The sequence below is a fragment of the Silurus meridionalis genome, chromosome 17, assembly GCF_014805685.1.
Source record: "Silurus meridionalis isolate SWU-2019-XX chromosome 17, ASM1480568v1, whole genome shotgun sequence".
NCBI lineage: Eukaryota > Metazoa > Chordata > Actinopteri > Siluriformes > Siluridae > Silurus > Silurus meridionalis.
In genome coordinates this window covers 9,972,583-10,038,665 of record NC_060900.1, presented here as the reverse complement: position 1 = coordinate 10,038,665, position 66,083 = coordinate 9,972,583, and the positions used below count along the sequence as shown (strand labels likewise).

General features: G+C 37.3%; 3 protein-coding genes across 6 annotated transcripts in view; 1 reads left to right on the top strand and 2 right to left on the bottom strand.

Moving 5' to 3' along the window:
• Nucleotides 1-15,264, bottom strand: part of LOC124399942 (cyclin-dependent kinase 17) — a 32,653-nt gene extending 17,389 nt beyond the window's left edge. The window contains exons 1-3 of one of the 4 annotated variants that reach the window (XM_046871308.1): nucleotides 14,363-15,264; nucleotides 3,963-4,115; nucleotides 2,237-2,383 (exon numbers count right to left, since the gene is read on the bottom strand). In XM_046871308.1, the coding sequence (XP_046727264.1) occupies nucleotides 2,237-2,383; nucleotides 3,963-4,092 (277 nt within the window). In that variant the 5' untranslated portion in view covers nucleotides 4,093-4,115; nucleotides 14,363-15,264. The remainder of the gene's footprint in view (nucleotides 1-2,236; nucleotides 2,384-3,962; nucleotides 4,116-14,362) is intronic. The other 3 variants (XM_046871309.1, XM_046871310.1, XM_046871311.1) reach the window with 3 other exon arrangements.
• A 545-nt stretch (nucleotides 15,265-15,809) lies between these two features.
• On the bottom strand, nucleotides 15,810-32,361 carry aaas (achalasia, adrenocortical insufficiency, alacrimia). Its single transcript, XM_046872217.1, is given in 18 exon segments — nucleotides 15,810-16,071; nucleotides 17,291-17,375; nucleotides 19,474-19,555; nucleotides 20,212-20,279; nucleotides 20,375-20,428; nucleotides 20,430-20,445; nucleotides 22,637-22,727; nucleotides 24,346-24,406; nucleotides 24,983-25,107; nucleotides 25,286-25,406; nucleotides 25,651-25,794; nucleotides 27,928-28,026; nucleotides 28,176-28,222; nucleotides 29,997-30,088; nucleotides 30,193-30,248; nucleotides 30,394-30,521; nucleotides 31,706-31,831; nucleotides 32,241-32,361. Coding segments are annotated over 17 exon segments (1,530 nt in total). The 5' UTR covers nucleotides 31,817-31,831; nucleotides 32,241-32,361; the 3' UTR covers nucleotides 15,810-15,921.
• Nucleotides 32,362-39,218: 6,857 nt separating this feature from the next.
• On the top strand, nucleotides 39,219-65,843 carry map3k12 (mitogen-activated protein kinase kinase kinase 12). Its single transcript, XM_046872073.1, has 14 exons — nucleotides 39,219-40,163; nucleotides 44,733-45,239; nucleotides 45,660-45,843; nucleotides 46,818-47,009; nucleotides 48,587-48,745; nucleotides 49,233-49,391; nucleotides 50,573-50,681; nucleotides 50,828-50,937; nucleotides 53,926-54,042; nucleotides 54,999-55,118; nucleotides 56,803-57,481; nucleotides 61,355-61,422; nucleotides 62,898-63,183; nucleotides 65,377-65,843. Exons 2-14 carry the CDS (start codon nucleotides 44,825-44,827, stop codon nucleotides 65,491-65,493), a joined length of 2,715 nt encoding a protein of 904 aa, XP_046728029.1. The 5' UTR covers nucleotides 39,219-40,163; nucleotides 44,733-44,824; the 3' UTR covers nucleotides 65,494-65,843.
• Nucleotides 65,844-66,083: the final 240 nt, after the last annotated feature.

Sequence of the window (66,083 nt, the reverse complement as noted above, 5' to 3'; positions counted from 1 at the left end):
GAAATACAAGCCACATAAAAGCATGTTTGGAGTTTCCAAGCATCAAAATTAAAAGTGGGATAACAGGTTGTGGTCACCTAAGTGGAAGAAAAGGCCAAAATTCAAAACACTATGTATGGTAAAAACCTAAAAACTGCTCATTCCTCAGCAAACACCATCCCAAAGTGAAATGGGTGTGGCAACATTATGCTGTGAGAATGCTTTTCCTCAGCAGGGACTGGGCATTATGTTTAAAGTCAAAGATGAACTGATGGTACAAAAAACAGGGAGATATTGCAAGAATGCTTCAGCCAGATAAAAAGGCCAGAGCAACACAGGAATGGCTATAAAGGTGACTGTTCTAATAATGTATCTAATCGGAAATCTGTGGCACTGTCTGCAGTCAATAAATATAAATGTGAAAACCCAGAGCGAATCTGACAGGAAGAATGGGTGGCAATCGCTCACTTATCGCTCACTTACAACACAGTTGACACTGTGGTCCCAGCTCTCTTCAGTTCATTGACCAGGTCCATCCCTGTAGTTCTAGGCTGATCCCTCACCTTTCTCAGGATCATTGATACTCCACGAGGCAAGATCTTGCATGGAGCCCCAGTCCGTGGGAGATTGACAGTCATCTTGAATTTCTTCCATTTTCTAATAATTGCGCCAACAGTTGTTGCCTTCCCACCAAGCTGTTGTCCTGTAGCCCATCCCAGCCTTGTGTAGGTCTACAATTTTGTCCCTAGTGTCCTTAGACAGGACTTTGGTCTTGCCCATAGTTGAGAGGTTGGAGCTTGATTAATTGAGTGTGTGGACGGTCTTTTATACACATAACGAGTTCAATCAGGTGGAATTAACACAGGTAATGAGTGGAGGATTGGAGGGCTTCTTTAAAGACAAACTAACAGGCCTGTGAGAGACAAAATTCTTGCTGGTTGGTAGGTGATTAAATACTTATTTCATGCAATAAAATGGAAAATAATTATTTAAAAACATACAATGTAATTTTCTGGATTTTATTTTAGATTCTGTCTCTCACAATGAAAAGTACAGTTCTTTGTAAGTGGGAAAACTTGAAAAATGTATCAAATACTTATTTGCCATGTACACCATGATAACATCATTGAAAATATCGTAAGTTCAGACATAGCCTAGCCTACCCATGAGTCCTAATGGATGGCGATCAGTAAGGGTCTAGAATACTGTGTTGTGTTAATAATTTAACACATTACAGTACATAATTTAGCAAAACAGAGCAATTTAGAGTACCATATTGTATGAACAGTATACATGTATGTGGCAGCGGGCGTGTGGAAGAGCACCGGTTCGGCACGCTCTGTTTTGGTGTCCGGCGACGTCGATAAAAATGATACACAAGAACTAAAACTGGGAGTTGACATACCAAAAACACAGAACAAATATGAGCTCAACCACTGAGCTATCAGAACTCTGTCGACCGCTGGCAGCTTCCCAACGTATCGTACGAAACTTGAAATGCAGCACAATTTCTTTTGCCATCGTATGATGGAAAATGATGCCGAACCACCGTAACTTGAGGACTACTTGTCTGTAAGTACGTGTATGTAAAAAAAAATAAAAAACTAACTACTTACTATTAAGATTTGTCTACAAAATAAAATGTATGCAAACTGGACAGATCATATTCTTTTTAAAAGGAGAAATGCATTTACTAAAGAAAACTGTTTTTTTTCCTTTTTTTTTCTAAAGTAACTGTTTATATCTTTATTTAAATGCAAATTCAAACTGATTAAAAAAGCCTGAACAACATAACTGCCATTTGCTGGTTGTCAATCACCTACAGACTGACATTTGCAAGTAGAGAATCTTAAGAGGAAAAACAAGAACCCCCAAAGATCTACAGAAAAGTCAGAAATGCATGCAAAGGAGAAACATCCAAAAACTGGACATGTGCTGATATGCGAGAATGTGATCACACTGAAATATTCAACATGAAAGAGATTCTTCATTGTAAAAAATGCTTCAGAATATCACAGAGCTCATTTTGCATCTTAATACTGAACCTCTTTAATCAATCCAGCAGGTCATTGCAAAAAGCCAGTAACACACACATACTGTATAAAAATAGTATTAGGATATAGTATGTTAGGTTACTTACAGTATATAATAATGGGATATTGAATATTATTATTTTTTATCATTATCCAAATGATATCTCAGCACATGGCCAAAAAAAGAAAGAAAATGATAGATAGAGAGGGAAAGAGAGAATCACCAAGAGAGCCAGTCCGGTGAAGAGAAAGGTAGGGTCGGTCCAGGCCGTCTCTACGCATCGCGCCGCGCCCCAAACCCCCTGCGTAGTGGCGCAAGAACGAAGGGGCACTTTGGGATGCGGGAGGGGGCACGGGGCAAACCATGGACTCTAAGAGAGGATATGAAAGAGAGAGAGAGAGAAAAAGAAAGAAATGAAATAGAAAGACGAACAGCTGTAGGAGATTTGGGTACAGAGTTACCTAAAGGTCGAAGGAAGAGCCATGCAAAAGGAAAGAGTCCGACACAGAGTAGAGCTCAAATAAAAAAGTTACATATTCGTAAGCAGTTGTAGCACAGGTTCACGTCAAATTCCTGTTCAAAAGTTTATTTGTGGCAGAATTCAATCCAAGCATCAACCCAGCAAAAAGGACTTCTTGTGGATTGTTTCATGCTACCTTGTTTCCCTAGAGCTGAGCAGTTGAGGAGTAAGCGATTAACTAGAGGCTAAAAAAATTACCTTCTGCTAAAGACAGGCCTAGATCTGTAAGAAAACAAATACAATTATTCTACTGAATAAAAAGTACGTCCCCGTTTTCCATCTACATTAATATTATACATTACATAATACTATAAGAATACTTTAATATCCAATATTATTGGTCATATGGTCAGGTAACTAAATCCATGTGTATTTGGGGCTTTTGCTGTGAATTTTACCTGACATTTGTTTGAGTTGCCTTTAACTACTTGTACTGGTTCTGGGCCATTCCAAGAACTACGCTTAACTAAGCTGAATACGTATGTAAATGTGGCTGTACCCTTGTAACCCCTCGTGATGTTTCCCAGTTTTATACGAGTCATCTATAAACAAGCAATGAATCGACATTGCATTGTTTTCTGACAGGAAATAAAGTGCTAAATCCTACAGATCCCTTTGAGCCAGTAATCTGGTGTGTTCCACCTGTGCACAATAAACTGACCTTTGTGCTAAGAACTTTCACCACGATTCGAGCTCATTTTGATGTACTTTCACTTTCGTTCGGCCTTGACATTCAGATATTTCTAAGAGCTTAAAGATAATCTAGGTGTTTCTGCTCTACAAAAATAAAAATAAAAATACACTCCTGGGCAGAAAGGGCTGAAAACGGAAAATATGAAGCTTTTAATGACAGATAACAGTTTTAAAAACAGATAATTAACCAGAATATGAGTACGCAAGCAACAATGCACTCCTAACACTCACCTGTGACAGTATTTGCTTGTGTTCTTTTCCTGCAATTAACTTTTTGGTAGGAAAAAATGCTTGAAATTCACTTCAAATGTAAAATCATCAAAATTCTAACGTTTGTTGTGAAATTAACACAGACTAGCGCATGTCTTGGTGTACAAACTTGCATTTTTCTTGAAAGATTATTCATTGTATGGCATGTTGTAATTCAACCGTTTTTTAAAGAAAATTATTAACTTTAGAAATTTTGCCTATTTTGGGTTTCACGCACATAGACAAAGGCCACATCGGAATATTGCAATGCTGCTTCTGCAATGCCTGGAATTTCAGTGGCAAATATCTCTAAGGCAATGCTGCAATTTGGAGCTTTTACAATAAAAGTGTAATTAATTTATAAAATAGTTTCAATAAAAAATTTTACTTAAAAACTTGTTTTTCCAAGTGTAGTGCTTTGTGAAAATGACAAACTAAAAAACAAAGCCTACGTTCACTACAGCTAGCTAAAAATTTGTTTGCTCACCATTTTCCTGTGACGTTGGTGGCTCGTCTGTTGCTGCCTGTTCTGCAAGTTCAGACAGGTTCTCGTCCACTGGCCGGGCGCTGCGCAGACTCATAGACAAGCGCCTCTTAATGATCTTCATGCGGTCCATCTGAGCTCACTTCATTCAGAGGCCTGCGAGAACAAACATGCTTCAGTCATATGCTACAATTTCTTCACACTAACTAAATGATGAATTAAATAATAGCATTTTTCGATTTGATATCAATTGTGACTAAAGTCCAACATTAATTAAATCCCTTGATTAACTAGTCTTCTGCTTATAGGGTTTCCTCTAGGAATAATGTAGGTCAAAGAGGAGTCTGGTTAGTCAGGTTAGAGTTAATAGAGGCAGTGGTGGTCCAGTGGTTAAGGCTCTGGGTTACTGATTACAAGGTCGGCAGTTCAAGCCCTGGTATCGCCTAGCTGCTACTCTTGGGCCCTTGAGCAAGGCCCTTAACTCTGTGCTCTGTATAATGCATTCAGCATGTTTTACAATGTTTTTTTTGCATTATACTGTTGCAACATGATTGGCTGATTCAATAACTGCATGAATGTGTAGGTGCACAGCAGTTCCTAGTAATATGGTCGGTGAATATCTATTTTTCCTATTGTTCTCAAAATGAAATTTGTACTGTGAGCATGAGGGGATTGTGGTTGTGACTCTGGACTCAGGCCCCTTTGGATGCTTTTTGAGATCCCTTAGCGTACAAGGTACCGTTATCTGTTTCCATTTTAAATTGACAACCTGCAGAAGACTATATAGCTTTAGGTTATTAGCCTCAGGTTAAATATATATTTGTTAACATTGATCATTAATTACTTGAACAACCAAGCTGAAAAAATAAAAAATAAATAAATAAATAAATAAATAAATTTTATATATATATATATATATATATATATATATATATATATATATAAAATACACAAATATAGAAACACTCTGAGTTCCCTTACGAACGTATTAAGTGTCGGACCACAGGTTTGTTTAGTCTCCACCTTGCACTTTACAAGCGGTGTTAATGTTGTTTATTGTTTATTTTATTTATTTTATTATTATTATTATTATTATTATTATTAAACTTGAAAATATACTAAAAAAAATTAAACTAAAACTAAAGAAATAAAAAAAGAAACTTGAGTGAGTGCAGTGTCACTGCGGCTACTCACTTCACAGTTGATGTTCACAAATTTTAATAATAATAACCTGCATTAAATACAAACAACAAGCAATTTTATATTTTGCATTTCTTCCCCCCAACCGTACGGAAATTTAACCGAATCGTGACTTAAAAACAGAGGTATAATAAACGCGTTGGGATGGAACTGTGCATGTCTGCTGCTAAAGCATTTCTAGCACGCCATTTTTAAAGCACTGTGCTGTCAAAACAAGATGGCTTAACGCATACTTTTTAAGTTTTCAGCTCAAACATAACAGGTTAGATATTTATAAAATCTTAAAATAGATGATAACGTGAAATTACCGGAGCCCTTAAATACGCCAACTTTTCACAACAGAACATTTTACCTTTAAGTACGGTATCCAGTATCCTACAGTGTAGACGATGTTTATCTTATGTTTGGTGAGGGTTGAAGTTGTATTTTCCTTTTCTTTGTTTTAAGGGAAGGTAGCTTCCCCAAAATAGTCCTTTTTGTTTATTATTTTGGCCTTGGCCCACCCTGAAGACAAGCCTGTAAAGTCTGTGTACATATATATGTGTTAATATATTAACACCTGTGTAGCAAACCCTTTTGTGTGTGTTTGTGGTCAATTTATAAGATCCATTCTTTTGAATCCCGAGCTAAATACTCTGTCCGGCCTAACCCTAGACTGGGTCGTAACAACACTTTTTCCTTTTTTGGATCGTTGCTATGGTACCCGGGAGGTTATTACTGCACTTGCATGGCCGGGTACATCTGTATGTCTAGGCTAATAACACTATTAAATTGTAGGGAGTGAAATTTAAGGTTAAAACCTAACAGTGCAAGTGATTTGCGAGTGATTTGGAATCGCGGGAAAGATCAGTTTGTGCAGGGGTTGTGAGTGTAGAGAAAAAAAGATGAGGTGCACTGTTTGAGGGATTGTATTTGTTTAACCTTCCGATGTTTAATAAACCAGGTGTTATGATCTCCCGAGATCCTTGTTGGATTTCCTAACTACAGTAGTGAGTAACCGATTGGCAGAATAAACCCAATAAGCCACGAACGCACGTGCATTACAATATTAGTGGTACTGTTCCATCATAACTAATTGCATACATAATTAGTTCATGTGATTCTTGTTGCTGTGGAACAGTGCGTGCGTGCGTGTGTGAGGGTTTAAATGTTCCATCTAAGCCCCGTGTGTGATCAGGTATAAACAAGAAAATGCAATTCAATGCTGGCAAACTTGTCATTAACTAATTCATATTAATCATGTGGTGTTGATCCCCGAGTTGATAGTCAGTATCCAGCCTGCTGTAATCCAAACGTCACGTTGTGTTTGCCTTAGCTTACCAGAAACGTCCAATGACACTTCCTTACATGAATTAATGGCTGTTGAAATGGTTTATACACGTAAACCACACACAAAAAAACCCACATTATTCCATAAATAATATTGATGGGACTGGAAGAACCTCCATGGGCATGTATAATTATGAACAGGGCCTAAAATTATCTTTGATTTCATAATTACACACACTGTTCCCATATTAACTTGTTTTAGGCTATTTATTATCCAGCAATCAGATACTTTAGATTGGACTGTTGGTGTTTTATTTACCTGATAGATGTCGGATCTGTGTTGATATTTTCCAATCCCCTGATGTATGCATGTGGTGTAAATGCATGTGATCTTGATGGAAAACACACCTCACACTTGATAAGGCAGTGTTTTAAAGCAGCATTCTCAAATTCTTGACCACGGAAACCGAACGCTTAACACAATGTAAAGCTCTTTCACCTCTTGGTAGATCATTAGCTGTGTTGTGTTACGCATGGCAGTAAATTACAACTAACAAAGAGCAAATTAATCTAAGTAAGTCTTTGTTATCCTGCCCTAATAACAAAACAGCACATATCCGTGGTCACAAAATAAACCCACAGTATCGATGTAAATTCGATCCTTACGGATTCTTAAATTATTCCCAATAGTTGAGACTCTTCTGAGTCTCTATCACTTGCTCTGCTTTAAGAAGTGTCTGTTTGCATTAGAGTTTTTACCCATATTTTTTATCCACACCATATTTAAGCCATCACATCACGTGTTGCCAGGGTCAAAATCTACTGTGAGGCCTTCAGAACCAGTGGTGCGGGTGCCTGCAACGTCAAGTACTTGTTGCATGTAGCTGTTGCTTTGACCAAACAATAGCCTGGGCATTTTCACGTCCTTCGATTGGATGGTCAATAAAATACATTTGTGTGGGTCCCTCATACCAGTTAATATGTAGGGGGTCCACATCTGCCCCATGCAGACTCTTCACTGGTGTCCCACAAGGTTCGGTACCTGGTCCCCTCTTTTTCTCCCTCTATACCAACTCTATTGGTATAGTCATATACTCGTATTAGTTTTCTTACCACTGCTATGCTGATGCCACTCAAGTCTTTCCTTTTCCTTTCTCTGATACCGTAGCCTCCGCTCGGATTTTAGAACATATATATATATATAAAAAACATCTTTTAATAGTCCTTTACAATTGTTGTCAGACGAACACGATCCCCATGTCAGACTGTAGGATCTCGGTTGTCAGATGTCAGAATTTACGAATAAAAAACTTGTGCACACTAGCAAAAGACTCGTCCGAAGTTTTACTTCATCGATCTGTTCAGACCTCCATTCTCTCGCAAATGGTAGGTAGCAGCAAACAAAAACAATCTGCAGCATTAATTTTGCTCATGACATGCCTCAATGATAAAGATATATATATATAAAAAAAAAAATTTTCATCTCATACAAACAATTATTTTCCCTTAAGATGTCTTTTTCTGTTCTTGCTGTAGTCCACCTGACCAACATTTTTCCCTGAGGTTGTTTGAAGCACTGATGGCGCCATTAGGTTGGCGCCAAGAGTCTAAAATCTTCTGACGCTGCCAGAATTTCATGGGAGGAAAGAAATGATCGCAACGACAATTAATCTGCTTATTTTTAGAGAAAAAAAAGCAAACATGGGATTGACTTCTGGCAGTTTATATATCCGAATGGAAATTTCAAAGACCTGAGGGTTGTGATATAACATGCTCTGTTTAAAGGTGAAAACACTTGGTATATATTATATATTGGTGCAAATGCTTAAATTTTTTACAGTGAGAGAAAACAATGAGCAACATGGGCGGTACAGTGGACCAGGACATAGTATTGCTGCCTCACAGCTCCAGAGCTCAAGTTACAGTCTGGATATTGTGTTCTCTGTATTTCTGTGGGCTTTCTCAGGCTCACTGGTTTGCTCCAACCTCTAAAAACACACATGCTTGGCAGACATATCTTCATGGATGAGTGCTCATCAACTAAAACTCAACCTCAGCAAAACATAACTGCTGGTCATCGCAGGTGATTCATCTCCAGGTCAAGATCTCCAAATAACTCTTCATGACTCTCTGTTCTCCCCTCTCAGCCACTGCTTGCAACCTTGGGGTGTCCATGGACAATTAACTGTCTATCTCCTCACATGTTGCTAATGTGGCCCGTTCTTGTCAATTTTTTCTCTACAACATCCTTCAACCATTTCTGTGCACACAGGCTGCTCAGGTGCTTGTTTAGTCTCTGGTGATTTCCAGACTGGACTACTGCAACTTTCTGCTGGCAGGTCTTTCTCTGAACGATATTCGTTCACTGCAAATGATCCAAAACGCAGCTGCACGACTTGTATTCAATCTGCCCAAGTTCTCCCACACCACAGCACTGCTGCGCTCCCTTCACTGGCTTCCAGTAGCTGCACGTATCAGATTCAAAACACTGATGCTTGCCTACAAAGCCAACAATGGACCCATCTTTGCTCAGTGACCTCATCACACCTCGCACTGCACCACGCTGTATGAGATCCTTCAGCACTGCTCGACTGGTACCACCTTCTTGTAGAATGAGAGGTAAGTATACTTCAAGGCTCTTCTCTGTTCTGGCACCGAGGTGGTGGAATGAACTTGCCCCAGATGTCTGAACAGCAGAGTCCCTGGCTATCTCCAAGCGACGGTTGAAGACCTACCTCTACCTGAAACACTTGCTTTGTTTAAAAAAAATTATAATAAAATAAAAACCCTCAACAGAGTTGTAGACTGATTTATCTGAAGTTGTAATTTAGCTTACCAGTGTAGATTTATTCATTGTTAGAGACTTTTATACGTCGCTCTCGACAAGCGCGTCTGCTAAATGTCGCAAATGTAAATGTTGGAGATGATATGCAGGCAGTGCAGCTGTGGCTACAGTGAAGGGAGACTTGTTGAATTGTGTTCAGTGGGTTTCTTGCTTTAGTAATGGCATTCATTTTCACAGTGTATGAGATTCGTGTCTGTGATGCAGCGCTCTTGTATACTGCGTTTCCCTATAATGTTGATGATTTCTGAACTTGAAAATAGAACTGCATCAGTTAAGCAGATGTGACAGTAATGTTTTCTATTTATTCATATATTTTTAAATATTAGGAAATCATAGATGAATAATGTCACCTTTCATTTTAATATAATTGTATAAAAGATATAATGCAATATTTATATCACAATATGCTGTTTAATTGCTGCCATGAGGGCTTAGCAGAAGATTGACTGCACTCAGATGCCTTTCATTTTCTTTGCTCTGGGTTGTAATGATCATAAAGAGACCCCCAAAAGAACACTCGCATTAGTCCGATGATATTCTACGATACCATGCTTGCTAGCCAAAAGCAAAAAGATAATGCAAAAAAAAAAACCCTAAAGAAAAAACACACTTTGTACCATGTTTGTTGCCTTTTCCCGTGAATTTACTACAAAAACTCTGACTTAGTAAGATAAGGAGGATGTAGTCGGCCATTAAGGCAGCAGCTTTCAGCAGATTAAATCAATAAAACAGGAAAGCTGGACACGTCATTGTGAGAGGTGAGGACTGGGGCAAAACCGTTTCTCATCTCGAAAATTGTCTCCCACCTCGTCCATGACCTTCTAGTCATACAACACACTACTCAGCTCCCGGAATAAAATATATATTCATGCAGTGATTTGATCACTGCAAGTCATCATTTACTGTACTGCAAAGTCACCATTAGGCGTTCCTACTTCCTCATTGGGTGATGCAACTAGCAGGAGTTGGATCACCTGTACAATATATACCGTGTTCACTCCCAAAGTAAAACTTACAACAAAGTGACCAGAGACCATTTATTCTTCGCGAGAGCAACAAATTTGAGGTAAGTGTGAGAAGGAAGCATGGTCCAGCAAGAAGCACTATTATATCTATCTAAGAAAAAAATGTGTGCAAATCTTAGCACCATTTTAAAACCCATTAAAACCTGCCATTTTTGTTCACTTTAGATGTCTTGACCTACTAAAAATTGGCTTCATATGGGGACAAAGCCATTTTATACAACATATAATCTATATAACTTTTTAATAGTCCTTAAAAATTGTTGCTTGTCAGACTGTATGAACACGATCCCCATGTCAGACTGTAGGATCTCGGTTGTCAGATGTCAGTTACGAAAGTCAAAAACTTGCGCACACTAGAAAAAGACTCGTCCGAATTTTACGTCATCAATCTGTTCAGAACTGAGTTCTCTCACTAATGGTAGCTAGCAGCAAACAAAAACAATCTGCAGCATTTATTTTGCTCATGACATGCCTCAATAATAAAAAACAAACTTATACACTCCTTTTCCCTCCATAACTTTGTTTCTCTTCTTGCTGTAGTCCACCTGACCAACATTTTTCCCTGAGATGGTTTAGAGTTGTAGCGCTGATGGTGCCATCAGGTTCATGTTTTGTTTCTGTATGTGTGAGAATGCAGCATGTTCCAGCAAGAAGCGAAATTATGTCTATATGAGAAAACTTTTTCTCAAGGCTAAAGCTATTTTAAAACCCATTCGATCATTAGAAACATGCCATTTTTTGATTGCTTCAGCCACTTTATATCAAATGTTATAATTCCTTTTAGAGTGCTGATTTTGGGATGGGACTGGGACTGGAATGGAAGCTCAGGACAGAAAAAGAACCACACAAGCGATTGACTTATGGCCAATGTCTACGCTACCGAATGGAGGATTTTGGAGGCTTCAAGATTCACTTGTTACCTCACAAAAAAGAAAGAAAGAAAAAAAATAAAATAAAAAAACACAGCAGGTTGACAGCGATTGCAAAACCACCCCAATGAGTATATGCATGGTTTGTTTCTACGAGTCTCTGTATGTGTGAGAACGCAGCCCGGTTCAGCAACAATATTATGTCTATGTCTGTATCCATTACATGAATAGAAACCTGCCATTTTTGGTTACTTTAGATGTTTTAACCTATTAAAAAGTAGGGCTCTGTAGTCAAGAATCTGGCGATGCGATGCGCATAACGATACAGGGGTTGCTGTACGATACATTGCGATACTGTAAGCAAGGTGATATATTAGGATATTTCTTATTTTAGCAATAGGATATGATTTTAGGAAATCGGTCATTAAAAACACACCACTATGATGCAAACATTAGCAAACCTTATTTAACCAGAACACAGTGGGGTTTGCATTTGCATTAATTACATCTTAAATAAAATCTAAATCTAAATCTACCCCTACCATGAAACCTGTGCCAGCCTTACCTGCATCACACCTCAGTGCAATTAAATTTATTTCAATTCATGAACACAATTAGTATCATTGTACTTTACATGGTAATTGCTTTTTCTACATATGCACATAGTCGTTAAAAGATACCCAATATGAAGTTGGGATGATGATGATGATGATCATCATCTTTTGGCAGCTCACATTAGGGGTTCGCCACAGTGGATCATCCGTCTGCATCCCCCCAATCACCCCACCACCCCTACATCTGCCTCTTTCACACCGTCTACCTGCATGTCTTCTCTCACCACATCCATAAACCTCCTCCATGATCTTCTGCTTTTCCTTCTTCCTGGTGGCTCCATCCTCAGCATTCTCCTACTGATATACCCCATGTCCCTCCTCCTCACATGTCCAAACCATAAATGATTGTAGCTACTAGTAGAAGCATGGTCTGAGCACTAACTAGTGTTTTACCTCTAAAAGCTACAATCCCAGAGAGGCAAGAACATAAAGAGTAGGGAAAACTTTCATTTATTCTAGAATGGTAGAGAATGCAGTAGGGCAGGAAAAAAACAGGCATGTCCTGCACTCTCACAGTTCACACTACCTTTAGGGTTGTGTATATAGCACTGTTCTTCAATCCATTGAGTTTAACGCTAGCATTAGTGGCGTGCCCTTATTTATCTAGAGGTAGGGATATAAACTAAAAAAAAAAGAAAGAACTGCCATGAATCGTTTAAAAATATCGATATTGAGTTTTTGAGAATCTACACCAGATCACCAAACAAAATATCATGAAACGTGTAGATATTTTCTTACACCCCTACTAAAAAGTGGCTTCATATGAGAAAGAAGCCATTTTATATAAAATGTTATCATTCCTTTTAGAGTAAACATGATTATGGGATGGTGATGGGACTGGAATAAAAGTGAGAGAGAAAATGAACAGCCAATTTACATCTTACCAAATGGAGGGTTTTGGATGCTTTCTCAGGGTTTACCGGTTTCCTCCCGCCTCAAAAAATAAATAAATAAATAAAAATAACACTATGCAGTTGGTCAACAGGGATTGCAAAACTGCCCCAATGAGGTCATGCATTAGTGACTGGTCAAAACAAACGACTCGTTTATGAATGACCCAAGTCTTTGATGTGACTCAGAAGAACGAGTTGTCTTAAAGAGAGATTAGTTTATATTCTACTGGACACGCATGAGCAAAGCATCACAAAATCTCCATATGGTTATGTACAAGGAACAGAATTGAGTAGCTCATCTCTCGACTCTTTAGTCTGAGTCGTTCGTTCTTTTATCACGTGACTCCCATAGACTCTACACCAGGGGTCACCAACCTTTTTGAAACTGAGAGCTACTTCTTGGGTACCGATTAATGTGAAGGGCTAACAGTTTGATACAGTTTTCAGTTTGATCTGAAATAAATTTGCTCAATTTACCTTTTATTATATGTTATTATTAATAATTAATGATATTTATCTATGTGAAGACACTGATCATGTTAATGATTTCTCATAATAATCATCAACAATGATTTAATAAAGTAGGAAACATCTATTTTTAGAAAAGGCCTACAGGCTACTCATGTGGTCCTTGCGGGCTAGGGTTACGTTGGTGACCCCTGCTCTACACAATGCAAAAAAAATATTTTTTTTTTATTGGAAAATTTAAAATTCTTATTTAAAAATTAACATTTTATTTCTGATCTAAGGAACCAAATGAACTAAATAGCTCAAAAACAATTCGTTCATTTTGATGAATGAGATTCAAAGAACTAACTCACCAAAATGATCTAATCTTCCCATCACTCATATGCATGTTTTATGTTGTGTGATGGACATGTGTCTATTGTATATTTACGGTGTATTCCTGCAGACACTTGTCCCTGGGACACACGAGTGTGAGCAGAATGAAGTCATGATGTAGTGGTGGTGGTGATGACGTAGTGATAAAGATGAGGGGACGCGGGCGCCCTCGCCAGGCTGAACGACGCAAGTGTTTGAGGTGCCGGCCACGCTTTGCATCCCAATGAAGCGCTTTGCGCTGGTTCCGATGACAAGCAACCATGCAAATCGCGTTCACTTTCAGCCAAACATATGCGGAAAGAAGTCTCATAACGCTGCGGCTTTCTTGTATGTGTCATTACACCAAAAGCGAAACTACTGAACCTGAATAAACGCTGCCTCCGAGCTAATTACCCCCTCCATACAGACATCACACTGGCTACTTACTAATCTAGCCCATTTCTTACAGCTAGTCTAGCTACATACCAGATTGGAGTTACCCTCCTCCACACTTCTTTCAACCAGCAATCTTTTAGATAATGGTTTATACTGAAAAATCACAACAACCTGCTTAGCGAACACCCTACAGATAATTAAAGCACCTAGCGAGTTAGCATCTTTGTTGTTGTTAGCCTGCTAGCTGAAGTTAGCCAGCAATAGCAGAATAGTTGAGGAACTCATCAGCCCGCACGGCCACTTCGGGGATCAGATGCAGAAATAAACCGGACGATCATATTCATTTATCTAATTGTTTCAAATAAGGACACTACTATATGGTGCACCATATGATGTTCAATAAAATGGAACTCGATCCTAAATATTAAAACATCGGGGCATAAATGCAAGCGTTGAAAGCAGGAATGTACCTGTACTGAAATCCCGGGGAGCAGCTCCCTGACTGCAGCCGCAGTGTCCCGGCGTCCTGAGCCACAACTCCGCTCACTGCGTCAACTTCGCCTTCCGAACGCGGGCAAAAGAATAATCACAATAATAAATAAATACAAAATTCATTCGCCAGATCGAGCAGTCATTCCACTCTTTCAACGCGGTCAAGCCTGGACGCTTCACTTGGAGCCCACCATCCACTTCCTCTCTCATTACACAAGCACATCCTCGTCCTTGACCATGGGGGGATGCCCGAACACCGAGATCTCTCTCTCTCTCTCTCTCTCTCACTCTCTCTCTCTCTCTCTCTCTCTCTCACTCACTCACTCACACACACACACACACTCTTACACGCGCGCGCGCCGTCAGAGCATGCTACACCAACCATTCCAGAAAACAAAGTCTTCCACACAACGCCATCATCTACATCTTCAATTTTTCTTCCCCTTAGCCTAAAGAGGCAAAGGAATTGATCATTTGATCAACCATGCCATCAAGAACTCTCTTTTTTTTTATCTGTGCTCCAATACTAGTGTGATCACTACCTCAGTCTTTTGTGCATCACATCATATTTAAATCAATCATCAAATATCACCTCCCAAGTCTTCTCCATCTTCACCTCAGCTGACTCGAAATACTGTTTTCAGGCTCTTGCACTGCATTTTTACCTCAAATGTAATGCAAATCAATGAAATACAATAATAATTACTTGTAAATAAATAAATATGGCAAAGAGTTAACTGAGCAGTGCCGGCCTGCACTGTTGTGTGTTTGACCTCATTATCTTGAGTGAAGTGCTTCATGTTTCTGGAGGCATTTCTGCAAGTCATTGTAGTCCTAGTGCTTCTTCTTCAGGTACTAACAGCCAGGAGTGAAGATCACGTTACTCATTCTCTGTACTTTTTAAAATACAACAGTTCCATCCGTGTTTATTCTTAAAATGGTCCGACTAGGTGACGTGTCAAAGCTTGGAACATGATTTTTACATGACCTTTATAACCAGAAGCAAAAAAAAGGTGCCATGGTTGAATCAGGGAATTACTTCGAATTGCCCTCGAGTGTCACAAAGTACATCAATGATTGACTAGAAAAGATTGTATAAATAAAGATAAAGTTCTGCTTCAATTTGGCTTTAAACAAAAAAAAAAAACAAAAAAAAAAAATTATATATATATATATATATATATATATATATATATATATATATATATATATATATATATATATATATATATATATATATATATATATTTGGTTCCTTGATATCTGAAGTAGCGAAGGGTTTTCAGCACCAGCTTTCTAACACATTCATGTTAACTGGGAGTAAAACAAAATCTAAAATGAAATTAATTCTAAATCAACAAAGGTTCTATGAAAAAAAAATATATATATGAATTGAACAAGGAATTTTCACAAAATCCAGTCAAATTGAATGTAAAAAAAAATGTGTTTATTTTTTTTGGCAAAATGAATTATATTTTGAGTTATTCAAGTATATAAAGCAAGTAGCGTTGGTCACAGCCTAAAACTACATCGGTGTTCAGGACATTTGTTCTGTGTAGAGGGGGCATGTACTGTAATCTTCTGTTTTACTGGTGAAGTGGGGAAGTGGAGGGCTTCCAGTTGTACACGGCTTCCCCACGGCAACAAAGTAGAAAGGCACGTGAGAGATACGGCCATTTGACCAGCACTGCAAACACAGATAATTACAATAACATATAAGAATTATTCATAATAAAAGGTTTTCACAAACTTTTTTTTCCCCACAGACTGGATGCTTTTTTTTTTTTTTTATGTAAAATATCAGGTTGCAGTTTCCTGGCGTTATTGATTTACTACCTCACAACCATTTTCAGAGTGGCCGTGCTGAATCAGGGATCATTAAACGCTTTTACTGACCTGACGTTTCCATTGCACTGAACCGTAGGTGAAACTGAGCCACAGTTCCCTAATGCATGGCGTAAAACTATTTTCTGTCAATGGTTTAAAGTCTAGTCTAATACTAAAACTAAATTTGTCTACAGGTTTTACATAAACCATCAATTATAAAAGAAGAAATGGTGAAAGGTGCCTAATACTTGTCACATGTACATTACAGCAGAGTGAAATTCTTTCTTTGCACATCCCAGTGATGTTTGGAAGCGGGGGTCAGAGCACAGGGTCAGCCATGATACAGCACCCCTAAAGCACAAAGGGTCAAGGGCCTTGCTTAAGGGCCCTAAGAGTGGCAGCTTAGCCATTCCCCCCTGACCTTCTGATCAATAACCCAGAGCCTTAATCAATCACTGAGCTTCCACCTCCCTCATAGATTAACAGAAGATCATAAACATTAATAGTTGATAAGCAATTTATATTTAAATAACTCAATGTAAAGTTACAAATTAATTAACATTTTTGGTGAGAAATTTTACATTTCATAAATAAAAGGTTTTCCATACATAATATAAATATATTATATATTAATTATATATTAATTATATATTATATAAATGAACTGAAATGTAATTTACAAATAATGATAATGTTGATTAAAAAGTGATAAACCACGCTGGAGGGGTTTAGAGCACAGCGCTTTCAAAGCCCACGTCATGGCTTATCAAATGTTACATTAATTACATAAATTACAATAATTGAAGCATTAAAAAAAAAAAAAAATCCACCATGAAGCCAAGTTTTCATGACTGCCTCTGTTCTCCACTGCACAACAGTGAATACTGTTATGCTTCTCATACACACTCTATGAGACTGAAATAATGGACACGCCTTCGTGTTTTTCTGTGGTTTTTGAGACAAATTATTGGCAAATGATTACATTTTTGATGATAATATTTTTGAAGGGAAAACTATGATCTGGGGGGAAAATAAATCAATACCACGCAAAGCTATAAATGTATAACACAAACACTCACCACAGTGAGCAATGCACCATGCTGAAAGTGAGGCTGAAAGTGCATCAGTCTTGGCTCTGCTCTGGCTTCCCCTTTCACAAAACCACTAAAATAAAGTGGAAAACAGCCACACATGAACATATATTACACATAAATACATGACGTTCAAAGCTGTGGATTCCATGTCAATCGATCCCAAAGTTTTAATTAATCAATTGTGTGTTTGTCCAAGCAAAAATAGACATTCTTTCATGCCTAGTAGTGATGAGTCGTTTATGAATGATTCGTTCATTTTGAACGAGTCTTTAATATGACTCAGAAGAATGAGTCGTTTTAAAAATTGATTTGTTTGTTACTGGATGCGCATGACCAAAGCGTCGCAAAAACTCCATAGGTTACGTACAGGAAACAGAAATGTGCAGTTCATCTCTCGACTCTTCTAGTCCAAGTCGTTTTGTGACGTGACTCACAAGATGTAATAGATCTTTTTTTTTGTCCAAATCTTGACATTATTGCTAGGGATGCACCGAATATTCGGCCACCGAAAATTTTTGGCCGAAAATGGCCCAAAAGTGCATTTTCGGTTTTCGGCCGAAAGATTTTGATCACCGAAAAAACACGGCCGAAACAGTTTGTTGTGATGACGGAAACAGAAACCGCGGCCTGCATGTGCATGTCTAAAACAACATGTCTGCGGTGTGGACGTATTTCAGTATATCTGAGAAAGACCCACGGATAGCGATGTGCAAAACATGTAATGCCGAAATTGTGTCTGCAAAGACTTTCTCCATGTCGGGTTTAATTTGAAATCCAAACATCCCGATCGCTATGCTGAAATATCAGAGGAACGCAAACGCACAGAAAAGCAAAACCCCTCCGAGCATGCGCACTCCGTCTGTGGCGGACGTTTTTGAAAAGGCAGGAAGTTTCCCAGTGATATTGTTGTATCTTTAAGCAGTTGCACTTGTTCTAAATGCACTTTGTTTTTATGAAAGAACATATTTAATTGTACAACCTTTCAGCAAGCCAGAGGGCCTGTACATTATTATTTAATGTACACATGAGTGCATTTAAGTTAAACATTTAAGACTAAATTTTAATTTATTTTATCCTGTGCATTGTTGCAATGTGCTATAAATAAATATTTTCATAATTTGTAATTGATTAATTCTTTGAAACTTTAATATTATTTTATGCAATTGAAATGCCTTGATTTTAGTAAGGTTAGTACACAGTCATAGCCATAAATGCAATGGTAATAATAATTGCCATAATTTCCTTCGGTGTTTCGGTTTTCGGCCTTGCTTTCCTCCTTTTTTGGTTTTCGGTTTCGGCCCAGAATTTTTATTTCGGTGCATCCCTAATTATTGCTACAATAATTATGGGAGTCACGTGACAAAAGAACTAACGGCACAGACCAGAAGATATGAGAGGTGAGCTACTCATTCTGTTTATCATAATTTGTAATTCGTACTATAGTAAAATAATTCGAACTATAGTCAAAGTTTGTGTATGAAAATGTGTTGTGGGATCTGCTTATTGAAATGTGAAAGAACAAGATTCAAAGAACCAAGTCACTAAAATGATCTGATCTTTCCATCACTAATGGCTCCAATTTATAGGAGCAACAGAACCCAATTATTTATTCATTCATTTCATTTTTACAACCTAAATTTCTGTGAATCCTACATTTTCCTAACAGTATATAAGCTGTTAACTAAGCTGAACATTACTGCACAAATCTTTTGATATGGTGTGAAATATTTGAGATGCTTTTAAAGAACAAAAATCAAACAAGCTTTAAAATCGATAGATTATCTTTTTTTCTGCAGAAACAATTAATTTCTTATGCTTTTTTTTGCAGTATTATACATTTTTAAACTATAATCCTTACATGCATGTAGGGAAGCAGGAATGCTCTGAAGTCTATTATACTAGAACAACCAGAAAGTATTCAGTACTAGAGGAAAACATATGTTAATGAGAAAGTTAAAGAGAGAAGTGGGTTTTTTTGGGAAAACTACTATAATGCCATGCACATGCACTAAGGACAAGACTTACACATGAATCTTCTGAATTTAAGTGGCCATTGTAAAGTTCACATTTGCTTTTCGTTAAATCAGGCAAATTAATTACCTTGCTGACTGATTAGTGCAATACTGTTTCCATAAAATGTTTTTTTCCCTCTGAATCAAGATACTCACCATGGAAGTAACTCAAAGATGGGGCTAGAGCGTGTTTTAAACACGGCAATGATGGCAGAATGATTGACGGATTCTGTATTTCCTGTAACAGCAAGTTAAGGAGAGACATATGAAGAATATTTAATAGATACATATTTCCCTTTTCCTGCTTGCAAACTGGATTCAATAGTATTTTCTACATGGATTGATTTTCTCTCAAACCCTGAAAATACAAAACCTCCATTTTCAGTCAATGAGTACAACTCAGTGATACACACTAAGGATCACAGCTGCTTCCCCAAGAAATACAATACAGCTTATTGATCCATTACTATGACGAGGTGAAGGGTGACGGCATATTAGAAATAAACCAACTGCACTTTGGACACTGCACATGCATGCAGGCAATAGAAGAAATCCATCTCTATACCCTAACCGCTGCTCGACAATTCACAACATAGAAGGGTTTTTTTACGCTCTGACTATGTAAAATATTATTTGATGCTAGAAATATTACTTCCTGTAGTTCACAGATGCACAGTCATTTTACAGGATACTATTAAAGGAGCAATCAAAGGTTTAATAAATGTAATAGATTAAAAAAAGGGTGAAAATCACTTATTTCTGGTTTGTTCAATCAAGTTTAAATAATGTTTATATATTACTTGCATTGTAAACGTTTTTTCTTTTTATTGCAATAGATAGATGCACTGTGCCACTGCTGCACTAAAATTAACCATGATTTTTTTTTTTTTCTACCTTTCAGAAGCACAGCCAGCCTCTCTCCGGTAGGATCCCAGGCAAGAGATTGAACCTCTCCTCCAATACTAAACAGCACAGGATAATAGTAACTTCGATAAATATATTAATTCAAAAATAGAGTAATGCACTTTACAGCTCTAGGTGCACAAACACAGCTTACATAATTTCCCCTTCAGGCTCAGTGAAGGACGTCACTGAGAGATCAGCCACCAGCAGCAGTCTTGGGTCCTCCTGAAACAAGTTATATTAATGAGCTTATCAACAGTGAACTCTATAGTGAGTGAAGGATCAGACCTTATTAATTGCATTAGAAGGACACTGGAGAAAACTTTCAATGGATGAGACATGAGTAGTCAGAACAATAAAAGAAGTGAACAGGCTTATCAGAGGTAGAGGTCGACTGATTTTACCCATCCACTACTGATTATTGATCACTAGGCTGGATCGTATTTGCCGATAACTAATGTTAAAAATGGATACTAAAAAAAAAAAAAATTATAAAACATAACACCATGTAAAATAGCAGGTAGCATTAGTGATTCGCCTCTCGAGGCTGCTCTCAACATCAGACCGGAAGACGGAAAAACTATTGGCACAAATTTTTGCTGATAGTCGATAGTTCCAGCAATCAACTATCGGTAGGCAAAACTGATGAATCGGTTCGACCTCTATTAAGAGCTTTAAAAAAATAATAAATAAATAAATAAATGAAATCACCAGTGTCTCCAACTTCTTTATTTCTAATTCTTATGCTCATGCTTGAATGACCGAAGAATTAACAATTGTACTAAGCTGCTCAGGTTCCCACCATGGAAATGTAGGATCTTCAACACCAAGGAGCACTTTAGATTAATGTTTATGTAAGGATGAGCCTAGCTTGCACTTGTAACAAGTGCAGAATGCCTTGTCAATACCAGTGGCAGGCGGTCAGGGCCAGCAAAGCCTTCTCTGTTGGCCTAATCACTATCAGAAGCACTGATCCACCTTATTACAACCTAAATTCTAATATTTGTTTCATGAAATTGTATTAATTTATTCCCAACAGTTTATTCTCTTCATTTCATAGTGTTGCTCTTGGCTGCACTGCTTCCAGTATGTGTATGTAAAAATTTATGTCAGATTAGATTCAGCCTCTATGTGCTGCCATGTCAATCAGGGCCTTCATAGTCTGTACTGCTGGATCTTTTACCATAGAACATATTACTAACGGGTCTGTTTCTGTTAACCAATCAGATTTTATATTCGTCTCAGCCAGGGAAAGGGTTTGTTCGCCACTTCCAGACCAGTAAATACGAGTGGTACCACTGGCTTACAGCCTCTGAGGAATGGTGCAAATTCTGCATCTCTGGTGAGTAGGTTGTATTTTATTTACATTTTTAATGTTTTTGTCATGTTATTAGACAAATATTGATTCTGAACTGCTCCAGATGATGTAGGTGCACAGTTGCGGTTGTAGTGTAGAGATTTGGAGTTGTTTTAATAGGGTTTTAATATGATGTTGGCCCTTTGCAGCTAGAACAGCTTCAACTCTTCTGGGAAGGCTTTCCACAAGGTTTAGGAGTGTGTCCATGACAATTTTTGACAATTCTTCCAGAAGCGCATTTGTAAAGTCAGACACTGATGTTGGAAGAGAAGGCCTGGATCGCAGTCTCCGTTTAAAATTCATCCCGAAGGTGTTCTGTCAGGTTAAGGTCAGGACTCTGTGCAGGCTAGTCAAGTTCTTCCACACCAAAATCAATTATCCATATCTTTATAGATGTTGCTTTACTGCACAAATCCAGACTCGTCCATCGGATTGCCAGACAGTAAATTTTGATTTGTCACTCCAGAGAACACATCCCCACTGCTCTAGAGTAGAGTGGTGGCATGCTTTACACCACTGCATCCGATTTTATGCATTTCACTTGGTGATGTAAGGCTTGGATGCAGATGTTCGACCATGGAAACCCATTCCATGAAGCCACATGAAGTTTGGAGGTTTGTAGCTATTGACTCTTCAGAAAGTTGGTGACCTCTGTGCACTATGCGTCTCGGGCACCCGCTTACCCACTTTGTGATTTTCCATGGTCTAACACTTCGTGGCTGTGTTGCTGTCATTCCCAATCACTTCCACTTTGTTAAAATACCATAAACAGATGACTGTGGAATATTTAGTAGCGAGGAAATTTCACGACTGGACTTATTGCACAGGTGACATTCTATCACGGTACCACGCTGGAATTTACTGAGCTCCTGAGAGTGACCCATTCTTTCACAAATGTTTGTAGAAGCGGTCTGCAGTGATTGGAAAACCTGAATTCAATTATTTGAATGGGTGAGTGAATACTTTTGGCAATATAGTGTATTTTCCTGTGTATTGTAAGTTTTGGGTGTAGGGGTACAGATGATTATAAACAATGAAAAGCATAATCAAACTTATTACCTTTCATGTCTGAAAAAGTAAGTGCGTAGATCACTGTTTCTCCCTGAACGCAGAACAACAGTCTACTTCCATCAGGACTCCAGCACCCTGACTGGGGGTTAAGTAAACAGACACAGCATGACACAGAAAGTAATAGCCCTGGATGTTGTCATTACATTACTATCAATCACATATACATTGTCATTTTCTTTCTTCCTGTGGAGAAAATTTAAAAGCAAATTATTCAGAGAATAGAGTATTAGTAGAGTAGAAATTGCCTGTTTGCCCAGCTGATTCAGATTCATTCTGCTCTGGTAACATATTTTAATTGTAACTAAAAGTACCTAGTTGTACAAAAATAATTTTCCACAAAACCAAGAGCTCTAAGTGGTTAAGAAGGTTTAACCTGTTCTAAACAAGGAAAGAAACCCTTCGAATGGAAGATCTCAAATTTAAGCCAAAACACTTTTAAGATTTTACTCAGATGCAATGCAGGCAGGATGGCCCGATGAGATAATGTATCAATTTATGCCTGGGCAAATATAAAAATTTAGGAGAGGTATTTTTTATTAAAAAAAAAATCATAAAATAAATAAATACCCATCTAAATTGACCAAAATTATAAACGCAACGCTAAAGGTTGACACATTTCTAAATCTTGTTATAGACATGGCTCTGATTTGCATTACACAAAGTACACTGAACAAAATTATCAACACCACTTTAGATTTTGCCCCCATTTTTCATGAGCTGAACTCAAAGATCTAAGACTTTTTTCTATGTACACGAAAGGCCAAATTTCTCTTAAATATTGTTCACAAATCTGTCTAAATCTGTGTTAGTGAGCACTTCTCCTTTGCTGAGATAATCCATCCACCTCACAGGTGTGACGTATCAAGATGCTGATTAGACAGCATGATTATTGCAAATTACTGCAGGAATTTAGAATACAGTTTCCCAGTGTAGCAATAATTTATTTTTTTACTTAATTTACTACTGTCAACAATTTAGAACTGTTTGAGACTTGGAAGCTTTCTGAACTACCCCATATATTTACAGGATTATGACTGTTTAACAGTAAAATGCATAGGGAATGACTCTTGTTTAGACAAAAATGAAAGCCCTTGATATTAAGATCTTAATCATACAGGGTTTAAGTTTCAAAATCCATAAAATTCATTAGAATTGGAGTCTAAATTATTCTTTATATATATATATATATATATATATATATATATATATATATATATATATATATATATATATATAATTTTATCTTTTCTAATATACTCAGTTGTAATGCCCCATTGTAACCATTGTAAATATCATAAGTAGAGACCTCCTAGCCTACCCAGTAGTCTTAAAAAATGGTGTTCAGTATGGGGTAGTATACGGTCATTTTCTAAATTTAACAAATTGCAGTGCATTTTACAGTATTGTAATGTTAAAACATTACAGTATATATAGTTGTGGCAGCGGGCTTGTGGAACCAGCGCCGGTTCTCATGCGGAACGTGGAGCATACGCTGCTGTGCGAAACTTTCAATATTTGTACAATTTTGTTGCATCACTACCACCATCATAAGATCGACAAAATCGCACGGTGAACCATCGTAAATCGAGGACTATCTACAGTATATTTGCAAGTCTTTAATTGGATGTAATGAAATCACACTGCTTACACATTGGAAGTAATTCACTCATTTGCCACTGTATTGCGTAATCGCTTACCTGACAGCGCCCTTTCAGACAAGGCCATCGTTCACATGTCCACATTGTTGTCTCCCACACCCTGCAGGTGCAAGCACACACTCATTCATTCTTCCTGTTATACATAGTCCAATTTTACAGCCATCCAAAGTCTGTATTTCTGAGTGTTAAAAAAAATTTGCTACCCAGCACATGAGCCAAGCTGCAGGATTTTTACAGATAGCAATTAATTTAATGAACAGAAAGTTAACAATTTAATGTTTTATTTGTACAAAGGAAAAAAAAAATGTTATTTTCCAAACATAGATAGAAGACTTAAAATAGTGAGCTAAGAGTAAAATGCTGTCCTTCTGGAAGAAAAACAAAACTGACTAAAAACGTGCTTGCGCTCCCCCTATATGACTGCAATACTTCTTTTCCAGGTCAGCTCCAAAAATCTAAACTTTTAGATGTTTACATCATATCCTATTTCATGGACCATCACTCCCTTCAAAATCAATGCAACGGCCCAGAAATTCCAAACTGCATCGAAACCGAGCTAAACATGATCAAATAAATCACACTTGGAAGCAAAAGCAATTAAAAGAAAAAAGACATGAATCTGGACAGTTTAGCATATTTCTGTAACATCCTTGTCATTCCTAATATGTGTGAATACCTGAATAGAGCAGATGGAGTGGCTGCCAACAGTCGGCTGCCATCTGGCGACCATGACAGATTTGTGACTCCTCCACCTCCTACACGCTGCAGAGGAACACAGATTTCTGCTGCTACGTTCCAGACCTGAACAACACACACAACATAAAATACAGCTGGGCATGTGTCTGTAATTGCTAAGGAAGAAAAGACAGATATGCAGAATTAGATAATTGGGTAAAATCTAGTGGCATATTTACAATGTCTGATGCACCGTGAGATTTATTCTGATAAGATTTCAAATGCTAATAATACTGGCACATACCATCATGGCCGTGTCCACAGGAGAGGCAGAAACTAGTAAAGACCCAGAAGGTGACCAGGCAATGGAAGTAACTGGAGAGTGACCAGGATGAGACAATACCTGAGCACAGCCAGAAGAGGGCCTGTGCATGAATGAAAGAGAGAGAGAGAGTGGTTATTAGTTCTGCAAATTATCTTGAATTACCATGTGAATATTTTGATCAATAAAAGTACAAGTTAAGCCAAATGTTAGTATATGTACCAAGATACATGACATAAGTATTCCTAAAAAAAAATAAATAAATAAATACAAATACAGCAAGATACAAAGTTCTGAGCTCCATTGTTAGAAAAGAGTGGTGTAAATGTGTAAGTAATCTGCGGTACCGTGTAGAGAGAGAGTTGGGGTCCACATGCCAAATGAGTAGACAGGTATGGCAGGCCACAGCCAGGGTAGATGCACACAGAGGCTTCCACTGCATAGCACTCACACTTCTTTGCAGTCTGTGCTTCAGAGTCGGTGTTATTGCACTGACGGAGGAAGGGGGCTAAGATTATTACTCCACTAAAGATTCCATGAAATTCACCAGTTTAGTTTCACAATCATTTTCCACCTGTGAAAACGAAGTGCTTATTATTCAGTCGACTAACTATTCACAAGTGTTTATGGACTGCAATGCTCTCAGTTAAATTCTAAATCCAGTGAAGTCGTTAAGCTGTAAGCCTCAATTGTTCTTATAATTTAAAGAGAATGTTAGCACCAACTAGCTGTGTACGATATATCATCTCTGACAAGATCATGATTGTTGTTTTAACGATGTGCAGTTTGACATTATCGATTATCGAGTGACATTACCAAACAAAACGTGCCTACAGATTGTTACATGTACATTACGTGATGAAGTCTGTTGGGTCAGACTTGTGCTTGTGTGCATTTACAGCATATTCTTTCACTGCACGAGTCAGACTAGATTGCTAAATGCATTTAGAATGATCACACTTAAAGAAAGAAAAAAAGAACATGGCTCTATAAAAGGTAAAAAAAAAATGTCCATAAATGTAAATCTATTTAAACTTATTAACTTAATCTGTTGTAAAATGACCACTGCACAGAATATGAAGATTTTTTAAATATTTAGGAGTCAGCTGTCCAAGGTAGTCCTTAAAGTATCAGCACAATAACACACTCTGCAAAATATCACCCGATTATTGTTCGCAATAATGAATGAATGAATGAATGAATGAATGAATGAATAAATAAATAAATAAATAAATAAATAATTTTTTGGCAATATTGCACAACCTTAGCAACCATACACCAGGGCATGCAACCCATTAAAACTACATAATGCAAAGTTGACACTTTTTTTTTTGATCCCTCATGAACATTTTTATTTTTATAATTATTTTGAGGTATAGGAGACATTTTTAATACTTTGCAATTAAGCATCAGTTTATTCCAAAACTGCAGTGATGTGTTCATTTCTATGATATACTAATTGAAAATTACATTTTACAATGTGTGTCAATTCTCTGTCACAATCTGGCAACACTTGCTCAGGAATAAGGTTACTAAGCTTTTACAACCATAGCAGACAGGAAAGCATGCAGTTGCCGAAGAAAAAAAATAAATAAATCAATGTCAAGGCCAATTGTGGTCCAGTGCACCCTTTCATTTCGTGCATTTTAGCAGAGGTCCACCTGCACCTCTTCCAACCGTCGCAAGCAGAGTGACAGCAAAAACATGCTGAAGAATGCAAAAGTTTACACTAGGGATGCACCGAAATGAAAATTTTTGGCTGAAACCGAAAAAGAGGAAAGCAAGGCCGAAAACCGAAAGAAATTATACCAATTATTATTACCATTGCATTTATGGCTATGACTGTGTACTAACCTTACTAAAATCAAGGAATTTCAAATTACAAATTATGAAAATATTTATTTATAGCATATTGCAACAATGCACAGGATAAAATTAATTAAAATTCAAACTTAAATGTTTAACCTAAATGCACTTCAATAATAATGGCCTGCTGAAAGGTTGTAAAATTAAGTATGTTCTTTCATAAAAACAAAGTGCATTTAGAACAAGTGCAACTGCTTAAAGATACTGTACAACAATACAACACTATCACTGCGAAACTTCCTGCCTTTTCAAAAACGTCCGCCACAGACGGCGTGCGCATGCTCGGAGGGTTTTGCTTTTCTGTGCCACGTTCCTCTCATATTCAGCGATCGGGATGTTTGGATTTCAGGTGATAAATTAAACCAGACCTGGAGAAAGTCTTTGCAGACGCATTCCTCTTGAAATTTCGCGATTACATGTTTTGCAAACCGCTATCCGTGGGTCTTTCTCAGATATACTGAAATACGTCCACACCTACATGCACGTGCGGGCCGCGGTTTCTGTTTGCGTCATCACAACAAACTGTTTCGGCCGAAAACCGAAAATGCAGTTTTGGGCCATTTTCGGCCGAAAATTTTCGGTGGCCGAATATTCGGTGCATCCCTAGTTTACACCAGCCCAAAGTTTCACATCCAAACCTGCAGACCTTATAGACACATACATCTCCTGCTCGTGTGTTTTATCACACACATGCTAACAATGAGTAAGCAAACTGCTTGTTTAAAAAAAAAAGTGTAAATCATCAATAATTGATGTACCTCCGAGAGTTGTAGATCTTGATGGAGTCATCCAGGAGGGCTACTGCAAACCTGTCTGTGTGCGGATGCCATGCAAAGCTTCGGATAGGACTATCAGACCTGAAAACAAATATATAATATAATAGTATAAAGCATTTAAAACAAATAGACTTCCTTTGCTTTTGTATGGACGTACCCTTAAGAGGTACAATAAAATGGATAACTTTCTGACTAGCAAAACATTTGTATGAAGTTATTTCAAAACTCACCAACTCAATACTTGTGAAAATTCAGCCACCATATCCTCACCACTTAACTGAGAAGGATGAGAGAAATAAAGTTAAGCTTTGCACCAAGAAACAAAAGGCAGACAAAGTGTCAGAATATGTAAATATATTGAATACGGTGGAGACAATGACCAAAATGATGCAGTTATATCACCCACATAGTTGCTCAAATGCTCATTAGTTTTTATTTTATATATATATATATATATATATATATATATATATATATATATATATATATATATATATATATATATATATATATATATATCTCACACACACAAACACACACATACCGTAATTTCCGGACTATAAAGCGCACCCATATATAAGCCGCACCCAGTGAATTTTACAAATATTTTTATTTTTAACATAAATAAGCCGCACCTGTCTATAAGCCGCACTAATGAACTTTACACAGGCTTTAACGAAAGACACGTTACACACGGTGTAATGGGTGAAATATGTTGCGCTTCCTTTAAGAGCAGAGCGGTATTTTGGGAATAGCATGCCGCCGCATTTTTCCAGTATTACTGCGTGTGTTCAAGACGAGGATCATGTCCTTATTATTTTCTGATGCTCATTTCTAAATTTCTTTGACTAACCCGTAACGCTGTTGCCAAGAAAAATAAAAAAGCACGAGTTTTGGAAACCTGTCTGTGCTTATATGATTATATGAGCTCCCTTCACCCTGACTCAATGCGTTACAACGTTTTTTCGTTTCCGGGCGGAAATTTAATTGGTCTAATGTTATGTCGCTCAGTTTTTTGGCTTGAAGTTTGTGAAACCGGGAAAAACCCAGGAAAAATTCATAAATTAGCTACTTCGTTGTTTAAGCCGCGGGGTTCAAAGCGTAGGAAAAAAGTAGCGGCTTATAGACCGAAAAATACGGTACATACATAAACACATTTACACACACAGTAATCCCCCGCTTTACCGCGGTTCGAATCTCGCACCCGGTTTATCGCAGAATTGCATTTGCCACCTAACTAATTTGTTTAGCTGATTTTCCCGGTTTATTAATAAAAATATAATTATTAATTAGAAAATGAAGCAAACTGTTAACACTGTACAATACATGTACTCACTATAAATGTGATACAGTGTACAGTGGTAAACAGTGGTAGGCCATATGGTACCTTAGTGAATTCATCTAGACATTATTGTCACTTTATAAATGTAATAGTGTACAGTATTTGACCAAATACATAGTTTAAAATGTTATTCCTAATGTTCCTGTACATTCGGTCCCGCTGCGGATTTCCGCGAATTTGAAGATAATCCACAACTTGCTGTTAGTTAGGTTCCAAATGAGAACCCGAGAGTTCCGAAGCGTAAATTTTCGGGGGTTGACTGTACTGTATTTCTACGGATTTACACAGAATTCATCTCGCTATATTCTTGCAGATGTTTTGTGTGTATGTGTATGTGTATGTGTGTGTGTGTGTGTGTGTGTGTGTGTTTAAAGTGTGTGAGAAAATGATTTACAGCTTAAACAATTGAAAAAAAAAAATGGGGGGGGGGGGGTAACGTCCGTTTGTTGCAGTTTTTCCTTTATCGCGGACAGTTAAAAAAAAAATGCAATAAACAGACGCTACCGCAAAAATGCTTTTTTAAACATAACCCTAGATCTTTTATTTTCATGTATATTTAGTATTGATCTTTAATCAAGAAAAAGTACTTCTCTGATTACCCAATTAATCGATGGAATAATCGGTAGAATTATTAGACTAAATATTAAAAAAGAAAAAAGAAAACCATAAGCAATTAATGTTATGAGTCACCAAGGAAAGCAATGCCCACCGTCAAATGTGGAAAAAGAGAACAATGAAATGAAGACATCCATCGCAGAAGAGCCAGAACACACCCAGAACTCAGAGTCAACCACTTGGGAACTGCGAAACAGACACACACTTCAGTGCATTCAGCCTAACACAGAAGAATGGGATTCAACACCAAAATGAAAGAAAAAAGTCATTAAGGCAATAAAATCACACACCTTCCTCTGAACTGTTAGTGATTTCATCTAATAGACCAGCAAGACCAGCATCACGCCTACAGAGTCAAACAGAAAATCTAAGAAATATGAACTCTAAATCTGTTTTTAATATTATTAAATAACGCAGAATCTCACACATATTAGCCACTAATTTACAACATATATACGTTCTTTTTAAGACATTTGCAAGTGCATGTGTACCAGGCTCCGGCGCTTCTCATCCACAAAGTATCCCTGTGATCCAGAAAGGCTGCTTTGCTGCTGCTCTCTGGGCGACTGTGAGGTTTTAGAGTTTCCCTTGAAAAATAAAGGCTAGGAGCAGTCCATTGCTGAAATATGGCAAAAATATTGAATTAATATATTATTGATGCAGGGTTATTAAACAATAATATATAAAAAAAATCGTTAACAGACTGTTACAACTGTAATGAATGCTGTGTCTGTGAAATCCTGAAAGTGCACTGAACGTATAGCAGATAACTAGCATTTAGTCCAGTTAAAGCATGAACTTAAGCATCACATATAAAACCAGGCCAATGGACCAAACTAGTCAAAAATAAATGAATAAAAAAAATAAACAAAAAAGGAAAGTACAGATTTCAATCGCAGCGCCACAAAACCTAACCAAGCCAAAATCAAAACTACAACAATCACACCCACTACACAACTAAAGGTCGACCCATAGTGACTTTTACTGATAACGATATGCAGGTTGGATTGTACCTGCTGATAACTAATTAATCAACCGATAGGTTTTTTAAATGGATACTGAATAAAAAAAAGCAAATTGACATAACACTCCATGTAAAATAATACTGAACTTTATATAAAAAAGTACTGAATCATGAAAATGTGCTCAATGAATTAAATATAAATATAGTCATTCATAAATATAATTATAGAATTAATAAATATGATATTGTGCCACCTATATAAAAACAAACAGCACGCAGCATCAGTGATTCGCCTCTAGAGGCCGCTCTCATAATAACAACAGACCAGAAGCTAGTAAAACTATCAGTATGGATTTTTGGGGATAACCGATAGATAACTGATGGGGATTGTAACCAAATGACAATACATGCTAATGACGCCCGACATCGCTAAATTACGACATATGCTAATGACGACATACGCTAATGATGCCAGACGACGCCAAAGGACGACATACGCTAATGACGGCAGACGTCGCCAGATGAAGACATACGCTAATCACGCCAGACGTCGCCAAATTAAGATATACGCTAAAGACGCCAGACGTCGCCAAATGACGACATACGCTAATGACGCCAGACATCGCCTAATGACGCCAGACATCGCCTTATGACGACATACACTACTGACGTCAGAAGTGGAATGATGACAAAATAAACATTCATTAAAAACGGCAGACGTTGCCAAATGACAACATACGCCAATGACGCCAGACGTCGCCAAATGACGACGCCATTCCCCCCCCCTTAAAAGTAGGACACAGAGCTGCTGGATCAGGGGCATTGGGGCAGAAGGTCACCTGTTTCTCGGAGCACTCCGCTGAACTCCCACACACCAGCTCATTATTAGCTTCGAACAAAGTCACTTGTCCACTGAGAGGCGGTGACGGGAAGAGCGCCAGGGAGCACATGGTTCTTACAGCGACCTGAAAGTGAAGCCAAACGAATCTTATTCTTTACACACACACACACACACACACACACACACACACGTGTGTGCACGTTCACTCATAGGCAACTCAAAAACACGTTTGTTAAATAGTTCCTTTCCGTTTCCTGTGCCATTTATCCAACGTTGCACTAAACATGTCAGCTGTGTATATTACATGTATTTGGATAACATTATTTCAGCTAATCATCTACAAAACGTTATTAGCCAAACAGATAGCTTTGGAACTTGTTGCTAACTAGGTACCTCATCTTAAAATAATCTAGGCGTTTAACTTCGTTATATATAGAACTATATATGAAGTAACTGTGCATTTTTCTAAGTGTGTCTAAATCCAAATCTTATTAAAATCGACTGATGAAGCACTAACTCAAGACGGAACAAACCTGAATCTACTTCAGATATTCTCCAGAAATCGCGCCATGTTCCTAACTACGGTGTGCCAGTACGGACAAAAAAACTCCACACACATTCGCAGTCAAAGCAAAGCGACAGCGCCATCTACAGTACAAGAAGCTCTTCTTTCACTGTAATCACTTTTCACCGCTACAATCAAAACAAAATACGGACTGAAACTTGTGTATTTGACATCGTTAAATCTGAAGCAACTGATGTGGGGCGGGCAGTACTTAATAAGGATGGTAAGATTCACAGATTCGCATCGGTGCATAAAAGTAACAATGTGATGCATCCTTTTAGAAAATCGTGCATTTGATACAAGTTGTCATTTGTATCACGATGCATCTTTAAAAAAAATGTATCGGTAAAACAACGATTTATGTATATATATAATTATTAGTAAATGCGCTATACTTTTATTATTTACCATTATTTTATACGTAGATTGATTTCTCCTCACTAAACTGTTTTTCAATTGCATTTTGTCAGCATAACTGTTACTACGTGAATATGACGTATCACAACACTACAAAGACCGAGGCGTGTCCTAAGTGTCACATACTGTAGAATATAGATTAACATGTTACAAGAGACAGAACAGTCTTCCTGCAGTCTGATTTTATTTTTTATTTTTTGCAATACAAGGGCATGTTTGTGAAAGGGCCATGTGTTAGAAGTCAGAAGGCACTTAGATAAATTGATGATTTGCTATCTGTCTGAACCATAGAAATAAAAGCGAACTGTCTGTACCATATTGAATTGCATAGCATCATTTTTTTTCTTTTAATCGTATTGCATTGAATCAGATCGTGTTGAATTAAATCAAAATCGGATTGCACCGCATCATAAACTGCTTTATATGTACCTGTACAGGAGGTGGGAGAAAGGTAGGATGGTAGCTAAGCTATCGTCATTGCTGGAGAACGACTTTTACCTCCTGTATAAAACAGTTTCATCTCTGAGCAGCTCCTTCAGCGACAGACTGTTACACCCTAAGTGTCTGAAAGAGCGATACAGAAGGTCTTTCTCCCTGCTGCTATTAGACTTTACAATCAGAGCTGCTCCCGTTGAACCAGTCATTGTTCATACTGTTTTCTAACCTCTGCAATAACAAAAATGTACAAGCTTGTGCAATAACATCATTTTAAACTTCAATATTACTTTGATTGTGTGATAGTGGGGTGGAACAGTACATGTATTTGTCCCAGAATTTTTCAGTACAGGGCTTTTGGTTCGGTAATGTGTAACGAATGCAATCCTTTTTACTTGCGGAACATAGTTAATATGGCATATAAGTGGTAAACTGCATTTTTCTATTATTACTTAAAAAACATACACAACAATGCCAGAGGTATAAAAAAAAGAAACTAGAGTTAGCGCAGTCTCAATGTGGCTACTTGCACTGTACCGGAAATAAGAGTTGTTTTGCACATACATGAAAATGCTGAAGAATACATAGCACTAGCGAAGTAGCTGGCGGCTAACTTTAGCGTTTTATGATTAGCTTCGAAAATTTCTCTTAAAAGGACAATTCCACATATTGATGGAGTGAATGAATGAAGGATGGAAGGAATGTAGACATTTGTAGACAAGTATGCTGAATAAGTATAAGAATAAGTAGAACAGTTAAGTAGAACATCTTCTGCTTTTTTCGGCTTCTCCCATTAGGGGTCGCCACAGCGGTTCATCCGTCTCCACACCCTTCTGTCCTCTACATCTGTCTTTCTCAAACCAACTATCTGCATGTCTTCCTTCACCACATCCATAAACCTACTCCTTGGCCTTCCTCTTTTCCACATTCTGCTACCGATATACCCCATGTCCCTCCTCTGCACATGTCCAAACCATCTCAATCTTTCCTCCATTACCTTGTATCCAAAACGTCCTACATGCGCTGTCCATCTAATAAACTCCTGTCTAATCCTGTCCATCCTCGTCACTCCCAACGAAAATCTCAAGAACTTCAGCTCTGCTACCTCCATCTCCACCTCCTGTCTTTTGTGCAATGCCACTATATAATACCTCTTTCTCCTTATGCTTTCCCGCACTTCCTCATTCCACCATCACATTTCTTTGTCTTCCTTTCTATTCCCAGATGTCACACTATGTAACTTTCTAGCTGTCTCTCTTATCACTCCTGCAGTAGTTGCCCAATCATCCAGCACCTCTTCACCACCAACGAGCCCCTGTCTGACCTCTTCCCTAAACCTCACACTACAGTCTTAGTTTCCATCATCTTATTCTTCTTTCAGTCCTCACTCTCCTCCTCTCCTTATTCACCTCCAAAACCATCCTACAGACCACCATCCGATGCTGTCCAGCTACACTGTCCCCTGCCAACACCTTACAGTCTCCAATCTCCTTCAGGTTGCATCTCCTACATAGAATAGTCCACCTGTGTGCACCTTCCTCCACTCTTATTCGTCACCCTATGATCCTCCTTTTTCTCAAAATAAGTATTCACCACTTTTTTTTCCATCCTTGTAGCAAAATCCACCACCATCTGCCTTTCCACATTCATCTTCTTAAGGCCATACCTACCCATCACCCCCTCATCACCTCTGTTCTCTTTACCAACATGCCTATTAAAGTCTGCCCCAATCTCCAATCTTTCATTCCTAGGTACACCATCTACCATTCCAGAATTTTTTCTTCTCCTCCATCTTACAACCCACTTGTGGAGCATAGGTAATGATGACATTTATCATCACCCCTTTAACTTCCAGCATCATGTTCAGAATCAACCCTACACCATTTCTCTTTTCATCCACATCATGATAGAACAGTTTAAACCCACCTCCAATGTTCCTGGCCTTACTCCCTTTCCATTTGGTCTCCTGAACACACACCATTTCTACCTTTCTCCTCTCCATCATATCAACTACCTCTCTCCCTTTACCCGTCATATTACCCACATTTAAAGTACCAACCCGAACCTCCACTTTCCTACACTTCTCCTTTTCCTGCTGTCTCTGTAGATGTCTTCATCCTCTCCTTCTCCTCCTTTGGCCAACAGTAGCCTAATTTCCACCGGTACCCTGTTGGCTAAAAATACCTGTGGCGGTCATTGGTAACCCAGACCTCGACCGATCCGGTATGAAATTCTGATTTGTGATCCGCATGTTTGATTTGGCACATGTTTTACGCTGGGTGCCCTTTCTAACGGAACCCTCCCCATTTATCCGGGCTTGGGACGGGCACCAAGAGTGCACTGGCTTGTGCAACCCTAGGTAGAACATACAGAACATGCAGTATCTTTATAAAATTAAATATTAAATGTAAAACACACACACACACACACACACACACACACACACACACACACACACACACACACACACACATCTTTATTACTTTAATTCAATTTTTCCATTTATAAAATTTGATTTAATAAATGAAATGAAAATGAAATTTAATTTATTACTCAGTTTTATTAATATTATAAAAAAAATGTGTATTGCATTCATTCTATTATTAGTACTATTATTCTATATATTTTTATTCTTTATTTAAAAAAAATATTTTATATACATTATTTAATCAAGCAGGCATTTTATTTTAAATAGTTAAAAAAATGTAAACTGTTCAAATGTTAATGATCACAAATGTTAATAATAATAACATCTGCATTAATAAAAAATTGCAAGTGATATTATGTTTTGCATTTCTTCCCTAAAACCATATCGAAATTGAACCGACCAGTGACTTAAAAACTGAGGTATGTACCAAACCGTGAATTTTGTCTAGCGTTACACCCCTAATAACTACTATATTGTTTGTTTCTTTTCTTTTGTATTTAAATACTGTACTGTATATCTTTGTACTATGTTTGATTTACATTTGCACATTTGTCTTTTCACTGCTGTGGGACGAATAAATCTTATCTTTACTGTACCGCATCATTGGCTATGTATCAAGAAGCGAATCGCATTGGCCTCAGTTATGGAGATGCACATCACTACTGCTAGACAGTTTTTCAATCAGAGTGTTCAGTTTTGTTGGCTTGCTCCCACTGTAGTCTCGCATTTCTGTTCTTGACAAACAGGAGTCGAACCTAATGCTGTCTGCTGTCTTGAGGAAGGCTGTGCACCGATGTCTGTGCTGATTTTCTACTCATCAAGAGTGATTATTTTTGACATACTGTAGACTTCCTAGACCATCTTACTTTCTTTTTCTTGTTCATAAGTGTAACAGAACTGCCACTAAGTGGATGTTGTCTACTCCAAAATAGATCTCTTCACAAAGGGCCAGTGTATCCGCTGGGTTTTCGTTTAGTTTAGTTAAAGGTCATTTCTATAGTGCTTTTCACAATGGACATTGTCTCAAAGCAGCTTTACAGAACTTGAGAATTAAAGTGAATGATGTTTATCCCTGATGAGCAGCCTGGGGCGACTGTGAGAAGGAAAAACTTGACTAGATGAATGAGGAAGAAACCTTTAGAGGAACCAGACTCAAAAGGGGAACCCATCCTCATTTGGGTTAAATCAAGAGTGTGATTGAAAATCTTAAATCAATACAAAGCACTGGAGAGTGAGAATCACCATGAGTACCAGAGTGTGTTTGATTATAAGTAATGTCCTTTATACAGTCTTATACAATCAGTTGAATTTGTGGAACCAGGAGCTTCTGAGCAACTCATTAAATCATAGATCATCATAGTTGAGAGGTCCAATGTCCAAACTCTACATGAAGTGAAATCCAAATGGTGCTGGTACGTCTATAGCTGTTTTGGGATGTTTGCAGGTTTGGCATCTAATTTTATTTTTTTTTACATTTTCTTTCCAACCGGGAGCCAAACCTGATTTGAAATGTTTGCTCAGTTTTTCTTGGCCTTAGTTCAACTGTTAAGTTTGCTCCTTTTTGTCTGCCATGAAAGCCTGCTGCCATATCAACAATTCATTTATGGAGATCAACAGCTTTTAAAATACTCAAACTATCCTGTCTTATACCAAATAATGGTGTTTCACAAACAGCAGACACAGACACATTTATGTTCGCATGCATTAGGTTATATGGAGCCTATATATTAAACCAAACACTAGTATTCATGTGGTATAGTCTGCAGTGTATTCACATCAAGGCTTGATGTTTTGTGCTTGCTGATATGCCTTTGTTCTTACTACAGTTGTATGGAGTGATTAAATAAGTTCCAATAATCTATGTGTAATCAGTTTTTTTTTTTTTTAATTTTTAATTTTTTTACCACTCTGTCTAAACTTTAGACACCCCAGGAGATCAGCTATATCTGTATCTGTATGGTTTTACACATTATGTTAACGCCACATGATCACTTTGCTTACATTTCTATTAAAGATTTGAGTGTTATATGGTGGGGCCGCACCTGCCCTAACAGACAAACCATCACAGATGAGACCTGACTGGTTGTTCTATACTGGACCAATGTGTAAATAAATATGTATATTTGTGTCTGTGTCCCAGTCTGTGTGTATTTCGATTTTACAATCAAAGCTGCTCCCAGTAAACCAGTCATCATAATACACACTGTTATTACTGTTTAACCGTGTAATAGTTACTGTTATTACTGTTTAACTGTGTAAAAATACTACCTGTGTGCAATATCACCTGCAATACGTGCAATACCACCTGTGTGCAATACTACCTGCAATACGTACTTTTTCCTCATTTGTATTTATACATTGTGTTGTGTATATACTAGTATAGTATAGTATGTCTATTCGTCTATTCTTTTATATATTTGCATTTATTTTTAATTTTTTTCCTAATTTTTTTTATCTTATTCTCACTTCATACCCCATGCTCCCAAGATATTTTCCAGATCCACTGCAAACATCCTATTTAAATCCCCCAATTTAAATGTCACAAAAAAGTAAAAAAACAAAACAAAAAAACACTGTTTTATATTTCTGTATGGGTAAATGTGCAAAGGTAATTGCATTTGAATTTACTCATTATAAAATGTAAAAGTACTGATCCATTATAACTATATAAGAATCATTTATACAGTTCTGTAGTCCATTCTTCATTCTTCTGTGCATCATGCCTTTTAAGGAGAGTTTTCTATTGTCACAGGCCCACGTTAAGAGTATCCTTGCCTCAGGCAAACTCTTGTGAGAACCATTAGGTTATGCTTTTGGCCTAGCAAATTTATGATCACTTCAGAGTAGCGAGGAGCCACCTTTTTGTTTGTGTGTGAAAAATATTGATGCATTAAGATCAATTCAAGTCTTAAAGAAAAAAACTTATTAGAAAACACACTATGTCTATAGATATTTACAGATGCAACATTTTGTTCAAATAAAGATGAAGAATTTGGATGAGACAAGGCCAGGCATAACAGAATTATTCAGGAAAGCATATATCTAATGCATATACAAATGTCTGTTAAATCTTAATACACACTCATCTTATATTAAAATAAAGTGGAGAAGAAGAAATAATTATAACTGAGGAAGAATGGATAATATGGAGGTATCAATCGAAGTGCTCCAAGACATGAAGGGAGTTTGGGTGGAGAATAAAATATAACATTTTATTACACCATCTCAGAAACTGTGGAAACCAAAACACAAACCATTACCATGTTTACTGGCACCGCTATGTTATTAAGGACTATTGGAGAAAAATACAAATTGCATTTCAGGATATTTTTAAATGTGTTTGACAGTAAAATCCTTTTAGTGAAATCCCAGAAATGGTTAAAAAATGAAAATTATTTAATGAATATATTGCTGTTAATAAATAGTTTTAACAAAATATTGTTGTCACAGGAGAGTCCTACATGAATGCATGAACTACAACAACTTTGTTATGGGAAAAATGGATTAAATAAACAACATCTCATAGACCTGATTTTATGTTAATAATTTTATTATAAGAAAGATCACGCCATATATTGACAATTTTCTCTCAGTAAAGTAAACAAAAGTGTAATGAATACTGTATATGTATAAATGGGCATATACTGATATGTACAGTACAAGTGTGTATAGATCTAGAAGTATATGTTTATACATATACTGTAGGTGTATTCCGTTGTATAAGGTCTGACATACATCTGATGGAAATTTTATGTTTTTTTTTTATAAAAAGTAAACAAACAAAGAACATTCCTTGAGGACAAAGGTGCTACATAGGACAACATAAATTACCATAAAGGAACATGAAACTACACAAAACTAAGTACATAAAGTGCATGTGTGCAACATTTATTGCAAAAGACAAAACAACAACATAATACAGAGAGATAATACCCAGTAAACACAGTGACACTGAAGCACTGACCAGTACGGTATAGAAGGTTTTGGCAAATTGATTGTATGTATGAAAATAAATACTGTACATGTAAATACTAGGAGTTTTAGCAGTAATTGTGCAAAACATTACGTTGTGCAAACTGTGTGTCAGTGCAGTCTCTTCATGTTGAGGAATCTGATGTAGTCTAAAATGTAGTGAGGTAAAGGTTTACTATATATGAAAGTACTCTGATAAAGTGCAGACACCTGAACCTGCCTTGGGGCTGTAAAATCTGTGTATAAGCCTGGGTTGCTTTTTGTAAGGAAAAATCTGGCAACCCTGAAGTCTAAGACCATTTCAGCGTTGCTCCGGATTGAGGCACCATTTTGGCTCGAGCGTCATTGCGCCCCCTCGCGGGAGTGACGCGTGACTCGGCGGCGTGACGTCAGCTTCAGCACCGGACAGCTCCATTCCCCCTCTATCTCTTCGGCTCGATCGACGAAAGCCCCGTTTGCCCGATGGGACTCATTCCGATTCGTCTGCACTCACGCGGGCTTATTGGTAAAGAAGGAGAAAAGGCGAGCGGAAAGAAGGGACGCAAAGAAACGACGCTGCAGCCGGAATCCGAGGGGGAGAAGACAATCTGATCCCACCCCTCACTTGACAACGCGACAACACCGAGCTCCTGAGACACGGTAAGGTTTTCCACGCGAATCCCCGACACTCGCAGCACACACAGCTCCGGGTCCCGTATGCGCTTCACGCGGATTTAACGGTGCGGCGCAATGCACTGTAATGCGCGCTATGCCTGTGAAATCGCTTTGAAAATTTAAAATAATATGTGTGTGTGTGTGTGTGTGTGTGTGTGTGTGTGTGCGTGCGTGCGCACGCGCGCGCTTGTGCGCATGCGTGAATGTTCTCAACAGACATTGCGGCACTTTGCGCTGGCTCTGGGGCGCATGGCTGAATGATCTCACATTGGCCATTAAGGCTTGTGGTTGGTGAAGGTGTTTTTTTTTCCTAACGTTGTACGCAGATGCGCGATCATACACACACGCATTCGCGCGCGCGCACACGCGCACACACAGCAAGCTTATTGATGAACTCTTTGTTTTGGAGTGGACATCAAGTGGAGAGCGATGGTAACAAATCACAGCGTCGTTGTTAGCGCTGCGGGAAACGTTTAGTGTCAAAACATACTCACACACACACACACACACACACACAAACACACACATACAGTATATATATATATATATATATATATATATATATATATATATATATATATATATATATATATATATATAAACACGCCAAAAACACACACACACACACACACACCACATCATGTGATATGTAGGTGTGTAGTAGGATACTATTTGTGCCTGTTCTGCACATTAACGGCACCACCAGACTCTTTGTATAGTGCCCAGCTGTCCTTGGTTCATTGTGGTTATTTAATATTGATTCATATTGTGCGGAATGACGTACACACGTTTCTTTACGTAGGCTCGTGAGTCCTTTGGAGCATCTTACAAAAACACCGTAGCGTTTAGATTGAATGTGAAGCCATTTAGTGCATGATTCTTCTTCATGCAGCAGTCAATGACCTGCTTTCTGTTCATACACTTTCAACACTATAAAATAATTGACGGGCCTGTCACAGCTACACCTAATGTCACATTATAACATATAACATAATACTATTGTTGTATTAATACAAAATAGTTATCAATACTTGAATGTATATCATATAAACTGCCTTAACCGAAGATTTCACAGATAATACAGCCACAGCTATCATTTAATTTAATAATAACAGTTGCAAAATTATTTATTTATTTATTTATTTATTTATTTATTTATTTATTTATTTATTTATTTATTTTTATTATGATTATTATTATTATTATTATTATTATTATTATTATTATTATTACTACTACTATTGTTATTGTTATTATTATTATTATTATTACTACTATTGTTATTATTATTATTATTATTATTATTTGTTTAGCAGACAAGTCTTGTAATCTTCCTGCACAGTTTTTGTATTTCAACTTACATTTTTGTTCAACTTACATTTGAGTTCCCACTTACCTTGTTATTATCAAGTATAACGCAGCCCTACAATTCCTGAATCAATGTGATAACAATGGAGGAATGATATCATGTAACAATCATGAAGGCATATGAAATCAAGTGCACAATACAATGAAGTTAATTCAATGGTATTTGTTTTGTTTATTAGATGTTTCTATGACATTCTCACAAAACAGCTTTAAATAAATATTTAAATTCAGGGTAGAAATGTTAAATTAATATATTTTCCCCATTTGATTAAACAAGATTTTGGAAGGTGAGAAGATGCCTGAGGAATGGAGAAGGAGTGTGCTGGTACCGATCTTTAAGAACAAGGGAGATGTGCAGACCTGCAGTAACTACAGGGGAATAAATTTGATCAGTCACACCATGAAGTTATGGGAAAGAGTAGTGGAAGCCAGGCTAAGAGAAGAGGTGGCCATCTGTGAGCAACAGTATGGTTTCATGCTGAGGAAAACTACAGGAGCACTTCAGATGCAATATTTGATTTGAGAATGTTGATGGAGAAGTATACAGAAGGTCAGAAGGAAAGAGAGGTTGTGGTATTGTATGAGGAGGTCAGGTGTGGCAGAGAAGTATGTGAGGGTGGTGAAGGATATGTATGAGGACAATGGGACAGAAGTGAAGTGTGCAGCAGGAATAACAGATTAGTTCAAGCTGGAGGTTGGACTGCATCAAGGATCGGCTCTGGCTCTGGACAGTTGGACGGACGAGGTCAGACAGGAGTCTCTATGGACTATGATGTTTTCGGATGATATTGTGATTTGTGGTGAGAGTAGGGAGCAGTTGGAGAAGAGCCTGGAGAGGTGGAGGAATGCGCTGGGGAGAAGGGGAATAAAAGTCAGTAGAAGTAAGACAGAGTACATGTGTGTGAATGAGACAGAGGGCAGTAGAGTGGTGTGGTTGCAGGGAGAAGAGGTGGAGAAGGTGGAGGAGTTCAGGTACCTGGGGTCAACAGTGCAAGTAATGCAGAGTGTATTATAGAAGTGAAGAAAAGAGTGCAGGCAGGGTGGAGTGGGTGGAGAAGAGTGGCAGGAGTGATTTGTGATAGAAGAGTATCTGCAAGAGTGAAAGGGAAAGTTTATAGGACTGTGGTGAGACCTGCGATGTTGTATGGTTTAGAGACAGTGGCATTGACTAAAAGACAGGAGGTAGAGCTGGAAGAAGCAGAGTTGCAGATGCAGAGATATTTATTTGGAGTGACGAGGATGGACTGGATTAGAAACGAGTTTATTAGAAAGATTGCACATGTAGAAAGTTTTGGAGACAAGGTGAGGGAGGCGAGATTGAGATGGTTCGGACATGTGCAGAGGAGGGACATGGGGTATATCAGTTAAAGAAGGCTGAGAATGGAGCCACCAGGATAGATGAAAAGAGGAAAACCAAGAAGGAGGTTTATGGACGTAGTGAAGGAAGACATGCAGGTAGTTGATTTGAAAGAGGCAGATGTAGAGGACAGGGGGGTATGAAAACAGATGGTCCACTGTGGCGACCCTAACGGGAGCAACTGAAAGAAGAAGAAGAGGAACTATGTGTTCTATTTGGTCAAAAAATACAAATGTATAAATGTGTTAAGAAATAATTAAAAAAAAATGTAAATAAAATAAAACAAAAAGTAGAGACATAATAAAAGTATATACATTACAGTTTACAAATACAAAAGAAAAAGAGACGACCAATAAGTATTTAAGTTTCAAACATATTGCACATAGGTAATATTGCACGGTTTTAACGTGTTATTGTACAATTATTGCATACAAATTTTGTTAATATTATTATTGCACAGTAAAAACACAATAACAGTGTACATTTTAGTGACTGATTTACTGGAAACAGCTCTGATTATACAGTCGAATAGCAGCAGGGAGAAAAGACCTTCTGTATCGCTTCTTCAGACACTTTGGATTTAACAGTCTGTCACTAAAGGAGCTGCTCAGAGATGAAACTGTTTTATACAGGGGGTGAGAGTCATTCTCCAGCAATGATGATAGCTTAGTTACATCCTTCTTTTTCCCACCTCATAAACAGTGTCCATTGGCAGTTAACTTTTGACTATTCAATTGTATAAATAAAATGTTTGGAATAAATATTGCTCTGGATTAGGACGTCTGCTATGTAAACCATCAAAGGTTTATAGATACCTGGCCATCACACCCATATGTGCTGTTCCAGGTTTAGTTTCACTGTAGAATAAAAATGTTAGAATGTTAGAATAACCTGCACTTTCTGGGAAGGCTGTAACTTTTTTTTCAGGCTTGGCTTTGGGGATTTGTTCATTCAGCCATGTGAACATTAGTAAACTCATGCACTGATGTTGGGTGAGGAATACCTGGAAATCGATCTGCCTCTCAGGTCAACCGATAGGGGTTAAGTGGGGTTGAGGTCATGGAATGTTGGACAAAATATTCTGTCTTACTATTCAAGAAAATGTAAGAAGACTGTACAAAGGACATCAGACCTGTGCAATATACTAAACGGTTTTAGTACAGCAACAGAACACACAGAAGAGGACTGAAAACCCTGCAAAGTGACTTTAAAACCCCTTAGCCTTCAGAGCCACGATATCCTATTGTTCTCAGGTGTTAATGTTTAACAATGGATTAAATTAAAAGGGACAAGAGCAACGATGATAAACTACAAATCATTCTAAAGGTCTAAGACTCAAGCATTGATTTTATATCACTGTTTTTTAATGAAAAACGTATAACAAATGTATTTGCTGTATGTGTTTAAGCAGTACACACCAACAACATGCATAAAAAATGCAGTACTTACACTATGATTGTAATACGAGTCACAAACTCATCCATTGCTGCAAACTCCGGTTTATTTGGAAAGATAAGGCTTCACTGAACCCTTTCTCTTCATTCAATGTGGCTTTTAACCCAGTACTTTTCTGGATTGCTCCAGGACTGATTTCATGTATTTATATTTAATTAAAGCACAGTAAAGCTCAAAGTGTCTTCTTTCCAAAGATATCTAAGTTGTATATGTAGCCCAACTTTGTCAGGAACTGTTAACATTTAAATTTGGGTTGGTCATTTTCAGCTGTGAGTCCCAAAAGCAGTAATGAAGGCTAACAGATTCAATGAAAGAGTCAGTAACAGTTTTGTCTTGAACCTTTACCACACTGACCATCTCATTTCTTTCTTTAGGTATTTTGACATTAAACATCAGTGTTTCAGCCCTTTCATGTGAACATAAAGGGCTTCAAATCTTGGGTTTTTTTAGATGAGCGTGGCTGCCCATGGCTTGTGTCCATGAGCAGTGTCCCTCCCCCTCCCTTTCGGGATTTAGTACCCCGATTTCTGACACTCCGTTTCGCCGGCCAGACTCTGATGTAGCTGCATGTACCCCGGACACTGAACTCACTCCCACACAGTGTGTCCTGCGTAACGTATTGTCCATCGATCCGGTTGGGGATGGGACCCACACACGAGGCAACACCCCCACTCCTAGTGATGACCCTGCACAGTTCTCCAACAGTGTGCTGAAGCTGCACGAAGGTGGAGCCGAAGGGGGAGCCATGCGCAATCAGTCTGAGAGCTTTCGGCTGCAAGCAGGTGGAGGAGGCTTTCTGGAGGGACTTTTTGGTTGCCTGAAGCCGGTGTGGACTATGATTGGCAAAGCATACTCTACTGAAAACAAGCAGAGCCAGGAAGGTAAGTAACGAACAGAGTTACATAAATGACCTTCACTTATAAATGTAAAGAGTCCTTTTAAAGACATAATTTAACTGTTTATCTCCGAAGACCTTTTGATTTGTCAAATTCCACATTGCTCACTTGAAACTAAATGCTCCTCCTATTATTTGCATTTTGAATAATGTGCCTTAACGTAAATATCTAAATGATAAATGGACACTGTAAACCTTTTAAGTGGACTTTTTCTCATGGAAAAAAGCTCTTACAGTAAATGTTGATACACAATTATATAGTGGTTTCTCAAATTGCACAGAGTCCATCAACAGTCTAATGCAGACTCAATCATGCATTGTTATGTGCAATGGAAAGTCGTTCAAGGTCTTTAGTAATCAATTTTTAAACAAATTAATAAATCAACATCCAAAATGGCTTTCTCAGAGTCCTGGGAGGTACCCTTCGAAGAGATCTCTGAGCTACAGTGGGTGGGCAGTGGGGCTCAAGGAGCAGTCTTCCTGGGAAAGTTTCATGGTGAAGAGGTGGCCGTGAAGAAAGTGAGAGACATCAAAGAAACAGAGATCAAACACCTCCGTAAGCTCAAGCACCCCAACATCATCACGTTCAAGTAAGTAAAAACATCCAATTATGGTTGTAAAGGTTGTCGTTTCTCAGTTATTGTCATGTGTATCATTTGATTCTGTAATTTGGTTGTAATTTGGATTAAAAAGTTCCATGTGGTGTTATGAGAATAATTGCAAATATTTAAGTTGTGGTAATGTGTATAGTAATATGAAAGAAGAAAGGAAAATTTGTATCTTGTGTATATATGTCAAGAAACAACCCCTCTCTCTTGTAGGATTCTACATGGTTCTACTATAATATTTTCAACTTACTTCAATGAGCCTTGTTAATAAAACTATAAAACAGTAGAAAAACCAGAATAGATGGTTAAATATAATTTGTAGAACATTTGCATGCTATATTAAGTTTGATGTTTTTTTTTTATGGTCCTGGTAAATGTCTTTGGTATGTTTTTGGACAAGATAAAAAAGCTATACATTATACAAATATAAACAAATTAGACAATTGTGTAAATTGTTAAATAAATAAATAAATAATTAAAAGGTTTACAAAATTGTATATTTTTTAAAAGCACCAAACTAAATTTTTCTATTTTATAAAATGGCATAAATTTTAGTTAAATCAAGCTTTGACTTGAAATGTACCAGTTTTCTCAGATGCACATTGTGGCAATTTTATGATATGGAATTGGACTGGAATTTTAATTCTTGGATAATGAAGAACTTTTTTTAAACACTGACCATCACACTTTCTATTTTCTATTTTCTAAAAATATGACAAGTAGTCTTAAAAATCTACTTTGTTTCCTATATATATATATATATATATATATATATATATATATATATATATATATATATATATGAAAAAGCCAGCATTTACCCAAGATAATGTTGATCTTTGGACCTGTAATGTATATTTTATAAGGTTTATAAAAAAATTAATACATTTTATTTTATTATTATTATTATGAAGTCTAGTTGCTATCCTTCATGTGTGTATATATGTGTGTTTTAGGGGTGTGTGCACACAAGCTCCATGTTACTGCATTATCATGGAGTACTGTGCACAGGGGCAGCTGTACGAGGTTTTGAGAGCAGGGAGAAAGATCACACCATCACTGCTCGTTGACTGGGCAATGGGGATCGCAGGCGGGATGAACTACCTCCACCTGCACAAGATCATTCACAGAGACCTCAAATCACCCAAGTAAGTTCTGTGTTTCATTACTTTAGTTATTAATGCCAATATTTTCATAATATGTGCTGCTGTAAATGCTCCTTATGCTGCTCATGCTTTGTAAAAACGTGTATCATTATATAAACTTATATCAACGGTATATCATGAAATATACTTATAGCATATTGTACTTGCAGTTTTGAGGTGTGTGGCCATTTATTTATTTTTTACTTATCTTAGTGTTTTACTTCTGCTTCTTTTTACCTGATTTGGGCTCACAAAAATTTTCAGATATGCACTAACCGTCTACTTTATAAAAAATACCTATTTATCTGAACAATCAGCTAATCATGTTGCAGCAGCCCAGAACGTTTTTCTAGAGAATCTAAGTAGAAAATATCTGATTTTTTAACTTAGATCTCTAGAATATGCACAGGATGGTATGAAAAAACAAACATTGAGTGAGTAACAATTCTTTGGGTAGAAATGAATTGCTGATAAGAGAGGTCAATAGAAAATGGCAAGATGTGTTTAATCAGCCAAGAAGGAGATAGTAAGTCATAATCACACTTTACAACTGTGGTGAGAAGAAAGGTATCTCAGCATATACAAAACAATACACATTGAAGTAGATGGGCTAAAACAGCAAAATACCACATTGGATCCACTTCTGTTGATCAAGAACAATAATTTGAGGCTATAATGGGCACAGACTCATCCAAACCATCCAAAGTCTTTAAAATTTTATTCTAGTTTGGGTGAGCCCATCCACCTCAAGGCTTGATGTGTTTTGTGTTCTGAAAGGCTTTTCTGCTCACCAAGAAGTGTAAAGAGTGCTTATTTGAGTTAATATAGATTTCCTGTCACCTCAGACCTTGACTTGTCACACTCCTCTCTTCAACAAGGTGATTCAGCCTACAGACCTTTCTATCACAGGAGGGTTTTTTTGTAGTTGTTTTTATTTGCGTCATTCTGTGTAAATTCTAGAGTCTGTTGTATGTACAATTCCCAGAAGATCAGCTGTTTGAAATACATGTAAATATGCCACAAGTCAGAGGGATCACTTTTTTGTTTTCGTTCTGATGTTTGATATGAACATTACCTCAATTTTCTGACCTAAATCTGCCTCTGCATGAGCTCACAGATGTCAATGTTTGGCTTGTGTTAGTGTGATTGACAGGTGGAGAGAATAGCATGACTCACACCACTCGGGAGTAGGCACTAAAAATATTTTTTTTGTGTGCACATGCATTTCTCACCTGTCTCTGGCAACTAAATGTTACACAGTGAAACAAAATAAGAATCAGTTTATTTCAGTTCAGCTCCCAGCACAATCCAGTGAAAAGACTAAAACACTAGAGTTCACATTTAACAAAATGTTCAGCATGTAACAGAACAGTTCAAAACACAGCACCGTGTCTATGTCGTGTAGTTTTTAGTTGTGTAACGTGTAATAGTGTAATTGTGTGTAGTAACAGATTTGTAGACTCCAAGTATATCAAGTTGTGCTTTTATATTCATGAAGACAATTACACACCCATTTCCTGGTACAGGTAGCTACACAAATCTTGTTTACATTATGTCTTGTCTGATGTCTCTACTGTTAGCATGCTGATTACCCATGACGACCTGGTGAAGATCTCAGACTTTGGTACATCAAAGGAGTTGCGAGATAAGAGCACAAAAATGTCCTTTGCCGGCACTGTGGCTTGGATGGCACCAGAAGTCATAAGAAACGAACCTGTTTCAGAAAAAGTGGATATATGGTGTGTATTTTGTCTTTCGTTCATAGAGTCTGAGTGAAGTAATTAGTGTAATAATGAATAATATAGTGGAGTGAATGATTTTGAGCGCTCAGGTTATAATGTGTTTACTTACAGGGGTGCACTGAGCAGTTTTATACAGAGGGTATGCAAGACAGAGTTTTGGGCCCCTCCATATGAATATTTTTTTTTTTTTATATTATTTGATTCATTGCTGTTATACCATTGAAAACTTGATAGTGCATCAATGCAAATAAAACCATAGAATCTAATGCCTGTTCTTTAAAAGTAAAGACTCCCACCATTTCAACAAGATCATACTTAATGCTTTTCTTCCTATTGCAATATTCCAAAGTGGTAATTCAGGGCACTCTAGTGTCCTGGTGGGCCCTTATGCCTGGGATACCCTGCAACCCCCTGTAAGTGCCCCTGTTCCCCAACACCATATCTCATGCTATTTATCACCTTTTCATTGGACTCTTTTCTCCAGGTCGTTTGGGGTGGTTCTCTGGGAGATGCTCACAGGTGAAATCCCCTACAAAGATGTGGACTCCTCAGCTATTATCTGGGGAGTGGGCAACAACAGCCTGCAGCTGCCTCTACCAGAAAGCTGCCCTGATGGCTTCAAGATCCTCTTAAAACAATGCTGGTTAGTACATTAAAAACAATACAGAACATCCTCGAGTTGGAAAAATCCTAGAGATGGAAAACTGACTAGTATTCCATGACTACATTTACTCCATAAATTCTGGATTGTGTGAGTTGAAGGCAAAGGACTAATAAAATGAGCCCACTTCTCTATTTTATCAGAAAGGAATGGAGTTTTGTTAATGGCTAGGCGAATGACTGTGTAACTGCTACAAAGGAATCAAAGGCATGGATGCTAAGAGAATTTGATTTGGATACTTGAAAAAAAACCCTGTCAAATTCATTTTGTATAAATGTATGGGCACATTTAAATTGTCATTTCATGTCTTTTATATACGTTCATAACACACCAATTCCAATATTACTTATACATATACTTTAAAACTGTTACAACACTTACTACATTTGTACTGCATGATGTGTGTTCTAGCTGTGACTTCATCAGAAGCTGTTTTAATTTTCATCATTCAGTATATCAGCACTTTTGCTCGTGTGTGTTTGCTGAATATGAACCACACTGACATCTTTTAAACAAGCCTCATATGTCAATGACCATGTTATGGTCATTTTAGGAATTTGTATATGTATAATTAATTGTGTATAATTGTATAATTAAATAAGATGATTGCAATTGCAGATAAAGATAGAAATGATTAATAATTGTCCTATATTGTACATTAACAATTCAACTGGTTAATCAGCTCATCCAACTGTCCTAATAGTGCTTTCCAGTTGCTATAGCTAACAGCTAGCTTACAGACTAAGACAAATTGCAAAAAATATATAAAAAAAATAGGTGAAATTGCAGTAAATAGTAGGAGCAATGCCATAGTAATAACCACTTGTATACTGTGTTATATGCATTGTATACTGACATATTTCAAGTACTCCTTTCGATTGATTTGCACACATCAAAGTGTTTCATCTATGTTTAAAAAAATCCCTTTTAGAAGTAAATGTGATTAGATTTTTTTGACACCATGAAACAATTGCTTTAAAAGGCAAAATAATTAAACAAAAAGGCAGACACTTTTCCCACCAGAATGTTTCTAACATCAAGATGTCAGAGTTTACAGCTTTATTTACAGCTGAACACAGCATAACATTGATCCAGCGCACAAGTGAAAAGTAAAATCAAAAGTAACTAAGTGCAGTCTATGCTAATGGTGAATGTGTGTACAGGAACTGCAAGCCCAGAAATAGGCCATCATTCAGACAGATTCTGCTGCACCTGGATATTGCCTCAGCCGATGTGCTCTCCACCCCACAGGAGACCTACTTTAAATCACAGGTAGCACACCCCTGCAGACATAATTATCGCTGTAAAAAAATCAACAACAACAAAATTTCAGATATGTTAGAGCTCTTAGAAATGTCTTTCCTGTGTTGCCACATCTGCTTTGTTGTGTACATGGGTTTTGTGTTTGGTGAGTGTAGGCTGAATGGCGTGAGGAGGTAAAACAACATTTTGAGAAGATCAAATCTGAGGGAACATGTCTGCACCGACTGGACGAGGAGCTCATTAACCGTCGTCGTGAAGAACTTAGGTCAGTGCCATGGCAACAACAAACTCGCATTTCATTTCAAAAGTCTTATTCCATTCTATCACTGTAGTCAAAATATTTTAAAATATTATTATATATTGTGGAATCCAAAGTTAGCTTTTTTAAATAAGTGTTTAAATCATTATCATACGGAAGCGCATCCAAGTAAAGAATGCAGTAACGTCAGATCCGGTGTTTTGCGCTAAAATGCTCCCCTGCCACAGACTGCCCCAACTTATCTCATAATTATGCGATACTAAGTCATAATTACGAGATCAGGATCTCATAATTATGAGATATTAAGTCATAATTATGAGATCCTTTCTGTGATTTTTTTTCTTTTCATGAATGCAACGCGCTTCCGTATTATCACAGTAACAAGAAAAGAAAAGCTTCAGTATACATTTGAACATTTAGCAATTTAAAATATACTTTTAAAATATTGCAAAATGTATTTGTTGGTTCTAGTGTAAATGATAGTTTCTAGGAGTTTCTCATGTTGTCATCATCTCTGAGAGCTTTCTTTGAGTTCTCTTTTTTCAAACTGGTCCAAGACTGTATTCCTGAGATATACAGTACTAGTCAAAGGTTGGCATACACCTTCTCCTTCAGTTGTTTTTCTTTATTTTTTATCATTTTCAACATTATACATTAATGCTTAAGACATCCAAACTATGAAGGAACATGTATGGAATTATGTAACAAACAGAAATGTGTTAAACAACTCAGAACTCACGTTTCTTTGATGACAGCTATGCACACTCTTGGAATTCTCTCAGTCAGCCTCATGATTTAGTCACCTGGAATGGTTTTCCAACAATCTTGTGAAGTTCCCAGAGGTGTAGAGTTCATGTAAGCTGCTTTTCTTTCGCCTCTAGTCTAAGTCCCAAATCATCTCAACTGGATATTGATTGTGTAGTCCATGTCATTTGATTCAGCATTCCATCACTCTTCTTCTTGAACAGATAGCTCTCACAAAACCTAGAGGTGTGTTTGGGGTCATTGTCCTGTTGGAAAACAAACGATGGGACCACTAAATGCTTGATGGGATGGCATGTCACTGCAAAATGCTGTAGTAGCCATGCTGGTAGCAAAGCACTCCCACATCATTGCACCTTCTTCTTCATGCTTCACAGTGGGAACCACAGATCCGCAAACCGCCTAAATTACCCTCTGTACTTCTAACAAAGACACAGTGGTTCAAACTGCTGCACTTTGCAGAAGAGGATGTGATTTTGGTCACCTTATCCTGGAACAGTCCTGTTTTATCTTTGCATTTGATGCTTTTGGAGACTGAGCTTAGGGAATACATGTAACATTCTTGAGATATTTCAGACTGACTGATCTTCATTTCTTAAAGTAATGATGGATCTATTCTTTTTACTTAACTGAGGGTTTCTTGCCATAATATGGATTTGTACAGTAGTTGTAGTACACTATATATAATATGACTATTGACTCTGTACTCACTCTTTCCTCTGCATGAGAAAACTGATAGTTTAACCTGTTAGCCTTCACCAAAGATTTTGGGACTCACAGCTGAAAATGCCCTACCTAAATTTAAATGTTAACAGTTCCTGAAAAAAGTGGGCTACATAACAATTTAAATATCTTCAAAAAGTAGACACTTTGAGCATTACTGTCCATTATTTAAAAATAATATTGCTTAAAAAGATAATAAGTTATAGAAAGTTATATATGATGAAGTACTGTGAATATAAATTTCCTGCATTCAATTTTCTTTTCTTCATATATAAATACATGAAATCAGTCCTGGAGCAATCCAGAAAAGTACTGGGTTAAAAGCCACATGAGTTTATATTTTAAATTGAATAAAGATATCATGAAAAATGAGATTCCTACAAACATTTATCTGAGACTATGTCTGGTTCGCCCCTCCCCACCCCACTGAGCCCAAATGTCAGGACTCACAGCTGAAATGCCCTACCTAACTTTAAATGTTAACAGTTCCTGATAAAAATGTGCTACATACACAATTTAGATAGCTAATCTAATAATTTAGAAAGAAGACTCTTTGAGCTTTACTGTAAATTATTAAAGTTTGTATTGCTCAAAAAGATATAAAGTTATAGATGATGAAGTGCCATGGATATCCATTTACCTGCATTGAACATTGGTTTTTTTTCATATATAAATATATGACATTAGTCCTGGAGCAATCCAGAAAAGTACTGGGTTGAAAGCCACATTTTATAAAGATATTCATGACAAATGAGATTCCTACAAACATTTATCTGAGTTTATGTCTGATCCTTTTCTCCCTACCCCTGTTTGAGAGCCACCTGGTAAACTCAGGTGATCATTCATACTCTATTCATACAGTCTGCATATAAATGTATGGCTGACCATTAAAGGCTTTTGTTATACATGTTTGGCTATTGATATTGATTTGGCATTCATATTAATGCCCAGGTAGCCAGACAAGCTATTGTTTTACAGTCATGACCATCCATATTGATGTCTGGCCATTCCAATCCCAACAATTCAATGTTCCAATCCCAACAATTCAATGTACTGCTTACACAAATTTAGCAAATAAATTCGTTATACGATTTCCATTGAAAAACAGTGATCTAAAAGCGATGCTTGAGGCTTAGACCTTTAGAATGATGTATAGTTAGTCATGGTTACTCTTCTCCCTTTTTATTTAATCTTTTGCCAAACATTAACACCTGAGAACAATTATTAAGAAGGCAAGAAATGTTACAAAAATGTAATATTGACAAGGCACAGCTGTTTCTAAAATATAAAAGATATTCTGGGTTTGTTTTTGTTTACTATGTAACTCCATACATGTTCTTTCATAGTTTAGCTGTCTTCAGTATTAATGTAATATGACGGGTACTGTAGTGTTTCTAGTTCTTGATTTTCAGAAATAATAAGAATTTCAAACTATTATTTTTTATACCAATGCTCAACTGAAATATTCTAGAAAACTTCAAAGCAAAATTCCAAATGTGTTTTAACCAGGCATGCCCTTGACATCAGAGAGCATTATGAGAGGAAGCTGGAGAGAGCAAACAACCTTTACATGGAACTGAGTGCTGTCATGCTACAGCTGGAGCTGAAAGAGAAAGAACTGCTTAGGTAAAAATGCTCTCTCTCTCTCTCTCTCTCTCTCTCTCTCTCTCTCTACACACACACACACACACACACACACACACACACACACACACACACACACACACACACACACACACACACAGGCTATTTAAAGTGAACATCATGTAATATATGTACTGTCGATGTTTATTAGGGAATATTTGAAATGTGTGGTATTTATTTAAAAAAGACAGAACCTTATTTTACAGCATGGTCTGTCTCAGTACTCAATTCTGATTGATTGAAAGGTGTGTTCAAACTGCTGAATGCACAGGTAGTTCAAGGTACTTTGATCACTGTTTTTATATGTGCTGAATATATGAACAAGTGTAACATAGTAAGATATAGTTACAGTTCCATACAGAGAAGACATTTTTAACATTTTCTAATGACCTTACTGAGTTACACAAATTATTTTTGTGTGTCATTTAACTAATATGGTGAATGTGGTGATTTTTGATAAACGGGTCAAGGCATAAGATACATTTAAGAACTGATTAGAATAACATTAAAATGAGAAATATAACAAAGACATATCATAAAGAGTGCACTAACACCAACAGCCTCATTATTAGTTGTGGGCTGAATTTTAACCAATTCAAATTAACTGCTATTTTTATTATTTTGCCCTGCAAACATCCTTGTCAGGTGGTTCTTTGCCTCCATGTCATCCATTTAAGGCATGCACACCCTAGCAGTGAATAGATACTGATTGAATTTCCTTTCAAATAAGATTAATTTAACAAATGATTATTTTTTCTGTACTGCCTAATATCACAAAATACCTAAATCCAAACCGGAACATATTCCATAGTACAAACTTTATAAATTAAATCTCAGCCTGTATGATGATTTTTGAGAAACAATCATAATTTCATAGTAGCGACGAAAATTGTACAGTAAGCATAAATAGTATTGTTCAAGACATTTTGTGTTTACAGAAGGGAGCAGTGTTTGGATAAGAAATATCCTGGACTGTTTAAACACCATCCTTCAAACACTGTGGACAAACTCATTAAGAAGAGGAATGTACCCCAAAAGCTTCCTTCACATAGCAAGAGGTGAGTGCTGCTGTATGTAGAGGGATTTCTTTTCTCTTATGAAACAAGTCCTGCCTTTTGTGTCTTTGTGTCTTGTGTCTTTGAGGATACTTAAAGCTTCCAGTTATGAAGATGTGAACGTTGAAGTGTAAGTTCGTTAATATTGCGGTTAGGTCAGAATAACACAGCTTAAATGGAGCATTTACTAAGAGTAAAGCGTTATGCTAATGTATTTATGTGTATAAATGACACACAATAATTGGTAAAAAGATTTCATGGCAAAGCTGAATTGCACTACAGTACACACCATGTTAAAAGACGAGAAGTGGAGAAGTGGATATAATTACACAAGCTATGGTAATAACAGCAGTATAACTTCTGAACATGCAAACTAGGTGCGGATTAATTAAATTAAATGGTTTAAGATGAAAACAAACAAACAAACAAAAAAACAAGTGCAATAAACAACCTATACTTTACTCAGGTGATCATGGACAACTGTAATACATCACACCACTGTTTTAAGTGCTTTTTTCCCTCTCATGCCTCACAATGTACTTGTCTTGGATAAGCAAAAAGGAAACCTGATACTCCTGTATTCAGGAAAACACCTATTATTAATCAGAGTATACAGCTAATTGTAAGTTGAGACATACCAGATTAATCACAAGAAATAAAAAACAAAGCCAATATCTTGCACAGGGACAACAATGCCACTGGATTCTTTTGATAAGTGTGACCTGCTCTCTGAAAACTATAGTAAAGTATAGTCAACATTTCTAAACATCTATTTTTATGGCAGAATCTATATTTTTGTGCTGACATCTTTATTAATACTTCATTGTTGTAATATTGTTTATTTAAAAAGATACAGTTTTATTTAATATTTCTTTAATAAATGCTATTAGTATGGAATAATTATGTATTTAATGAGTTTCAAAAAAAGGTTAGTAATTATGTGTACCATAGGGGGAAAATAAACTATTTTAATAAACTTTCGCTATTTTAATGTTGACAGTATCATCCATGTATAAAAAATTAAGTAAATGCCAACTTTCAAATTTCAATTGATGAACATATTTGGTCATATCCTGTATTATAAATGATTTTATTCCTACATAAACCTTTATTTCATTGCCTCAGCTTCTAGAAAAAGAACATATTGTACATATTGTTACATTTAAAATTCGTTATTTGTCACGAAGCAGCTTTACAGAAATCCTGTCAAAACAAAAGAAGTAAAAGGAACAGGCACTTACTGTATTACGGGTGGGAGTGGGCGATCAGTTATGAGGCTTGCCGATCCAAAACATAGCCATGTTCATTAATATCGGAACATATTGTACATGGTGGGATGCCAGTATACACATTTACTGTGTTCATTCTTTAAACTCCTGTAAAGGCTTCTCTGGATCATTATTGTTTTAGTTTAAATTGCTAATTGTTTTATATTTTAAAATATAGAGCCAAAAATATATGACAGGAAGGACCAGGTAGTTGTTGTTTGTCCCTGGATTATAGAGCAGGCACTAAAAAAAGTGAGATTTAAAAAGTCCCACACACACCCCCACACACACATCCAGCATGTCAGTTAAAGCTATTTTTGTGTCCTACACTGAAACTTTGGACTTTTATCTGTGCCATGCACCAAAACAAAATGTAATGGCTATTTGTGTAAAACGCCTCTGTATTTTCCCATAAACAGACCTGACCTTCTAAGATCAGAGGTAATCCTCCCTAAAATGGACCCTGGTGTGGTGCAAGTGACAGTTCCTTCTTGTACCAACCGGACCTCCACCTCACCAAGTCGTGCCCGGAGGGTGAAAACGCGACATCGCAGGGGAGGCCGAGGCAGCAGTGGTGATCTCTCAGGGCCCAAGCACTCTGCTGGTACCTCCAATAGAGAGAGAGAAACCCCCACATTGGGTACTACTGCACCCAGTGGCACTCCAGCAACCGATCAGACAGTGGGTACTGTGTCAAGAGGAAGCCAGATGGAAGCCCCTCCATTAAAACTGTCCTCCTCCAGCCCAGACCTGCTTTGCTCTACCCATGGAGCCGAGGGCGGAGCCAGCGGTGGTGCTGGTAGTTTGAGTGTGTGTGAAGGGCTTGTTAGCGGTGTCAGAGGCGTGGCAGAAGCCACTGTGGGGATGGATGAAACTCCACCACGAAGCGACACAGCAAGCGAGGATGCCGCATCTCTACCATTCTCTAGCAGTCCTGATTCACCCTGCTGTGCAAGAGGTGTGGCAGTGGGGCGGGGACACACGCTGGGGGAGGAAAGGGAGGAAGGAACCGGGTCGGTGCGATTGCCGAGGGGAGCGAGTGGTAGTCATTTGACTCCATCAGCTATACTTTACCGAGCAGCTATCACACGAAAGCAGGTGTGTCATTTCCTCTCACGTTTTCTCACACATCCATAAAGGTTGTTAAGCCAATTGAATATTTCTGCTTAAACATTACCTAAAACGTCAGCAGTTTTTCACACAAGTCCTAAATACAGACAAAGCCAAGCAAACAAATAAAACTAATATATTAAGCTTGATTAAGCATTTTCTTTTGAGAGAAATGGTCTCACATTATAGATACAGTCATGCGAAAAAGAAAATTCACCACTTTTCTAAATTCTAGGGTTTTATGGATCAGTAAATAAAAAAATCCTCTGGTCCTTATCAGGTCTTAGAATTAGTAACTACAACCACAAATGAACAACACATGACATAACATGTCATTATTTATTTTTACAAACATAAAGCCAAAATGGAGAAGTTATGTGTGAAAAACTAAGTACATCTTATGATTCAGTAGCTTGTGGAACCACCTTTATTAGCACTGACTTGGAGTAATTATGTTCTGTATGACTTTATTTGTCGCTTAAATTGTTTTGAAGGAATGTGGGCTCACTTTTCTTTACAACATTGCTTCAGCTTATTGAGATTTTAAAGGATTTGTATATGCACAGCTCTCTGAAGGTCCTGCCCCAGCATTTCAGTCGGGTTGAGGTCTGAACCTTGACTGGGCCATTGCAAAACCGTGACACCTTTACCCTTTTTTTTTTTTTCCACCAGCTATTCTGTTGTAAATTTGCTGGTGTGCTTGGAATCGTTAGCTTGTTGCTCCACCACAGTGCTTGACAGTTGGTATGAGGTGTTTGTTCTGATATGCTGTGTTTGGATTTCGCCAAACATGGAACTGTGCCTTGATGTCAAACATCTCCAGTTGGGAATCGTCTGACCAGATTACATTGTTCAGGGGCACCTTTGCAAACCTAAGGTATGCTATCATGTTTTTTTAGACAGAAGAGGCTTTCTCCTGGCAACCCTTCCAAACAAACAGAACTTATTCAGTCTTTTTCTAATTATACTTTCATGAACTTTTACATATTTACATTTACCATGCTAATTGAGGCCTGTAGACTCTAAAATGTAATTCTTATATTTTTCTTTTTCTTTTCTTTTGTCTTACCTTCAAGGAAATTTACAGAGATGTCTACTCTTGAGAAGACTGCAATTGAAATATTTCTCAAAAGTTTTTCAGTTGTCAATAATCTACCTCAATGTAGAATGATGGGGTGTTGACTAGAGAGGAGAGTGTGTTGAGAAGGTGGAGGGAGTATTTTGAGCAGCTGATGGATGAGGAAAATCAGAGAGAGAGAAGGTTGGACGATGCGGAGTTGGTGAAGCAGGATGTAGATAGGATTAGTAAGGAGGAAGTGAGAGCAGCAATTAAGAGGATGAAGAGTGGAAAGTCGGTTGGACCAGATGACATACCGGTAGAAGCGTGGAGATGTTTAGGAGAGATGACAGTGGAGTTTTTGACCAGATTGTTTAACAGGATTTTGGAAGGTGAGAAGATGCCTGAGGAATGGAGAAGAAGTGTGCTGGTACCGATCTTTAAGCATAAAGAAGATGTGCAGTCTTGCAGTAACTACAGGGGAATTAAGTTGATTAGTCACACCATGAAGTTATGGGAAAGAGTAGTGGAAGCCAGGCTAAGAGAAGAGGTGACCATCTGTGAGCAACAGTATGGTTTCATGCCGAGGAAGAGCACCACAGATGCCTTATTTGCTTTGAGGATGTTGATGGAGAAGTATAGAGAAGGACAGAAGGAATTGCATTGTGTATTTGTGGATTTAGAGAAAGCGTACGACAGAGTGCCAAGAGAGGAGTTGTGGTATTGTATGAAGAGTCATGTGTGTCAGAGAAGTATGTGAGGGTGGTGCAGGACATGTATGAGGACAGTGTGACGGCAGTGAAGTGTGCAGTAGGTACAACAGACTGGTTCAGGGTGAAGATTGGACTGCATCAAGGATCGGCCCTGAGCCCTTTCCTGTTTGCAGTGGTGATGGACAGGTTGACGGACGAGGTCAGACAGGAGTCTCCCTGGACTATGATGCAGGTAGTTGGTGTGAAAGAGGCAGATGTAGAGGACAGGGTGGTATGGAGACGGATGATCCGCTGTGGCGACCCCTAATGGGAGCAGCCGAAAGAAGAAGAAGAAGAATGTAGAATGATGGGATTAAACAGATTAGAGATGGTTTTATAACCCTTTCTAGCTTGATGGGCAGCCAAAATTGCTTCACTGAGATTACTACTGATGTATTCAACCCTTGTTGGCTTTGGGTTAACACACACCTGTTTTCTCCAGACCAGCAAACTGTAAAAATTCAGCTTTTTTAAAGATGATCACACGTGCTGATGATCAATTAATCATTTAATTTAGCAGTATCTGGCGACTACTACCGCAATTTCCGGACTATTAATCGCACCCATATATAAGCCGCACCCACTGAATTTTACAAAGATTTTTATTTTGAACATAAATAAGCTGCAGGTGCCTACATTGAAACTAATGAACTTTACACAGGCTTTAATGAAAGACAGTGCCTGTTACACGGCTTGTATCTAAACAGTAGCCTACCAAAAAAGTCATTGTTCACTGTCTTCGTCCTTCCTTTCACAACAATTTCTCTCGAGAGTTTTTCCTTTGGCATCGTCGTGCGTTTAAAAAGGAAGCTTTTCTCACGGTGCCGTGCAGCTCAGAACACAGGTGAAGTGTGTTTTTTCATGCTCGGTTGTTTTCAGCATGACGAATGATTCGCATTTCCTGTAGACAGTCCGAGTGAGCGGCAGGTCAAACGTCAGAGGAACCTCATCCATATTTATGATGTGGTGCGGCCCGATTCAGTGGGAGCGCATCTGGGTTCACCTGAACCCGTTTGGCAATTTCATTGGTCTAATGTTAAGGGGGTTTAGTTTTTTGGTTTGAAGCTTGTAAAACTGGGAAAAACCCAGGAAAAATCCATAAATTAGCTGCTTTGCTGTTTAAGCCGCGGGGTTCAAAGCGTGAGAAAAAAGTAGCGGCTTATAGTCTATATATAGTATCTCTATATAGTATATAGTTATAGAAAATACGGTAAGCCTTTTAATTCGTTTGGAGGCAGTTAAGTTCCTCCATTTTGGCTTGATTTTTGTGAAAAAAAAAATAAAATGTGTTGTTCATCTGAAGTTATCTACCTGAAAAGACCTAATAAGAACCAGATGATTTGTATTATTTTTCCTCTATACGAAAACCATAAACATTAAATGGTGTATTATCTTTTTCACACAGTTTTATATGTGAATGAACAAAAGTAATCCCTCGCTTTACTGCGGTTCGAATCTCGCATTTGCCACATAACTAATTTGTTTAGCTGATTTTCTCGGTCTCTCGCGGATAGCACGATAGACCAAAAAACTTATAGGGAATTGTTTTTATGGAGTTTTATGTTGAAATAATAAAAATATATTTAATTATAATTATAATAAAATGAAAAAGTGAGTAAAAAAAAGTTTTAATGTTTTAAGTAAAATGGTTATACAGTACAGTACTGTATAAATAAAATAGCATTTTTGGGGTGGTGTCCGTTTATTGCGGTTTTTCATTTGTCGCGGGCAGTTTTGGAACGTAACCACCGCGATAAATGGGGGATTACTGAATGTGAAAATCTAAGATGACTATCAAGTGTGAGTGAGTGCCCTGTTGTATTTAAAGAACAGCGATCTATCAAAGTTTGTGGACATGAGTCATGGCAAAAAAAGGGGGGATTTCTGTTTTCTGAGAGAGGACTCAGCAAAAGATTCTCAGGCTGGGAATGGTTACAAAACAATCTCTGATGGGTATGGATTTCACCAATCCATATACACCACTGTAGCAGATAATTAAGCAGCGGAAATGTGATAAGATGAATGTAATTTTGTGTACCTTGTGTCGCACAGCGCCGTGGTGTGTCTTCAGAGGAAGAGGAGGGTGAAGTAGACAGTGAAGTGGAACTGCCAAGGAGACGGTGAGTAAAGGCATGTTAACATTAGATATTATAGGGAAGTTGCATTTCTGACAAAAAAAAGTGAAAGCTAGGTGGGCAGTTTTACAGAATGTTAAATATAAAGCATAAAACATTATTTGTAAAGGATTACTGCTCCTTACCATGTTGCAAAGTTCGTATGGCCATAATAACATTTAGAATATGTCATTTTTTTTCAATTTATAGAAATTGAGCAAAGCATGAAGTTTTATGATTTGTAAAATTATACAGTGATCTATACAAAACAAAAAGGCGAAGATATGGTTGTCAGTACAAAGTAATGTAATGCTTAAATCTGTAGACATGTACATTACATGGCTTCTGTTGTGTAACTAGATAAAGTTCTTCATGCCAAACTTTGATTTGAGCATGACAAGGCCAGTCTGAACTGAGCTTAAAAGTGGAAAGACAGAAAGAAAAAGTGACAGACAGAAGGAATGACAGTTATATACAGTTACTAGTAGAAAAATGAATGTGAAATAGAGTGATACAAGTAGAAAGTGGAATAGAGAGATAAAGGGAGGCTGCTGTTAGTGGATAGAGAGATGGATGGAGAGAGTGTGTGCCACTGGTAGAGTGATAAAGCAATGGATGGAGACAGTGGTAGGCAGACAGAGAGATGAATAGAGAGGGTGTGTCACATTAATAGAGAGAGTGATAGATGGAAAGAGTGAGTGAGAGTTAGTGTTCCCCTTTGCAGGTAGATAGAGAGATGGAGTGTGTGCCACTGGTATATTTATGTGTAGCACTGATAGATAAAAATACACGGAGAAAGTATGTAACAATGATAGTGAGATAGATGAAATATTTTTGTGTTTTACTGGTATATTGATAGAGTAAGAGGGAGAGATGAATGGCTTCAGGTTGTGAGCATGTAGGTGTGTGTGTGTGTGTGTGTGTGTGTGTATGTGTGTGAGCTTTGAATATTAAAAATTGTGAGCTAGGCTATGAACATTCCATAAATGTAAATCGATGGACAGTTGTCTGATCACCCACAATGGAAATGTCCATTCATTTAAAAATAAGTCAGAACATAAGATAAGCCAGAACAGTTAATAATAACAGTCCTGAGTTTGGTGAATGTTGCTTAATAGGAGTTAGAAGTTATAACAGGAAGGAAGCTATAAAGTTTTATTTCTATAACGAAGTCAAAACGTATTCGGCCCAATTTGATCTTATGCCAGAAAAGCATAATTCTGAGAAGTCTGGGTCCTATAATGATAACAATAACAATAACAATAATAATAATAATAATAATAATAATAATAATAATAATAATAATAATAATAATAATGATGATGATAATAACAATAATAATAATAATAATAATAATGATAATAATAATAATAATAATAACATGCATAACAGCAGAATAGAATGTTAGCTTTACCAAGTCAGCATAATGAAGCATAATAAAGAAATTTTTTTAATGACCAGTTTACTGCCTTAATCTTTAGACGGCCAACCAGTATATCCAAGTGCCAGTCCGTGTCCACCTTCAGCTCGGAGAATCTGTCAGTCTCTGATGGAGAGGAAGGCCATACCACTGATCACTCGCACAGCGGCACACCCGATGTGGTCAGCACCAATACGGATGAGAGGCTGGACGATCGAAGTGATGACCTCATCTCGCAGGGCTCTGAGATTCCTGCTGACATCACAGACCCTGCGATCTCGGAGAGGGAGGCTGCTGCTCTCGAACAGGAGCGAGCAAACTTCGACCTGGAGCAAAATATTTTGGAGGTGATCATTTCTAGAGTCACACACTGAGCATAAATGAGTGATAGTTATTTATTTTAATTTTCATAAAAAAACCTTCTCATACAAAAAGTCATGAGTTGCCTAATCTATTACATTACCAGTGTTTCATGTCCCTGTTGAAAACCCCTTTAATGTACCAAGCGGAATGAATCGAAGCGTTTGTAATTAGTGGTCAGCTAGTGTTCTGAAAGAGTTTTGAGTCTTGCATTTAGAGGGCACAATAGACCTGCAAATAATAATTATGTTTCTATTAAAAGTAGCATTGTAAAAATGGCATAACAGGAAACAGGTTCTCATACTGAGATGCTGTAAAGTTTTATTTTGCCATATTATTTAAGATAAAAGTTAAAAAAGTAAAGCCTGTACTGGAAAATATAATAATATGAGCCTTTTCTTTTATCATGGATTTACAATTAAGTATGAATTCTAAGGATGGAGTGTTTATTCAATGCATATCAATTTCAAATATTATCATGAGGTCAGTTTTCCTTTACATTAAGTCTTAACCTGCTGACAGTAGGGGAGTACAATAGACAATATATCATCTATGATAACATCGTAATTGTTCTTTTAACTATGTGTGATTTGACATTATCTAGTATATCGCGAAACCCAAACAAAACGCAACTACAGAGTGCACGCGTACGCTACGTGATGAACTCTAGCAGATTAGTGCATTTTTTCACAGCAAGATTCAGTCTATTAAAATGCATTTAGAATGATGGCAACATTCAAGATATGGTTCAGAAAATGTGTAAAATAATTTTTTATAATTTCATATAGTTTATTAATATCCTGTAATATTAAGAGCCATTTTTTTCTCCAAAAATCAGTATGATTATTACATGATATTGATTTTTTTACAACAGATCAATAAACAATGTTTTAGACACCACTAACACACTGCCTGTTTTTGCTTGATTTTGCCAACAAAAATAATTCCAAAACACAACCACAGCACTGTTTTGCGTCTCTGAGCAATAGTGGGTGAGTCATCGCGATTGAACCGAATCATTTACACGGGTGATTCAATCAATGACTCACTTATTTAGTGACTTACTGGCGGTTTTAATTGTGCATTTAAAGTATCTTTTCTCTGCATTGTTAAGAAGAATTTTGTTGATACTAATTTCATTCGCTTGGTAAGAATCAAAATGTCTTATTATTCTAATTGATGTATTAAATGTAAGAATTTGATTTAAAGATAATGCACAGATTTTGAAAAAAATGGCTTTATGAAGGTAAAATAAATGTCCATAAATAGTAAAATTCTATTTAAACTTATTGGAAAAGATTAATCTCTGTCACTGCTATGAAATGAACACCACACAGAATATGAAGAATATAAAAAAGCCACGGAAGTCCTTAAGGTACCAGCACAATAACACACTCAGCAAAACATCGTCTGGTTATCGCTATCGATAAATCATATAAATATATATCAGGAAACCATTCATTCATAAATTAATTTTACTCCAATATGCAAATTGGAGTGGCAATTGTTTTATAGTATTACAACAATAAGTTTTATGTCAGAAGTTGCCCACTACTGTAACACTATATATTACTGTAATTAATGCTGTCTATACTTCAGTATTATAATGAGATCTGTAAAACTAATATACATGTAAACTAACATGATTATTTAGGTATAGCATAAAATATAAAATATACAGTGGAACCTCGATACTCATGACCTAGACACTCGCGACCTCGATAGTTCGTGGTTTTTCATTTGCAACCGGATTAAGAGAAACTCGCGAAAAATCTGATCGTTCGCCAGAAGCCGCAAGTGGCTCGAAAGTTCGGAGTAACATTTTGAAACAGAGTTTGTACAATACCCCTTGAAAAAGGAACCATCAAAAGGAGAGAGTCAAAACCTTGCGGTTTTTGTTACTCGTGAGGGGTCAGAACGTAACCCCTGCGAGTATAGAGGTTGCACTGTACTATATTTACTATAGTATCTATAGTGTTTGTAACATGCTACAACTAAAGAGCCAAATCAAACCTATATTTCTATGATAACTAGCTACACAATTAAGTACAGTCTTTCTTCTGTTTTTTTACAAACATAAAGGTCAGTGTAAAATGAATGTTTACCATAAAAATTAAAAGAAATGCACAATGCAGATGGTCTGAAATGTTGTAAAATCCGTGTCTCTGTGTCTCTCCAAGACTCGGGCATTGTGTGAAGATTCGGATTGCGACAGTGCCGAGCTGGACCAGTCAGGGAGTGGAGAACCAAGTCGCCCCCCAAGTGCAGGAGGCTGGGGTCAGGGTCCCCAGAACTAACAAACCTGCATTTAAAAACACCCAGCCCTGTGCATTTGTACATATTGTATATATATATTCACCACAACACCTACCAGCACACTTCCTTATTTGTAGTCACACCAAAACACCTGATACACCAGACATACACTTTTACACAAAACACAATAAAAATGCCTCTCTTTGGGCCTGTAACAAACCAGTGATAAAGAATCAATAAATTAATGAATTTGAAAAAAGTCAATATAAGCCACATTAAGAACATACCTTTACATAAACTGGTCATGATGTCACTGAGATTCCAAAGACCAGGGCCCCATTCTTTGTACATGGCTCTCATATCAATATAATTAAAAAAAGTTTTATTATTATTTGGACAATTATGCATTTGGTTACTCAAAGCAAGTTCAGGTGTTTGTGTATCATCATCAAGCTTGAAAATAAATAACAGACTTACCTGTAGTTGTACTTACATATACCTATTATACTTGAACTCATTTATGTCTTCAACAGTAAAAAAATAGGGCTACACACTTTTTCATAGATAATGATTATGAAAGGTGCTGATTCTTATTATCTGGAGGCTTTATAATAACACATACTGTCACCCT

Coding starts and splice junctions, on each gene's coding strand:
- map3k12 (XM_046872073.1), top strand. CDS start 44,825: ATGGCTTGTGTCCATGAGCAGTGTCCCTCCCCCTCCCTTTCGGGATTT. Junction 49,392..50,572: donor ATCCTCTTAAAACAATGCTG/GTTAGTACATTA, acceptor ATGTGTGTACAG/GAACTGCAAGCCCAGAAATA. Junction 50,938..53,925: donor CGTCGTCGTGAAGAACTTAG/GTCAGTGCCATG, acceptor TGTTTTAACCAG/GCATGCCCTTGACATCAGAG.